General features: G+C 44.5%; 5 protein-coding genes across 5 annotated transcripts in view; 3 read left to right on the forward strand and 2 right to left on the reverse strand.

Moving 5' to 3' along the window:
- Positions 1-3,158, forward strand: part of ulk1a (unc-51 like autophagy activating kinase 1a) — a gene marked incomplete at its 5' end in the record, with an annotated part of 23,080 nt that extends 19,922 nt beyond the window's left edge. Inside the window, 3 exons of the mRNA XM_083644497.1 lie at positions 582-739; positions 1,772-1,907; positions 2,099-3,158. Of these exons, the coding sequence (XP_083500623.1) occupies positions 582-739; positions 1,772-1,907; positions 2,099-2,142 (338 nt within the window). The 3' untranslated portion in view covers positions 2,143-3,158. The remainder of the gene's footprint in view (positions 1-581; positions 740-1,771; positions 1,908-2,098) is intronic.
- Positions 3,159-11,764: 8,606 nt separating this feature from the next.
- On the forward strand, positions 11,765-17,082 carry gtf2h3 (general transcription factor IIH, polypeptide 3). The gene is made up of 13 exons (XM_083644053.1): positions 11,765-12,133; positions 12,237-12,319; positions 12,853-12,959; positions 13,128-13,267; positions 13,554-13,616; positions 13,838-13,867; positions 13,977-14,008; positions 14,101-14,175; positions 14,285-14,338; positions 14,713-14,781; positions 15,827-15,962; positions 16,525-16,561; positions 16,768-17,082. The coding sequence occupies exons 1-13, from the start codon at positions 12,124-12,126 to the stop codon at positions 16,835-16,837; spliced, it is 906 nt and encodes a 301-aa protein (XP_083500179.1). The 5' UTR covers positions 11,765-12,123; the 3' UTR covers positions 16,838-17,082.
- A 1,105-nt stretch (positions 17,083-18,187) lies between these two features.
- psmd9 (proteasome 26S subunit, non-ATPase 9) lies at positions 18,188-20,425 on the reverse strand. Its single transcript, XM_083645140.1, has 6 exons — positions 20,272-20,425; positions 19,994-20,093; positions 19,353-19,546; positions 19,085-19,186; positions 18,892-18,980; positions 18,188-18,320 (listed from the first exon to the last, which is right to left on the reverse strand). Exons 1-6 carry the CDS (start codon positions 20,395-20,397, stop codon positions 18,293-18,295), a joined length of 639 nt encoding a protein of 212 aa, XP_083501266.1. The 5' UTR covers positions 20,398-20,425; the 3' UTR covers positions 18,188-18,292.
- Positions 20,426-21,563: 1,138 nt separating this feature from the next.
- Positions 21,564-32,991, reverse strand: LOC310783237 (rab5 GDP/GTP exchange factor-like). The gene is made up of 9 exons (XM_083644056.1): positions 32,844-32,991; positions 30,023-30,217; positions 28,856-28,983; positions 28,349-28,500; positions 28,155-28,224; positions 27,928-28,063; positions 25,776-25,861; positions 23,167-23,423; positions 21,564-23,051 (listed from the first exon to the last, which is right to left on the reverse strand). The coding sequence occupies exons 2-9, from the start codon at positions 30,178-30,180 to the stop codon at positions 22,623-22,625; spliced, it is 1,416 nt and encodes a 471-aa protein (XP_083500182.1). The 5' UTR covers positions 30,181-30,217; positions 32,844-32,991; the 3' UTR covers positions 21,564-22,622.
- A 16,637-nt stretch (positions 32,992-49,628) lies between these two features.
- rimbp2b (RIMS binding protein 2b) overlaps positions 49,629-71,204 on the forward strand; it is a gene marked incomplete at its 3' end in the record, with an annotated part of 121,882 nt that continues 100,306 nt past the window's right edge. The window contains exon 1 of the mRNA XM_083644012.1: positions 49,629-49,700. The remainder of the gene's footprint in view (positions 49,701-71,204) is intronic.

Genomic DNA, 71,204 nt, shown 5'->3' on the forward strand with positions numbered 1-71,204 from the left:
CCAATTGCGGCCCACAAAGCAACGCTCGGCTTGTCTCTCAAGATATACTGTATGTGGCCCTCCTCCAGACAGTATTGGTTAATCAAGCAAGTTCACCTAACGATAACAGCACTATCATACAGTTTGTAGACAAGCACCAAGTAAGAACTACGCAGGTGGAACTAATGTTTTCAGATGGTAAACAAAATTACAAAAGTACAATTGTATTGTATGTGATTTTTAAAAATAACCAATATGATGCAAGAAGCAGCTGGCCCCCCCCGGTATTTTCACATGATCTAATCTGGCCCCCATTCAAAGTTTGGACACCCCTGTGCATCGGCTCACCTGGCAGCAGACGTACGACGGAGGCTCGGTCCTTCGCACGGCCGACGCGGGTTCGAATCCGACCCCGAGGTCCTTTGCCGCATGTCATCCCCTCTCTCTCCCCACCTTTCCTGAAAACCCCTGCCCTAAATCACAAAGTCAGGCTACAACAGAGAAGGTTATAATGATATTAGCAATAGCATTATTGGAGGGTGTTGACAAGATACATTTAAAAGACAGTGTGTCACTAATGGCTTCATGTATCTCCTGTGCAGTGATCAGGAAGCTGAATGAGCTGTACAAGAGCTGCGTGACGTGCTGTCGCTCCCTCAATGCTCGGCTGCAGGACTTCCTGCTGGACAAACAGAAGCTGATGGACCGCTTCAGTGGCATCGCCGCAGAGAAGCTCATCTATAGCCACACTGTGCACATGGTGAGCTCACACTGACAGTCACTCCACATCCAATCTGACTTTCCACTTGGTTTCTGTCCACACCGTTTACCTCTGTATGTTGTGTCTTTTGTATGAATAATGGCTTAGAGCTGTTAGAGCTGATACAAAGTCTACAGCAGGCGGCAAGGTCAGGAAGTCTACAGCAGGCGGCAAGGTCGGGTTTGGATGGATGAAGCCTATGCGGAAGTGATAAAAGCTGTAGTTCCTCAAATGGGCACTTGAGGCTGGCTCCAACAGGGAGTCGTTTCCCGTTCGCCCGACCCAATGTTAAAAATGCCCGACTTTACAACAGGATTAAACATGTTTACTCACCTGGTTCAAAAAACAATTTTCGTCTATATAGCTCATTTCACCTTCCATGACAACTGTACAGGGCGTTCATTTTTATATAACTCACCCATTTATAGTAAAATAGACGATAGACTGTTTTGGGCGTGATTGACAGGTGACGTGTCCAGTGATCGCTCAGCTTGACGATCACGGACCAATAACAGGCGGAGCTGTGGCTCTGTGGGAAACCCCGGGGGCCAAATGTATAAGCCATGTGTAGTACACACGAAAAGTGTGCTGCACCACTTTCCACACAGGTTTCCCAATTGATCAAAATCCACGGGCCGTGAGAATGTGCATACTGGTACACATCTCTCACACCATGCATACTGCACGCAGTCTTCGGAGTCCGACTAGTGTGATGTGGCAAATAAGGATAATGATAGTGTGAATTTGGGAGACATTTTATTTAGAGCTACACAGATTTCTACACCTACACTGTAAACAGAGTTCTATGCATTTGGCCCCTGGTCTTGCACCGTCTCATGCGAGCTGCATATGAACCCCAAGATGGCGACGACCACACTCCCATAGTCTGGGCTTCAAAACAGGAGTCCAAAAAGCAATGGTTAACGTCATGGTGACCCCGTCCATATTTTGTTTACGGTCTATGGTCTCCAGTCGATGACATCATGTATCCTCACTACTTATCGTGTTTATGTGTGTTTTTGTTGTGTCCAGGTACAGTCTGCAGCTTTGGATGAGATGTTCCACCATGGTACCGCATCAGTCCAGCGCTACAATAAAGCCCTCCTGCTTATGGAGGGTCTGTCCCGTATCATCACAGAGCAAGAGGACATCGACAGCATAAATAAATGTATGTAAACACTATCACACACACAAACAACCAGGCACTTGTTGTTACAGTCACACATGAATGGATATTCTATGGTGTCACTATGATGACTTGCCTTTACTGGATTATTATTATTATTGTGATATTTGATTGGAGGTCTTTAGGTAACTTATGATATTCTGAATTTCTCTCTCCCTCTTTGCTGCTCTCAGGTAAGCAGTGTATTGAGCAACGGCTTTCTGCTCTGCAAACTTAACAGTCCCCGTCTTTACAGCTGTGGCTGCAGCATCAGCACCCTCATGCCTCGTCCATCTCCCGCCTACCGTGTACATAGACCCTCTTAGTCCATCTCCCTACAGTGTACATAGACCCTCTTAGTCCATCTCCCTACAGTGTACATGGACCCTCTTAGTCCATCTCCCTACAGTGTACATGGACCCTCTTAGTCCACCTCCCTACAGTGTACATAGACCCTCTTAGTCCATCTCCCTACAGTGTACATGGACCCTCTTAAAAAAGCACTTTGATCTTCCTTAAGGGAAATGACCACTGGAGTATCAGCTCTCATCCCACCACCCAGCCTGGAATCTCTACATAAAAATGCACGGAAAAGGCAAGAAAGGAGTCCTGTTTTTGAATAGTCTCTGGACACTGATTTTAGCTTTTTAACTGATTTTAAATTGTCTGTTTTACTTGAAACAAAGCTTAGCATTTTCTGTGCGGTGATATGTTATGTGTACTGTATAAGTCTGTGTGAAAACAGGAGTGGGAAGATTGTACAAGTGGATGAGAAGACCAAATATTGCCAATGTGTAGCAAAACTAGTAAAATTGCACCTGCTGTATTTCTGTATTTTTTGAGATGCAGAGTAGTGGACTGCAAGGTAATATGAAAAGAGACACTGTAAGAGTTGTGTGGTTTATCCTTGATGTTATCAACACAATGGCATGCGATTTAATTTTATTTATTTATTTTTGACCTCATACAGGTTAATATATGATACGTCTCTATAATAAGCATCTTTTGAAATGACATTTGAAAGATTGTAGCTTTATAACTGAATCCCATAATGCCTTCCCTTTAGATGGCTATGTATTCGAGCTACTTTCAGTGACATTATTAATTGCATGCCACATTGTGCTTATGTCGCGTGCGTGTGTGTGTGTGTGTGTGTGTGTGTGTGTTTGTGCCTGCATCTTTCAAATTGTATTCATTCATTTTGAATGAAGATGTATGCAGTTTTTGACTATCTTGTCACACCAATCTTTGTACAGTAGCCTATTTGTACAGTCATATTTGTGATGAATGAAATGAGTGTTAAAGCGGTGGTTTGTTGGATTTATCAAATTGCCTTTTATACTTTCATTAAGACTGTCAGTCAAATTTGCCAAAATCAGTTACTTACATTACATACTGTGCAGGGTGATGGGAAATAAACATTATTTATTGTTAACTTGCTGAATTCTGTTCAAGTCCATTTCTGTTTGCTTGGCCACTGAATCTGCCTCAGGGAAATTGCATGTGTCGAATGCGAAAACATGAAATAACAATTTTGACCATTATAATTATTATTTGTAGTATTACCAGCTCAGATGCTCTTCTAACAGCAAGAGAGAGAGTGAGCCCCACACACACACACACACACACACACACACACACACACACACACACACACACACACACACACACACACACACACACACACTCTCTCTCTCTCTCTCTCTCTCTCTCTCTCTCTCTCTCTCTCTCTCTCTCTCTCTCTCTCTCTCTCAGAGATGCTCACAAGTGATTTTTTTGCAAGTCCAAGTCAAGTCTCAAGTCTTTGGTCACAAGTCCAAGTCAAGTCCCTGGATGTCATCCGGTCTGCTATATATGAGGGATCAGCCGAGCATATATATGTAAACACACATGCGTTTTTCCTCATTACCCACAATGAGCGAGCCATAATGGCAATATCTCAGTCAGTTATATCGCCATATATGGCTCGCTCTCTTTTTCAATTACGTGACGTGATTGGCTTGGGAGGCTAGGGGGCGGGGCACTGGCAGGTTTGAACCATTGACTTGAACCTCAGTGCGGGGCAACTACCAGAGAGATACAGACCCTTCTTTAAGACTTCAGAAGATGTCAGCATTTAATCGAGTCAGGTTTGTGTTTAAACAACCACGGACTACGCAGGAGGATACAGCGACAGGTGAGCCGTTTGAAAAATATGTATTGGAACAAAACACTCAAACCATTGTGGACAGCTCACAGCTGAGCTAGTTAGCTAACGAGAGGTAAACCCACTGACGTGAAAATGGCTGCGCTAGCTAGCTGTTCTAGTTAAGTTCAGTTAAGTTGAAGCAGCTAGCTAACTGTGTCCGTTGCATAACTGCTTCAATCAGCACAGCAGGTGTTCTACATCCCCACCGAGAATTGACTGCAGTGAGAATTGCATCCCCATTCCACCATATTTTGGTGCTGTTTTAACTTAAAATGGCATTTCGGTTTGTACTTGCCGAGATTTGCAACCCCCTAGCTGATTGCATTAGCGAACATACAAAGTGAACTGAAGTGAAATTAACAAATGGAGGCAGGGAAGTGCAGTTTTCGATTCAGGTAACGTTAACGTTATTCTGGCAGGGAGCCAGGGACAGTGCCGTGCACCTCCTCCATCACTCTGTGCTGTGCGCTATCTATCGTTGTCACTTGGTCATCTCATTCAAACGATCAATATGTTACATAATCCAGGGGTGTAGTGCAGGGTAAATAAATGCAAGTAAACCCCAGTTTACCCACCTCTATGAAATGAGGCAGAGCTTACTCACCTATTTTCAGATCATCACCTGAATCGAGGGCAAACAGGTGGGTAAACTCACTGCTGATAGTTACTTTATTTACCACTCTCCACCCCTGCTTAACATAATGTAGGCTACTGCATATTGGCATAGCCTGTGCTGGATCAGTAGGCCTAATGATTCGGTTTTGGGGTGTGTGATAACCTGGGTAAACTCAGCCTTCAACGTGACGTCACAGGCTATGCCTGTAGCACATAGAGGTCAAGTGGCGGCTGGGTTTACCCAGGCTACGTGTGTGATGCTGATTTATTAGTGTGTACATTGATTAAGATTGATATGTTTGGGCTTCTCTTGTATCATTCATACCGACATGCATTTTACATTTTTGACAAAGGCAAGTTGATTGACTTTGCAGTGGCCTTGAGTTATATAGAGACAGTCTGTTTGTGTGGCGCACGAGTGGGGTAACCCCCGCCCCCCCCCATATATCTCAAGGGGGTGATTCACCAAAGTTAAGTTGTGGCTCTACACTACAGGATTGGGGATTCAAAAGCAGGTACATAGATGTCTGTTCAGAATCGCGGGGGTTAAATCCCCAATCCTGTCTACCTGGGCTGGGCTAGCAGCTAAATGCTAACTATGCTGAATGGGGAGAACGGGGGATTTACCCCACCCTGACCACGCCCCCAGCCAGCTACACCAGCGTCTATGGAGACACAGATTGTCTCTATAGTCTAACTAACAGGCTATGTTTTTCATATGCATGCACTGTGCAATTTGAGCTCTGGCGTGGCTGTTGCATAAATAGTTAACTACTCATTATTAGTAACTCAGCAACTGTAATTGAGATCATTTTATTTTCATTCAATAAATTTAATCTCCATCTCTAACACACTCTCAGCACCTACAAGCTGGTTGGCAGAAGAAGACGATGAAAAACACACACAAACAGTCCTCTTGTTCACAGTGCGCTTTAGCAACTTTATGCACTAATTACTTTTTTCCTAGTGCCGCCACTCCTCATGCCTAAACCTAACCAATCACTCCTCCCCGTCCCACCAGCCCATCCAATCTAGCAATTAGCGGCTTTTACAGTCAGCTATTGTGTGTACGTGTACGTGTATTGTGCATGTTTGATGTTTCTTTCCATAATGTTGCAGATTCAACCCCGATCCTGCTGATAATTGAAGAACTTATGTAATGCAAGTAACATAGTGTTGGATTTAGTAACTGTAATGTGATTACTGGAATTAGGAACAGTCGAGCTGCAGCCGTGTTCCCTGATTGCTATTTTTGGCGTTCCTGGTATTATTTTAAATTTGCGCACCAAACACCTAGACATAAATGCCTTTTCCTGACTCCTCGCACAAAGGAGAATCTTACTATCTTGGAAATCACCTGGTCCCCCATCAGCAGCTTCATGGTTAGAGGACATGATGAGTTTCCTAAAACTAGAAAAAATGTAGTTCTAAAAGGTGCTGTTGGAAAATGTACTGATAGATGGGACCCCTTTCTTTCATATGTAAATAGTCTTCAGAGGCTTCCAGCCGAGCAGCATGTGTAACTTGCCTTCCTTTTTGGTTATGGTCTGTGTGTGGGGTACCTGGGCAGGGGGATTATAAAGTGCTCCATTCAATGTTAAATGGTTGTTAGATGCCATACAACACATGATTTCAACCTGCTCATAGTGTACCCCTTGCTCTCAAGTGTTGTAAGTGTATATGCGTGTGTATGTATAAAAAAATACGAAAAAAGTAATACCTTACAGTTACACTACTCGTTACAGACAAATGTAATGTGATTACAGTAATGCCTTACTTTGTAATGCGTTACCCCCAACACTGCTAAAATGGCTGGGATCTTCCACTGGAACCATGTCCTCCAGTGAGGATGCAGATGTAAAGGTTGGGGGCGTGGCCTCCTCTGAAACTATTCTATTCTTTAACGATGTCTGGTGGAATTCTTAAAAAAAGAAGAAGACTGCCACTGAATCGTGTATGAATTGCCTGTGTATAATGGGGCTTGTCCTTTCTAGATATCAACGGCATGGAGCCAGACGCTGTGGCTTCCACCGGACCGGTCCGGAACATCGGCCTGTCCAACGCGGTCCAGACCGAGCGGCTGAAGAAGCTACGGACCCCTGCTAAGTGCCGGGAGTGTGACCGGGCCGAGTGTGAGGAGGTGAGCGGGCTTTTCATCATGTCTCGTACCAACAAGCTCTTGGAGAGATGACTGCTCCAAGAGACATGTATTCTTTCATGAAAAGTGGTTTTATCGTGCAGTTCGCATGCGCACTTTCAAAATACTTTCCGGTGATTGCCTAAAAACCTGTCTGCGTCTTCTTCATGTGTTCCCACAGTGTTCTCTGTCATGCCACGCGCGATGCCTGAAGACGCTGGCCCTCCAGTGTGGCCGTAAGAAGCTGCAGGTGAGGGAGCGCTCTCACGCGCACACACACACACACACACACACACACACAGAGGGCCCTATTCTCCCCCTGGCCTTAAATTTGCGTTTATGGCTGGGCGCAGCGCAATTAGTTAACCATTTAACCATGCCTTTTAAGCGTAGAATTATTCACAAGTGTGGCCATTGGTGATCTCCAAAACCTATCACATTCTTCCCTTCCAAGCTCCCGTCCACGGAGCGACTCCAGTCCGGTCAGAAAAGCCCTAAAGCCCCCGCGACCAAAGTGCTCTGAGCTCCCCCCCTCCCTCTCTGACCACTTTCATCCCAGTCTGTCTCGATATGCTCCTCAAACAAATCTAACAGCAGTTTAAATGCAGCAAGCATGTAAATACACTACACTATAGCAAGAACAAAGTGAGAATAATGTTCTAAACGCATCGGCTAGCAAAATATAGCCTATCCCTGGATGTCATGATGAAATTAGATTGGTGAAAGTTTGGACAGAATGATTGCATCATTTTCTCTCGCAGCACTGCCTTTTTTTCTCCCCCTCTGCACGGCAGACAGGTAGGATGATCCAACAGCCTCTGAATGACAGGGGCTCAAAACTACGGTATAACAACTTTTTTTCATCTGTCATTGTGCCTGCCTACATATAAATGAGTGGCCTTTCCCCCAAAATAGTGATGGTTCTGTCATTCTGTGGTGTAGCCTACATTTCAGATCTGATGCTTGCAGTGCGCTACAGGGGCAGAAATTGACGCGCGGGAGAGAGGGAGTGAGAGAGAGAGGGGGGAGAGAGAGTGAGATAGCGGCAGAGAGAGTGATTGAATAACGCCGTGGGTGCATCCCCGGCGCACTGAATAAGGCCTGGTTTTGAAAAGCGTTAACCGCAACATTAACGCCCGTTGGGAAGATCGCTTTAGGCTGGTATTTAAGCCCGAAACGCCTATTCTGGCACTGCGCCACGCCTCTTCAGCGTAAAGCGCATTTCGGGGCGTAAAAACATGACGGTATCTTCCCGAGTCAGCGGTGGGCAGGCGTAAAGCATGTTTCTTTGCGTTTAAGGCCAGTTTAGCGCCTAAGGCCAGGTGGAGAATAGAGCCCACAGTGTCTTAAAAGTGTTATACATTGACATCAACCCCCCTATCTGTTTCCAGGGTATCTACAGGGTGAGTGGAGCGAAGAGTTGCGTGGAGAAGCTGCGTCAGGCCTTTGGGGATGGCAAGGAGCTGGTGGATACGCTGCGCTACCTCAGACGCCACCTCCATAGGTCAGTAGCTATCTGCTTTACAGGCACCGTTTGACAGCCAGTTCTGTTCATACAGCCAGGTAAAAAAAAACAAGAGCAGGCTTTGATGAGTTGATACTTCAACTGAACCGTCAAATTCATCCCCTTCTTCCTGTTTTCTCCCAGGATCGCCGAGCTGAAGCAGGGCAACCAGGGGATTGTGTTTGGGCCGTCACTGATGCGGCCGTGGCCCCAGCAGCATCTTGCAATGACAACAAAAGACATTGAGGGGGATCAGGACGAGGACAGCTCTCTGCCGTGCACGCCGGAGCTGCAGTGGGACAGTGAGCTGGACATGAGCTGCCCAGCGGGGGACGCGGTGCTGGAGAACGACACGAGGCAACTCATCAGCAGCTTCCTCAGAGACTTCACTGGGCTTTCCAAACCGCGCTGGATGGAAGAGAAGGCGCTCACCTCCATGAAAAGAGTCGTGGGGGATCTTCTGGATAAACATAGATACGCATACAACGGTAGGTAACATTAGATTACAGTCTGTGGATTCACACGCCACATATTTAGTTACTACAATAACATAACGTTAGTTACTAAAGTCTTAACACCATATTTGGCTGCAGAATTTTGTAAGTGGGCTGAAAGCTGTTATACAATAAATAGGTTATAGTTGACATTGGAGGCATAACAGGAATACCGGTACTAAGCTTAGCTAAACCCACAAACCAGATTTTTCTGACCCCATGGCGTTCTCTTTCCCCCAGGCATGGTCAACCAGCTCGACCTGGATAAACCAGGAGATGACATGGCCGTGGTCACGTCAGTAGCCACGACTCTGTTCGGGGACGGGACCACCAACTGGGGGCGCATCGCCAGCCTAATGGCCTTCGGGGCGGTGGTGTGTCAGTGCCTGAAGGAGAAGCGCAGGGAGCACTGCGTGGAGCTGGTGGCCCAGGAGATCTCCGCATATCTGCTGACTGAACAGCGGCACTGGCTGGTCGAAAACAATGCCTGGGTGAGTTGACTTGTGACGAATTATTAGATGACAGGATGTCGGCCATTGAAATGTGCCTGTTGCGTAACCAGTCCATTGTGCAACATGTCTGCCCTTGCTATTGTGCGTTACCGCTAAGGCTTTCTTCTAACATTGTTTGTGTCCGTTTGTCTTCTTTTAGGATGGGTTTGTTGAGTTCTTTCGGCGATCCGACCCAGAGTCCGCGGTGAGGACGACGCTCATGAACTTTGCTGTTATCGGGGCAATGCTGGCTCCCCTGTTGTTATCTTGTTGCAAGATATGACACATACAATGATGTATGTGTGCCTTTTCTTTCTTTTCTTTTCATGTGTCCGAGAACTGGCAATAGCTATAGCTAGCAATTTCAGGAATGACTGCTGGAATTTAGCAGGGAAGTTATTAACTAGTTTAGTAGCTAGCTAGGTAGCTAGGACTCAAAGCCATATGCCAAATTCAAATCCTTCTGGATCCATTAATTTCTAACATGTTTTTAAATGTGTGAAATGATCAATAATTTGCATGTTTTGTTTTCTACTGGATTTGTTCCGTTTCTACTGGTTCTGTTTTGTTGAATTGTGCTTTAATTTGTACCAAATCTGTAATTGATAAGAAAAATGAATAAAAAAATAGTTATTGAAAAAAAAGAGGATGACACATTCATGCTGGAGGCAGCCCCCCACTTTGAGTTGCCTTTTCACCAGTTTGTTTCCCAAAGAAGAGTTTAAACAGTACAAGATGGAAACGATGGCATAAATGATCACAAAATCACCTTTTTCACACACAGACAGTTCTACTTAGACCAGTGGTTCTCAAAGTGGAGTCCGGGGACCCCAGAGGTTCCAGGGGGTCCCCAGCAAAAAGGGGAATATTTTATTTTCCACTATAATTCCATCTATAACTAACACAATGACAGAATGTATGATTATTTTGGTCTTGGGTTTCATACACTTTCTGTAATAAAACATCTAAAAGCAAAAATCTTATCAGATAGGGCACCCTGTGACAAAATCTTATCAAATGGGGGTCCCTGTGTCAGTTTAGGGGTCCTTGACTTGAACAAGTTTGAGAACCACTGACTTGGACCAGTTCTTGTTGTTCTTCTGTTCTATTGATGTCCGTGGACATGAGACCCCCCCCACACACACGCACACACACACACACACACACACACACACACACACACACACACACACACACACACACACACACACAGGTTGACAACTGTGATTGGTTTCTGTTGAACTATAATGTTACAGTATGCTTTATTATCTGTATGTTTAAAATTGTATTTTCTCGCTTGTAGTACAGTACTTGTACTATGTGCTTTGGCAACACTGTAAGTCACTATGTTCATGCCAATAACGGCTCATTGAATTGAATTGAGAGGGAGAGATAGCGAGAGAGAAGAAATAGAGAGAGAGAGGAGAAAGAGAGGGAGGTACTGTATGGGAGAAGCCTGCAGGGATCTGCCACATTGAGCCATCTCATTTAGGGCTAAATTAATTGAGCAGCAACGCCATGTGGCGGTAATCAGACACCACAGAAAAGGGTGAGAATGCATAGCATTCACACAACACAATTGTTTTCTTTCTCCTTGAAGTAACTCCTGTATTTACAACACACATTTGGAACAAGTTACTTATTTTTTTGAAAGCAGCTCTGTTATTTAGCAGCTGTTACAACAAGCCACAAGCACAGACAGTTTGTTAATGAAAGTAAAGCATATTTATTAATGGACGCTTTTATTCTAATTGAGGGGTGCTCACCATTTTTTTTAATAGTTTTCTATCACGTAGCATACTGTTAAATACTAGTTCTTTTTCATAATAATACATGGAAAGTACTTTGTAAAGATGTACATTTTAGAAAAGTTACTTTTGTATGCCATAGGTACGTTTTATAATGCTTTAATGTTTAAGTTACTATTTTTAGTTAGTTTAGATTAGTTAGTTTAGTTTAGTTTAGTTTAGTTAGTATTAATCTTTCTGTGTTATTATGATTAGGCTGAGGCTGGCCAGCGAGACTAGGCTATCATTGAATACAAAAAAGTTATTCACAAAATCAACAGCAGAGGGCGACCTTTACACACGAACGAGGGCGGAGAAGGGTGCCATTGTGCCAGGAGATTTTTGGACGTGGTGGATGTAACTAACTGGGAAAGATCTAGACAATATACTGAGGGAAGCATTTGATAAAACCCAGACGAGTGAGTCTGGGTGACAGAAGAATGGACACTATTATGTTTTGGAGTATTTTGGGTGGACGTAGTTTTGTTTTTCACACTGAAGAGAATATTTTTGTAACTGCTAAAATCCAGAAGGTGGCGGTAATGCACAAAAGATGTTTGCCAACCGCCATAAAACATTAGAAGAAGAAGAAGAAGGGTGCCATAATTGTTTACTTCCGCTTTCCAAACCAGAAACAGGCTAAACCTGGCTGGTAGGTCCTTTGATGCTACTGCAAATTAAATCGATTTAACAGAATCTGTCTCAAGTTCTGTGTGTGCATCATGGTTCATTAACGTTAGCATCAGTAACGTTACGTTAGCCAAACTGACACTGTTGGCTCGGTTAGATCTGGTGTCCACGTCCAGGCATAACGTTACATTTCACCGAGCAGTTTTGACGAAGCTAACGTTATGTTCACAGGAGATCCAGACGTTTGAAAAGCAGTCTGGATGTTTTTGTGTAAAGTTTTGAAGCCATTAGTTAGCTGACAGGTAGAAGATCAAGATCCTGGCTAACAACATCACAAGTGATCATTCTTCATATTAAACACTATCCAGTCGTCATGACATCAGGTATGTTATACCGCGGCTAAAGACGAGCGTACTGTAACGTTACATTAAAAGTGATGTTGACAGACTGACGGGGATGAAGTTATGATTTCCACTTTCTCTTCAGAGGATGAATTCAGTCTTCTGGTCATCGTTGTGGACGTGAACCCCATATGGTGGGGCCAGCAAGCTCAACGGGGGGAGCCACAGGTGATAAGCTGCATGTTATTACTCGTGAATCGGCTCCAGACAGGTTTGGTTTGTGATACACAAGCAGAGCTGAGTGAGTATGCGCAACTAGTTGTGCAATGGGCAATAATAACCGACAAATTTGACAGTTGGAGGAGTGAAAATGCATGAAATAACTGCTGCAATCACTGCCATCTTGGCCTCTTCTACTGGAAATGTAATACTTTTACACATTTTTTTTATCAAGATTAGCCACGGGAACTTCATAACGTGTATTAATAGGCTAGAAAAATGTACAAAAAGAATTGTCTGTTATTTCCTAGTTGGCTAGCACTTGGACCATTTCTGAAATATTTTGGGCTGAAGATGTAACCTGACCTCTGGTTAATGTTGAAACCTTGCCAGGAAAGCCTGTTCTCCTGTGTCCTATAAAGCTTGACTAGATTTCAAAGTTATACATTGCTGTCAGTGAGAAATGTTTATTTGCCTTAGAAATATGCCTGGCTATCATCACCTTAAGAGTCTAAACAACACCTGAATCCCTCTTATTCCAGTTCACCCTGTCCAAGTGTCTGGATGCTGTTATGGTGATGGGAAACTCCCATTTGGCCATGACCAGAAGCAACAAACTGGCTATCATTGCTAGCCACTGTCAAGACAGGCAAGTCTTCAGTACAGCCATTTCAGAGGGGACATGATGACCGTCAGTGCTGCATGTGCGTTGCGTTCACATCAATAGGGCTGGGGCACGTGACGTAACAGATGTGACGTAGTTGCCCCAGCTCTATACTTTTTGTGTTTACATCTCTCCCTCTGCTTCTCGTCTCAGTCACTTCCTGTATCCCTGCAAGAAATGGAGAGGCGAGGATGGCCCTGGGGATGACGCTTGCTCCAGCGGGGATGGGAAGTATGAGCTTCTGGCTGTGGCCAATAACTATATTGCTGAAGAGATCAGGAGTGTCATGTCAAGTGAGTTAGTCTTTTGATTTGAATATTACTTGCTTAACATGTTTTTTTTAAGCCTAGTAAGTGATCTATTTTACAAGTGTACTGCTTTTGGGGATGAGGTTTCTCAATATATTATTACAAAAGGTTTTATTTATTTTCAATCTGAAAATGACCCTTCTATTGTCTGTGGGGGGGTTTTATGTCTACGTCTTTTATTGACAATTCCAAATTTGCTTCTGCTTCTCGTCTAGTTAAATGGCTGTTGTGAACCTCCTTTGAATTTCTTTTTGTCTCTAATGTGTTTCAGCTGAAGTGAGGGGACATGCCACAGATACTTTGTTGGCTGGATCCCTTGCCAAAGCTCTCTGCTGTATCCTTTCCAAATGGATAAGGATAGGTTGCACTGTTGGTGACAGTCTGTGGGAGGATGGAAGTTGTATTTTTATACATGTTACTGGACTGGAGGTATTTCCCTTGATTGGATAATAGTTTCCCTCGGCTAAGCCAGATTTAACCGTTGCATCAGGTTGTAATTGTTTTCTTGGCTGAGCAGTGTTTTTCATAAATGTTCCTTGAGCTTTCAGTATTCAGATATTCACAGGGTCACAAAGGAGCTGGAAGGTAAATTGCAAATTCCCATTATTAAGCGTAATTATTTTGTTCATTTGGTCTTTATTCATGTTCAGAAACTCACATGTTTTTCAAATGTATCCTGTTTCTTTTTTCCCAGCTGGACATGATATGAAATCATCAAGAATTTTGGTAAGTCCTCAATGGTCTAATTAGAATATATTTGTCAGCCTTAAATGATCAAATTAAAATAGCCTAATTTCTGTATTGTCTTTACTGGGTAGGTGATAAAAGCAGCAGAGGACTGCACCCTCCAGTACATGAACTTCATGAATGTCATTTTTGCAGCCCAAAAGCAGGTAAAACAGCTCATCGTACTTCTGTTTTACCACTTTGCTCTCAACTGATTGATATATACATTTCATTCACTAAAAGGAGTTTCCACTCTGTTTTTGTATTTTGACGTAGAATATCCTGATAGATGCCTGTGTGCTCGACTCAGACTCAGGTCTCCTTCAGCAGGTACATTTTTATAGCTCTATTAAGACTGTCACCACTACAGTTTTACCCGACAAAATGACACCCAGCAAAGTATACCATCCCAAAGCCGAACATAAGAGTACCAAACTACTTGATTATGAGTATTAAATGGATGAAGCAGTTCCAGGTACCGGTAGTAGAACAAACTTGCAAGCTAACTAGCTCTCCCACCAGTTTGTCTTGTCATTCTTTAAAATGTGGATATGGCAAGGCATCTTTTTCCAATATACTTATATTACCAAGGGTTTGGTGTTGTCATAGTTGTACTGTACTTCCCTAACCTGTATTCAAAGTGAACATCAGTGGTTTTTCTATGTAGAGCCAAGTTTTCCACCTTCACCTGTTCATTTCACTAGGCTTGTGACATAACTGGAGGATTGTACCTGAAGATCCCACAGAAGGTCGCCCTGGCACAATACCTTTTGGTGAGAGCACATGTAGTTTTAACACATTTTGAGAATATGGTTTTCGTTTTGTTTTTTTATGGTTCATTTTTTATTATTTGTCTCTTCTCCATTGTGTTTGTTTCTATGTACCGTAAATTCCGGACTATAAGCCGCACCTTTTTTCCCGTTTTTTGGCCTTTTTTGGCCCCTGCGGCTTATATAACGGTGCGGCTTATCTATGGATTAAAAAAAAAAAAAAAAAAAAAAAAATCTCTCTTTTTTAGCACTCTTTCTAACTATAAATCCACTTCTGTTTTAATTTCCTCTCTTGCCCTCTTTTCACCACACTGTATGACACTGTATGACACTGTATGACACTGTGTGCACTGTAAATAACAACACAGGTGGTGTTGTGTTATGTTGTTTTGTTGAAATGTTAATAAATGGGAGCATTACATATGGTAATTAAACATTAAAACACAAAAAAAAAAAAAACCATTAAAACACCCGCGGCTTATAGTCCGGTGCGGCTTATATAAGAAAAAAATAGTCAACTTTGAAGGTGCGGCTTATACACCGGTGCGCCTTATAGTCCGGAATTTACGGTACTATTGTCAATACAGAGACAATTACCACTGGTGTAACTTAAAATTTCTAGCTGTGATTTATAAAAAAATGTATAGCCTGTATTTTTTCCCCGTATCTTTTCTCGATTCTTGATATTGGATGTAGATTGTACAGTATACATTTATGGATTTTGCTAATAATTTTTTGATTGTTGATTCGATTATTTTTGATGGTCATACCCTGTCACCTGGTTGGACCTTTTATCTCTTCTGTGTTGATTTGTCTCATTATAGAACTCGATTACCTTTGCCCTCTGATTGGACTGTTTTCCTTCCTGTTGACTTATATACAGTATATATAGGCCCCACTGAAGTGTTTATTCAGAGACCTGACCAAAACATTGTCTTGAAGTAAAACTCTTGTAAGTTAGAACCGTGTGAGGGAAATTACAGATTTTGAGAATATGGTTAATCTCATGTTCATGGATGAAACGATTTGATTGGTGTTTTCTCAATAGTGGGTGTTCCTGCCTGATTCTGACCAGCGCTCCCAGCTGCTGCTGCCGCCGCCCGCACATGTCGACTACAGAGCCGCATGCTTCTGCCATCGCAACCTCATCGAAATCGGTTACGTCTGCTCAGTGTGTTTGTCAAGTAAGTGTGATTCCAGCTTCCAAATTAAATTAACCAAAGGAGAAAAAAAAAACATACTGGCAAAATTGAAATTGTTTTGTGATGCACTATTTTTTTTTAAATTTTTTGTATTATTTCCTCCTCCATTGTACTTGGCCAATTTCCCCCTCCTGCCCTGGTCACTGCTCCACCGTCTGCCGATCTGGGGAAAGCTGTAGACTAGCACCATCCGAGACATGCGCAGTTGCCAGCCGCTTCTTTTCACCTGACAGCGGGGAGCTCCACCGGCAAGACGTAGCACGTGGGAGGATCACCATATTCCCATTTCCCACCAGTTCACTTCCGCCCTGAACAGCCGCCCCAACCGACAAGAGGAGGCGCTAGTGCAGCAACCAGGACACATTCCCTCAATCCGGCTTCCCACCTGCAGACACAGCCAATTGTGCCTGTATGGATGCCCGATCAAGCCGGAGGTAACACAGGGGCGCGAACCTGCGACCCTCGTGTTGTTAGGCAGAGAATCTACCGCTACACTACCTGGACGCCCCAAACTAAATCTTTCTCCCTCTCTCCTCTTCTTTAGTATTCTGCAACTTCAGTCCCATCTGTACAACTTGCGAGTGAGTATTATTTTTCTTTTCAGGGGTACACCACACCTTGAAGCATTAACCCTCATACTTTTTCTTTTGTTGTGTCTTTAAACACTAATGGTATACATTTGAAATCATGAAGTGTACTTTAATCTCCCGTTTTAAATTCTAGCTCTGTGTGCATGTCAGGCCTGCTTGTGGTTTATTTTAATCTCGAAATTGTCTTTTGTTTGTAGGACCGCCTTCAAAATCCAATTGCCACAGATGGTGAAGTCAAAAAAGAAGAAACTCAAACCAGCCACATGATTTGAGCTGGATGGTGCATTTCCTATTTTTGATCGTACTAAGTATAACATTTTTGTCTGGTATAGTAAAGTAAGTTCAGTGTTATCCTGAATATGCCTTTCGAGGCAGTAGGGCTAAATGAAAACGCTGGTTTGACTGACCATGACTGCTTGAGTTGTACTGTTTTAGAACAAACGCTGAAACTCTAGGCATTTTTTGTAATGTGAATTTTTATATACCGTAATTAAAATTATTTTCTTGAAATATATATTTTATTGTCGCTAATTTTATGTTTCAAGATACATCTTCTACAGATCTTTTGTTGCTGTTCTTCTGATAGGGAAGGCCTCAGCAATGACATGTAGAGATGTTACTTGTGTTAAGTTTTACACCAGTTGCTTTACTCCTACAAAAAAATGGTTCTCAAAATTGGTGAAACATCAAGGTTATGTTCATGTCCCAAAATCATCTAAGATCCCCCGATTTGGTGTGGCCCTTGCATAAAATTTGATAGGACATTATCTGCCTGATATTTGGTACCTTTTTAATGATGGCAACGAAGCTCCTATCAATACTTAACATCTTTAGTTACTTTAACATGTCATTGAACTCACTAGTAACTAAAGGAGTAACTACTAAAGATAAGTAAATGTACAGGCTAAGTAAAAAAAGCACAAATTCGCAATAGCTGCGACCAGATATGTGATAGTCATTCAGAGTATGATGTCATCCACTCCATTGATTTTGTGGACCAACCAACCGAGTGATTTAGTGCTGGACGATGGCTGGTCACATCTAAAATTATATATATTTATTTGCCTTTATACTCAAAAAACCCATTGAGGATGAATCCTCATTTACAATGGTGCTGAGATATACGTATATACATACACACAGCACAGTACTTCCGAACATACACCAAATGCCACTGTATTAATGGAGTGAAAACAAGCAATTTTGCAGCCAACTGTGAAGTAATTTTTCATTGTAGCCCATTGTCAACATGCAATTTGCCATATTTCTCTTTCCCATCCTGACAGCAACATTGTTTATCACTCCTTCAAGCATCAACCATGTACTTAGTATGCATCAAAGCAAAACATTTACTGAAGCTGTAAAAAAAAAAAACGATCAGAGCCTACTGTACTGTCTCAAGAGTGCTGAACGGGCATGGTGACATAACGTTGCACAATGCCTTCCACTTGGTGTATGTTTATCAACAATGTGTGAATTCAGCATATCTACAGTATAACAGATGTAACTTGTTACTTTATTTTCAGATATGCCTCTGAGGATTACCCATTCATGCAAAAAATATTTCAAATAGTGCTATGGAAAAAGAGTAAGACACCAAAAAAAGGCAGATGGAAATGTATGTACAATTATGTTTATAATCAAATAATTTGTTTGAAACATTTATCCATCCAGAGGAGACAATCAGTGTTCCACAGTTGAATCCTTGTAGTCTCATGATGATCATCTTGGGATGGGCACAATGTTGCATCTGAGAAAGAGGACAAGGATAGGATCGTGACAGGTAAATCAGTTTTCACCAATAGATACAGTAGTAACATATATACTGTTTCAACTCGACAACATAAACATTCTAAATTGCCCCCAGCTTACTTCCTGTGGCAAGACAAGGTTCCAAACTGTTCCCTAGCAACACAATTATGTGAAAACTGAACGTCTATAAACATCTATAAATCACAAATCATGCCCAACAAGTTGGATTGGCATATCATTCTGGAACTACTTTAAAGCCATTTTTTTTAACTACTTTATCAAACATTAATGCAAATGTATGCAGCCAAGCAAAACCATGTTGTATCTACCAAGACATGGTATCATGTCAAAACAGCAAAATTATACACGTCCAACATCTATTGAATGTTTCCTGTAAAAGACATTCTATTCCAGACATAAATTGACTACACATTTAAATAGCTTCAGTACAAATGACTGACTCTGTGCCATGATAATGCCTGGATGTCCTGAAGGCCTTGAAGGGTAAAATAAAAATTGTAATCACTCACAGTTAAAAACCTGTTAGTGGTTGTATCAGTAGCACTCACCCCAGCAGACCCCTTCCTGCCCATCGCTGTGGCGTCAGGCTCATCTGAGCTCGCTGGCTGTTTCGGATCACTGCGACGCGTAATGGTTTCTGTAGAGTAGGAAAACATTATGATGCCGTTTACGCTTGAAAATTATAAATGGTATGATGTTAAAAATGTAACCATGCTGTGGTTCAATCCAATAGCCAATTACCCCTTCACTATGTTGGACCACAGACGCAACATTCTGGAGGCTCTGGAAGTTCCCCGTGTTCACAGTCCCAAACTCGATGATTTCATCACCGACTCGAAGGCCCTGTGGAAAGAAACATCCAAACACTATACGTACAGACTATAGTTACAGGAGCAAAGACAGCTACTTTTTAACTTGATTTCATGGTACGTGAATGTACAAGGAAATCCAATGTTACTTTGTGCATATCTGAAACAAATATCAGATACAAAGGCCATAATTGACTCACAGCTCCACAGGCTGGGGAGCCTTGCGTCACAGCGTCCACTCGTGCAAAGGGAGGAGGCAGAGTGACTTGATGGTCCATGGCCTCTTCTTGGGCTTCTGCATCATCCTGCTCATGCTTGGATTTATCTCGGGCGTGCAGCTTGTGCAAGGCTTCTTCTACCTCCACCATGATGTCCTTGTGATCATTCTGCAGGCCTGATCAAATTAAAGATAATCCAAATACAGTATTAGGTTAAAGAAAATGGTTAATGCTTCCTGTGTATAAAAGATCTAATGTCACACTCAAGTGACCAAACAAGTCACAATGAAGCTAGACAGTTTCCATGCGTATTCTCGTATTCTGATTTAAAATAAAAACGGGCTGAAAATGTTCATCTGTGTAAACTTTAAATGGACAAAGCGGGATTTCACACAACGCAGTGTGGCGCCCCCTTCTAGAAAAATCTATACAACACATAACAATACCTGAATTATCATGGTAGCCTAATTCGCAACCCACATTACACTTTACCGTTATCCGTTAACAGGAAATTTAAAACTTGTACCTGCAATAGGCAGAATAATACAGTAATATAATACCATTTGCGCTCTCCCCCTGCTATACATCACGAAAATACAGGAAATAAACATTACAGTTCGTACAAGAAATGTTGTGCCTTGCTGTTCTGATGTGATATACGTTGACATCGTCTCGTGGATAGCCTTCTGCGTCCACCAAGGGACCTTCAACTCCAACTCCTTGCTGCGAAGAGAGGGACAATTCACGTTTAACGTTACACTCACAATATTACCTAAAACGGGTTATGAATCAACGATAACTTGACATGCTAACCGCGTCAGCTAAGACGGTTTAGCTAGCGTTCGCTTAACGTTTCGCAGCTAGCGTTAGCTAACTATGACCAAGCAGCTCGACAACTTACATCTTCCAAGACGTCGTAATACGCTTTTATCTGCTCTTCAATTTCGTCCTTCTTCTTAATAAGATTTCTAACGTCATCCATTGTTATTTCCGATTTCCCATCACCCTTTCCTTCTGTTAGCTTCATGGCAGCAGCAGCAGCAGTTTTGTGTTTACTAATCTTGTTTCACGTGAGGTGAAACTACGAGGCGTGCAAAGGTTCAAAATACCAGGATGATGTTCAGGGGAGCTCTGGGAAGAAAGCCACACCGGACGAATAATACATTATTTAAACAATTTACTAACTCACTATGTTGGACTTTTACTCACTGTCTGGCTGCATTTACACAAACTACATTACCTGTCCTACTTATAGCCTCTGCAGGGAAGGATTTATGACATCACTAATGATGTCACAATTTCTATGACATGTCACTCGATGATGTCATCAGTAATGTCAGCAGTGAAGATGCCATCAGTTAAAATAAATATCTTCACTGATCTGGGGGAGAAAAAAAAACTATATACAGCCCTGGGTGGTGGCCTGTGTGCACTGTGGTGCGGGGGCCCTTGCCAGTGGTGTATCGGAGGCCGGAACCACTCTTGCAAATTAACAAAATAAAAAATACAATTGTACAAAATTGTATCAACAAATAAAACAATTTGCAGTGGACAGGCTACCTCCCCTGGGTCTGGGGGCTGCTCAATGCTTCACCCATCAACACTGCCTCCACCAACCACAATGAATAGCACCAAAAAGAAAAAACTAATACAAATAAATACTATAAATAGTAATGACAAGAAATAAAGCGTATTAAATAATTGTGGGTTTTGCTCAGCCTCTGTGCCTGCGCCCTCCAGGCTCACCCCGCTGGGGCATCCCTGCATGCAGGGTTATGAGGCGGCCGTGTCACCCAGGGCGACCCTCTCAACCCACCCCCAAACATTACCCTAACCCCCCATTTCCTCACCTCCCATTGACTCCATTACCTCACTCCCTTCCCACTGATACCCTTGCTCGTGACCCTGTTCACACTCAGCAGACCACTCTATTTGCCGCGCCGGCTGCATTGTACTGCAGTACACTGTCGGAAATTACCTCATACAACCCCACATTAAAAAATGCATCATAGAGAAGTGTAGATTATTTCCCTTGATATTGTGGAAAAAGTTAACATACACGACAAAAGCACATACAGTAACAGACTATTGGATTACAACTGTAATACAGCTGTAGACCACAATGAATGACAGATCACAAATGAAAAACACTGGCAGCATTAAATAATATAATTCAGTACTTTTAATATAGGCTAATATATGATACAATCATTGATTGTTACGTAAACTCTTTCATGGTCTTCAGAAACTTCTCAAAAGTTGTAAACAAAACCTCTACAAAACACAATCTTCAAAATATCGTGTTGCTTCTATAGATGATCTGGTTCAATTAGCAGACAGTAGTTAGAATACATTAAGAGTTTTTCTTTCTTGTCACTTCATCTTTGTACAACTACTGAAGGCAGCATGTTATTTACAATTACACCTTTTAAAAACTTGACCAACTTGGCTAGACTAAAAAGACCAACTGACTTGCAGTGGTCCAAGTTGATCAACTGATATATTTTCCTCTAGCATTACATTTCACAGTTCACAGTCTATTTGTAGGCACAATTGTGTAGGCTATTACAAAAAAGTTATAAACCAATAAACTAAAAAATAGTGGGATGATAACCCTGGTAGTAAGTGCTGTCTAACCTGAGTGCTTAAATATTACTTCTGAGCATTGTTTACTTTTTATTCGTAACTTAAACTGGCAGTAAATAACGTATGAAATAACCTCTAAACAAAGAATGTACAAGGAATTGCTTTTTTTCTCAGACAGCATACAAGTGCAAAAACAGCAAATAATGTAGAGTAGACTCAGGTACGTACTGAGTATTTTCAAATAAGTTCAGAGTCAGACCTGGGATTAGTTTAACATTTGTATGGGATGTCTTACATTAGCACTCGTATTCTTCAATGCTTTACACTAATGAACTCTAACAAAGTCAATAAAAAGTATCACACACTGATACACTAAATGTGAAAACTAACTTGCCTTTGCCGATTTTCAACCAGCTTTGTAGTTTGTATCATTACGATGTCGGCAGCACGTGCAAAGGAACCATAAACGTCCCTCCATCTAGCCTGCGGTTGCATTGTAAGTTGTGCAAACTTGACATTGAAAGAGAAAAGTGTGTTTGTTTGACATCTTAATAAATCTGTAGTTCCTCTGAAATACTATCTTTATATCCTACGCAATCTACTTAACTTGCTCTGGATAATTACAAATAAAGATGGCTAAGTACGAGATCAACAATTGTCTTATAGCTAACAGTCCGTGTCTCGTGGACAGTCGACTTGGTCCCGGAGCGCCAGCACCGTCTGCTCTCTGACTTCGTCGCGCTCCTGCAGCGCCGCATCATCAGATGAAGATGAATGACTCTGTGACAGCTCTGTCTGAGCACTCATCTCCTTCTGTACCAGAGCAGACTGGGCTGTTGCCTCGTCCACTTGTGTCTGGACCGCTTCGACCCACTGCTGTAGCTGCACCTTGAGAGTGCCCATCCCTTGGTCCAGCTTTTCCTGTCTTCCTTTGAGCTCTTCTAGCAGGTGCTGTGTGTCGCTGGTAATCTGCTGCCGCTCGTCCCCGCTCGTCGCAGAGGGAGCGCGTCGCCGCAGCATGTAGCCCTCAAAATCTTCCGGACTGAGGTTGAGCGCTGGTCCGTCCAGCTTGTCAATGAAGGCCACGGCACAGGACTACAAAAAGAGAGGGCAAAGACTGAGGGATAAGTAAGAGACAAACCTCTTAACAAGGAATCCACTGGTGTTTGCTGGACAACTACATGTTTCATTATAGATGCAATAAACTCACCAAATTTGTAAAATAGTAGCCGCTCTCTCCTGCCATCAGACTGTGAGGGAGACCAAAGCGAATCACATATTGCATGTTTGAGTGGAGTCGAGGCGGGTTGGCCTTAAGCACCACGTAAATCAGGCCAGACAGGAAGTCGTCTGCATTAGCCGGTTCACTGTTCGAGGAGGAGAGCGCTTCGAAGACGTGCTGGCTGCATTTGGACACACATGCAAGCTTGTCCTGGGGCGCTCGCTTGGCATCCATCTCGATTATGGCTGTTCAAACAAATGGTAGAACAGAGGTGAAACATTTCAGGTCAGCATTAAAGCAGCTACGAGCAACTTTTTCGATTGTTATTAACACATTCACTGCCAACAACGTGTAAACACGTTTTCAGAATCCAGCTGTTGACTGCCAACAACGTGTAAACACGTCCTTGGCATCGATTTTTTTTTTTTGACGGTGGGTTGTGCATCTAACCCTTTTACATATCTTATATAAGTATTGGACGTGTACAACGTGTACAACCCATTCCACCGACCCACTAAGTGGCGACAAGGAAGTAGGAAGGCAAGCAAAAAGCAGTGTGATCCATTTCCATTCTCATGAAAATGGATTGGCGGAGGCGCTTTCGTTTTCGCGTTGATTGCTGGCGGTGCGGGATTGCAAACTTGCATGGTGGATTGCGGATGGAGCACACTTTGAGGCACGCAGCGTAAATATGACCAGAGTCGCAGGGGCTTCATCGGAGCTCTCGGCCAGGGCTCCGGGAGGCGGGCGAGTCCAGCCGGGCTTCCTCGGGGAGCGGCCACGCAGACAGGCACAGCCAGGCACAGCGGCAGCGGGGCAGTGAGGCTGGTGACAAGCAGCAGGCCATTTTGCCTTGCAAAATAGCACCAAATTGGAAACAGCCATAAAAGGCTTTTAGAATGGGATTTTCAACCCATTCTTTTTTGTTTCTTTTTCGCTCTAATTTAGAGTAATTTAATTTCTATTCAGAAATTTATTTGAGAGGTCGAGAGTATGAGAAAGTGAATTTGCACAGGTAGGAAAGTGCTTGTTACACGGCGCTGCAGCCAAGAAGAACGCCCACGGAGGGAGGAGTTGAGCAGAGGGGAGTTTCCTGCTGTTATGGAGGAAATTACTGTTCAAAACTATTGTTTAGGTCTTACTGATGCCAAAAATGAATGGTTAAAGTGACTGTTCTATCGAATTTCACAAAAAGCCGTTTATCTCTGAATATTTTTTCTGACGCTAAAACCATGCTGTATTCAATTGCTAATGCTTACATAACTACTAACTCTACAAACTAACTCTTTTAGACAGAGAAAGTACACATTCTATTAGTACTTTTGAGATATTGTATGTTCACAAACTCCAAGCAGAAAAGAATCCTCGGCTCTTGTAAAATGAGCCAGAATCCTCAAAAAACGGCTTGGCAGAAGCTACCTACAGCAAAAAAAAACGGCTGGCAGTCAATGTGTTAAACAGTATAATTACAATATTGATGCATCACATCTTACCTACTGTATAATAGTAGCTGAGACCAAAGCCGTGTGAATCGGAGATTGCTCCCTTAGGTGATTATTAAGTCTGTGTCTGTCTAAACTCGCGTCAACAGGGGGCTCTCTCTCTCTCTCTCCTTACCGCCGGACCGGCTAAACCCAGAAGTGAAACGCGGAAGTGAAACGCGGAAGTGAACCGCAGCTGCCCGCCTACCCCGTTCGCGCTGCCTAGCAACATAGCATAAACAATGTGAACGCCACGCATACTCTCGGGAACATCTCTCGTTATATTCTAACAGGTTTTTTGGAAGTTATTTTGTGGTTATGGCCGAAGTGGCTGCTGCAAACCGTTTCATTTCACTTCCTGATCTTCCCTGGCCACAGACAGACTACACTGGCCGATTCACTCGGGGTTCAAGCGAGACTACTCTGCGTTGGTCTCGTCGACTATTAGAGGTAAGATGTGATGCATTGATATTAAATTGATACTGTTTAATAACAATCGAAAAAGTTGCTCGTAGCTGCTTTAAGGCCATGGTTGAAGTTGTTTACGACAGGTGTTAAATTCATTACGTTACGAAAAATCAGTCTTGTGTCGGCTTAAGTATTGAATTAGTGCATCGTCTAATACAGGAGTAGATAGATCTGGCAAACAAAATATATTTGATGGGGAAAAAATGACAAAAATATATATATTTCGAAAATAGATTCTGGTCGAAATGGGTGTTATATGTACTATCCTTGCGGCCAGATTTTGTGGAGGTGACTTGAACAATTTGTTTTTGTTTAGTTTTATTAACAAAACCTTTCCTCCCCCCCCCCTTCTCTTGGTCTGCTATCTTCCTTCTTTGGTTCCTCTTATATTTGATTTATTGAAACCTTTCCCAACTCTATGTACTTAGACACATCCACCTTTCTCAGCTTGTACAAAATTCTAGAAGTCTGTGATATAAAAAATAAAAATATAGAAGGATTTGGGGAAAGAAAGAGAAAATTGTCTATGTCTACAGTATAGTGACATAATTCAAATGTGTCAACATTCTATACTGTATCAATGCAAGTCTTTGTAATTCAATTCCTGTTATCCCTAAATAAAGAATACAAAAAAAATTAGTCCATTACCTGTTATTGCAGGCAGAAAGGGGTCACCTGTCTTTTTATCAGGAAAAGGTACACTCAGCATCTGCGGAGTGACCCAGTTTAAGGACCTGCAAAGTTTCATCATTTCATTAGATCAGTCAACAACATACAGGGATTTTGCTTAGAGGTTTACATTAAGAATTTGGTTAAACAAACAGAGAGAAAATCAAATGTATATAAAAGTTAGTGCGGGGGTTTTCAAAGTCTGAGACTGTGGGCCTCCCCCAAGACAAATCCTGGAAAAAGGAGCCTCCCTCGCTCAATTCCTGGTTGCCTATGGGATCATCATGATTGATTATGTTGTTTGATCCCAGATACTCAGCAATTGAGCCAAGATATCCTGATATTGCTGTTTGACATACCGTAAATTCCGGACTATAAGCCGCGGCTTTTTTCCCGTTTTTTGGCCTTTTTTGGCCCCTGCGGCTTATATAACGGTGCGGCTTATCTATGGATTTTTTCAGCAAACGGCCACTCGGGAACCTCCAAAATCTATGGATGTTGGTATGAGGCAGAACGAGAGCAAGACAGACATTACGAGAGCGAGACCCTGATTGGATGATGTTGCAAAAAATGTGCCTCGCGAACTGATTGGAGCACTGTGCCACTACGCTCTCTCAGCCACTACGGTAAAACACCCTCCCTCCTCCCTCGCTCCGGGGGGAAAAAGGCAGCGATTGAGCCTGAAAGACAGTCTGAATGAAATTGAATGTAACATTCCCAATTCTATGTATTACATTCTAAAAAACTAACAGCAACATTTTGGAAGGCTAAGCCACACAACTAGCTCGTTGTAATCTAACATCATGCTTCAAAAGATGGAGAACTGGCTGTGTTACGACGATGGCGGCGAGAAGAAGAAGGAAAGAAGGAAATCGAGCAGCAGCACGTAACCTTGGCATCAGGGTGTTGACACAGAGAGCAGACGGCCGAGGTGCCGTTCAGATCCGACTGAAGGCTCAAGTTTGCCAGTGGATCCTGACAGCGTGGAGGAGTGTCAAAACATCCACGATCACCAACGGGTTCCGAAAGGCTGGACTGCTGCGTGATGAAGAGGAGGACGCCGCCAGCTGAGGGCCTTCAGAGGCTGTTCGATTCCGACAGTGACGAAGAGGAGTTCGTTGGTTTTGAGAGCGACAACGAAGGAGAGAGGAGAGTGGCTGACGAAGCCACCCTGAGCCTGTTCGTTTCCGACACTGAAGATGAGGACTTTGGTGGTTTTAGTACGCAGGAAGAAGACGAAGATGAGGATTAATGACTTGACTTTTCTGGTTACAGCCGTGTACTGCACCTTAGCCTAAAAGATGAAGACGAGGATTAATGACTTTTCTGGTAGGCTGATTACCCTATATTTTAAGCAGCCGTGTTACTGCAACTTTAGGCTTACGCGCTTACTGTCGTGTTACAGGCACTTTATTTTGCACTTTAAAAAAAACACATTTAATTTAGCCATTGATATTGCCTCGTCAAGCGCTGTAAGCTTTGTTTTTTGTTATGGTACTACTGTAGGCTATAATGTAGATCAGTGGTTTTCAACCTTTTTCATGCCAAGGACCCCTAAATTTACACAGCACAGTACATGTTCTGTAGCTACTATTGCACTAAATGGTAACACTTGAATACGTTATGCAAATATGCAACTTGTTTTGTTGAAATGTTAATAAATGGGAGCTTCCCCAAACAGCCATCTCTTTTCCGACAATCCCCTCTGTGCACGAACCCTTACATATGGTAATTAAACATCAAAACACCCGCGGCTTATAGACCGGTGCGGCTTATATATGTAAAAAACAGTCAACTCTGCAGGTGCGGCTTATACACCGGTGCGCCTTATAGTCCGGAATTTACGGTACTTAGTTCAGACTACACCAAATACATAGAAAAGTCTCTTTCTGATGGCACATCTTAGTTTCTGACTCTGGGACGGTGGGAAAAACTGACAAACTCACCCAAGCTACAGTATCTCTGAACTATCTCTTTAACCAAATCACACACATTTAGGCTATTCTATGTGATCTCCTTTTAATAACTAATCGAAACCCCCCCCCCCACTTCCATTCACTGAGCCTCAGCTGAAACTGCTTGGAGCCCCCTTGGGGAGGTCCGCCTCCCACTTTGAAAACCTCTGAGTTACCGTATCCTCCTCTGGAGAGCCAGGTCCTTCTGTTCATCATCACAGCTGTCGTGGCAGAAAACCCATTTGTGCAAACGAGTCATAATTAACTTCTCTATGTGCTCCATTATCTGAGAGACCTGAGCTTCAGGAAGACCTTGAATATGAAAAAAATAATAATTTGATACTTTAATGTTTGCAGAATGAAATGTGACTGCCACAGGAGTGTTAAATTGATCTATACTCACTGTTAAAAAATTCTGTGATATTCTGGTAGAAATCTTGCACAAGATCAGACTGCTTCTCTACTTGTAGATCCTGTAAAATTATGATAATCTACAGTCAGAATGGCTCAAAAATATCAACGAATTTATGAGAATTGTGATGAAGTGGGATTATCATATGATGGTAAAATAATGAAAAATATGAAATAGATAATTACATGGTAAGCCTCCATAGTATTGAGGAAGGCTGTACAACGGGACTGCAAGCGCTGGGAGGAAGGGCTCCGGAGTAGCTTTAGGAAACCAGTGAAGTCCCCAGGCTCCAGGCTCTGGTAGGCTTTTAAGGTATTTGCATGGCTTTCGGAAGGCTCTACAAGGACAACAAATGCAGTGCAATTTAAGACATTTTAAGTCCTACAATTCAGATGATTGGATTTTAGACTTTTTAAGACCCCGCGGAAACCCTGAATTAAGGACCCCCTAACTTTTTAAACAATTGTAAACTCTGCTTTGCCACAGCTGCTGATTGATGAGGGAATTCTGTCGTCAAAACAACAAACTCATTCCAAATGATGATGCAAAACAAGTAGCCAATTCCATTTATCCGCTGCAAGCAACTTGTTGCAAAAATGATTAAATGTGTTCATTAATTAATGTGATTAATGTGTCTGACTTGATGCAGCCGAGGATACAGACTTCCTTAAGTAGAGAGCAGAGCAAACTACCTTGACGTTTTGGAGGCGATGGGCCACCCAAGAAGAGTCTTCTCATTGTGTTAATCCGACGACCCTTCTCTGTATTCTTCTTCTCCTCAAACTTCGAGAAGGTGAGAGGACTTCCATCGTTGCTTGGGCTACATTAGAGAGAAAAACATAAACCCAGTTTTAACAAGAGACACTTGAGCTCCCCAATGTCCCGCCATAATAACCATGATATTAAACATCATGAGTTATGCTTATTAGGCCATTAATTGGGCTATTTATTACATTAATTATTCTATGTCAAGATGACATAACACATAGGTAGTATAATGTGAACCCCTTATCTTAAAATATTAAGTGTTATAGTCATTTTTCCTCCTTAACATGCAAATATATTAAGGTAGTCCAGGATCTAATCAAATCAAATCATCTACTCTATTCACCTTATGTAGCCACGCCCATTTGACCCGGTTCTGTGGCCGTCCTACGACTTCCGGCAAAAAAAATAAGAAAAAAAAATGGCTGGCTGCTCCAATATAATCTAACTCTGAATTAACTAATACTTTAGCCAATTGTATGTAACATACCAAATAAAAGCAAACGGCAATGTCTAAGAATGCAATGCCATGTAACTGGCTCGTTAATTCTCGCATTCCAGGGAATTACGTTAATGTGTGCGGGTCTTATAGACGTAAGTGGCTCGAGCTGCGCTCGGAGGACAGAAAACCTTCTGAAGCTTTCTTTGTTGGAGTCCAGGTATGTTTTACAAGAAAGTGCTCGTCATTGTCGACGATAACGTTATCTGACATGGCTAACAGTGGATACTCCGCTTGCTTGCTGTGTACCGGCTCAAAGTAGTAGGCTACGTTTTTGTTTTACACCCTGCGCTGTCCGCTACAAAAACAACTCTCTTCTTCATGACGTTCTTTCATATTTGGCGCCGTGACCGCCGGAAGTGTTAGATGGACCCGGAAGAATTTGGCCCACTGTAAGGTCTGAACATAAGGTGAATAGGGGAACCTGTGGTGTAAGTGTATGCAGTTTCTATCATATTGTTCTTGAGTTGTTGTGTTTCCAAGAATGTGTTGATCTCCAGACAGACAGACAGACACCACCATGAGATAATGTCCCGTATATCATGTGCCATGGTGGCAGGGTTTGAGTCATGCCTATCATGACCTGGGTCTTTACCTGGCGTCCTGCGTCTGGGCTGCAGCTGCACGGTTCTTCTCTCTCCAGCACTTGGAGCAGAAGCCTTGCCATGCCGGGTTTCCATAATAGCCACAGGCATTCTTACAGAGCAGTTCCTGCTGAGAAACTCGGATCCCTCTTTGCTTGTCTGTCCACATCGTAGAGCTCAGTCTCCGTCTCTCCTATTAATCCCACCTGTTTGGAAACAACACTGTCTCAAATTAGAATAAAAGGAAAGAGGTGTGTAATAATAGCTTTTCAAAACAAAAGTGCATGCCTGTCTCAGATAATCCGCAGATAATAGCTGAAAATGGGGCCACAGGCCCACAACCAGTTTTTCAAGTGTTTTTGACTGCAGGGAACATAGACGAAGGCTTCTCAACCCTGCTACTGTACATAGCCTTCTGTTGTCGCCATGAATGTAAAAAAAAATCTGACTCTGCTGCTCGTATTATGCATATGGTGCTAATGTCTTAACTTGCTCTTTGACTGTACTGATGGTCGACTTGTTGCCTGTAACGTTAAAGTTATGTGACTACTTTGCAGGAGTTTCATCCGACGTCACTACATAGTATTGTAGCGATCCTGGGTCTTGATGTATAAGCGGCACGTTGGTCCTTGGCCAACGGGATTGTCCCTTTGATGGTTAACGTGTTGCGCTTGTAAATGACAGATCCCGGGTTCGATACCAACCTCGCCTGTGCTGTTACATTGGTGTCAGAAGTAAGGGATGTCAGGATGGCCATCGGAGGCCATGTGGTAAAGAGGACTGTAGCAGGGAAGACTGAAGAGGTGGTAAAGTGTCTGCACTGCGAGGGGAGTCATCACATATATAGGATCAGCACTAGGGGTGGGGGAAAAAATCGATACACCACAGTATCGCGATATTTTACCTGACGATATTGTATCGATATTTGGACGCCAAGTATCGATATTGCAAAAAAAAAAAAAAAAAAAAAAAAAAAAAAAAGTTTTTTTTTTTTTTTGCAGGCCATGCCAGGCCACGGGCTACTATAAACTTTAGTTCCAAGGCCAGCAGTAAACAAACGGTAGCATATTTTCATTTTGTTTTAACAGTAACAGTTTTGTCATAACAGTAATTTACAAATTCCCCAGTTACTGAATGGGCTGCACAAGATGTTTTGTGTAAGTGAAGTGAAGTTGCAAAAACTACATAAGTACAGTAGTCCACACACACATCCAGTTAAGGTGGACTCGGACTGTAAGTAGACTGTAACAAACAGTTCAGTTTGTCAGGTGCATGCAACTATGACATGACTTTATGAAAGTTGTTGGTCTGTCTACTTGACAATGTTGCTGCAATAAAATGGTTGAAGTCAGATGTACAGACTGAAAAATTGTTCTTATATAAACCAGATGTTGACAAAGTTTTCCTTTGGGGACATCATTTGCAGTTGAAAAAGTAAGAAATCGCAATATATCGAAATATCACAATATTCAATATATCGCAATATCGATATATCGCAATATCGAAAATATCGCAGTATCGCAATACTATCGTATCGTGACTCAAGTATCGTTTCAGTATCGTATCGTGGCCATCTGGTGATTCCCACCCCTAATCAGCACAGTGTCCTAAAAGGATTAGGGAAGTGAAGGTGATCAAGATAAGAGAAGAGTCGCTGAGTCTGTCTCAAAAGTATGGATAGAAACAGAAAGGTAGAGAGGGAAGTGGAAAGGGAACCAGAGAGGAGTGGAACTGGACAAAACAAATGTCTACAAAAAAAGGCTTTTTGACGTTCATGGCTTTTGGTACGGTGTACCAAAAGGGGTACGGTGGCGCAGTAGGGGTACGGTGGCGCAGTCGGTAGCGCTGTCGCCTCACAGTTAGAAGGTCCTGAGTTCGATTCTCGCCTGGGACACTGAGCGCTGTGGTTGTGTTCCCCCCCCATATCTTCAGTGCCCACTGCCCAGGTGGGGTATCTCGTCGTAAGGGCCTTTCTCTCTGTGTGGAGTTTGCATGTTCTCCCCGTACCCCCCAGGGGGTTCCTCCGTATATAACCCCCCCACTAAAAACATGCAGAAGATCAGATCGTCATCGTCATCCGACCAGTGACGACAACATCCGAAGTTGGTCCCCGGGCGCTGTACGAGAAAGCGACCACTGCTCCTGGCCTGCCCCTCGGAGGAAAGGACATGCCTGGATGGGTTAAATGCAGAGGACACTTTTCACCGGCCACCGTCAGCATGAGTGTGTTGTGGCCGCATGCATGTATTGTGGTGTTCGTGTGACAATAAAAGACGGGCTTGTCCGTTACGAGAGTTTTTTTTGTGCTCTGGAGATGGATGGGAAATCGGAGATGCGGCCAGAAACATGGGGATGTATCAGGACAGGAGTTGAATGATACACTGAAGGAGGCGTGTCAACAGACAGTCAAATGGATTTGGGTCACAGAATGGACTACTGGGTGAATGGGAACAATTTTGGGTGGGAACTAATTAAATCGACTCTGTACTAGCAGTTTAAGTTGTAAAGCTGGTACAATACAGTAGGTGGCAGCAATGCAACAACTAGGGATGTCAACCGCCATAAAATCCAAAAGAAGAAGGAGACTGTCAGCTGAGCAGAGTGATGACGACTCCCAAGAAGCTAACTTGGCTAGTTCGTTAGCAATCTTGACCACTGACTCACTGATCTATACAGTCAATGATCTTGACGTACAGTACATAGGCTATAGCTTGTTTTCTGACGACGGACACTGACATCCGTTTAGTGTTTACCGCACAAACAAATTAATTAGCAGGTTACATGAACACAACTTTGTGAATAGTGTGGCTTATAAGGAATTCAACAACTAACCGGTGAGGAAGTTGGCAGGGTCTGATCTTCATTCAGTACTTCTTTGACCGGCCTCAAAAATCTAACTGTAACATCTAGAACCGAATCCCTTGACACTTCAAAGACTTTGATGTCGCTTTGAGGTAAGTTGACGAAAACGCGGCCATCATCAGCAGATCAGCTGCTTGTTTGACGCAGCCGGTGACACCGGAAACGCTTGCTGGGGTGGGGTGTGTGTGACCAGAGACCTTTAAATAAAATAGAGCTCTAGATAGAGACGCCTCGCTGCTAGTCTCTCAAACCAGACTGTCTCTTCTCTTACATTCTGCGAATGCATACAGGTAGGTAGAAGCATTTGAAAATTGCAGGAGCCATTTTCCCCCCAGGAGCCAACTCGTCTCTTTTAAGTGACAATAGTAGTAAGGAATGGTACTCTTCCGGTCTCATAAATGGGCGTGGTCATCAGCTTGTGATTGGCTGTCTGTCAATGTATGAAACTTCATTGGCTGACCAGTCTCCTGACACAGATACAGGAAGTGAGTGGAAGTTGGGGTGTCTCTGTAATTATATATTGGTCTCTGGCGTGACAACTCAATTTGAGTTTGCTGCATTTTTGTGAACCTCCTTGGGTTTGTCAGGGTACATTTAATGCTTTGCACTTCAACACAACACAGTATATCAATTTTTTAATTGCATCATCCAGCGTCTCTCAACTGCAGACAATCCAAAAGTTTGGATTTGGCTTTTTGAGAAATGTGGCGCAAATCACCTGTAGCTTCAGGACAGGTAGTAGGGCTCCCCCTACTGTTTCCAAAGTTACACACAAACAGGCTGTTCATGCAGAAGTTGGCATAGCATTTGGAATAACGTGCTGCAAGCCTATATGAAGCAATGGTATGCAATCTCATATAGTTTGTTTATATCTATCTATTATCAGCATTGATGCTACAATTAGAAAACCCAAACTATGAAATAGTATAGGCTACTACATTGCGGGAGTGGGGAGGAATCTCGCACTACTACTATGTCCAGCATGATGACTGGTGACTAAAGGGAAACGTGAGTTTGTTTACTCCATCGCATGTAGTTTTGAGTCCTTTCAAGTAGCCTATGCTGTTTTGAGATCAGCCCAAAGTAGGATATAGGGCTGAGAACTGAAGTAAAAACAAGTTTGGTGATTCTATTCAATTCATGCGTTAATATACGGTCGTTTGAGAGTGAAACAGCACTCAGCACTGCACATAATGGCATGTCATTGTGACTAGTATTCATGGTCCATTTCTCACACTGTACAGTGTAACGATAACGATGATCACTTGGCTGCCCCGCTCTGCCTCTAACCATGAAAGCCTTGGTCCCAGCGCGCGCGTGATCTGCGGAGGTCTGCCTCGCGCCGCGGTGTGTCTCGCTCTGTATTCATGCTCTGGATGTTGCCCCTCGCGGCACTTGGTGGCCCCCTGGCCCCTGATGAATATGATATTTGAGAGAACCCATTGAGAATGCTAGAAAATGCATGAATTGTCATCTTTTTCGGTCGTAGGGCAAAACTTTGTTGAAGCGGTGTAATGCAGGCGAGTGCTGCAGGGGCCTACAACAACCACCATCTTGTGAAAAATAGTCAAAATAGTCGTTTTTTCGAGTTTCCTAGCCACAAGAAGGAGCCCGAGAGGAGAACACGCTAAAAATGCCGGACAGCCGCATTTGCGCAAACGACGTTAGCTCAAGACTGTTTACAGGTGAGCAGCAGCCATTAAGTTTGGATTCCATCAATTTTCATAGTTCACGAGTTTTATAAAGACAGCCGAATTAATAGTCTGGGCTTCCTTCTCTCCAAAACAGTGGCTCTCGATAATTAGAACAGGTAAAAACACTAAGTATAGTTTTGGAGCTCAGCGGAAACAAGCTATACCAAATGTAACTACGTTGTGGTGATATTCTCACACTTTGGGACACTTCTTGTCTTCAGTTAAGTAGCCTAGTATTTGCATGTTTGTAATGGCAAAGTTAGCGCAAAAAAAAACATTAAATTTGTTAGTGGTTTAATTTTATTATATTATTACCCTTTTTAGTTCCCTAATGGCAAGAGTGTGTTGGCGGTGGGCCTAGTCTGGGCACCTTTCACCCCGCTTTTTGTCATGGGGGCGTAAACCACGGAACCAGAATGAACACCGGAAGTCTCTTTCCTCGATTAATTATCTGATGCAAAGCTTCTGTATTGGCTTAAAAGATGTGAGATTGTGAATCCGCAATGTTTCTACAAGAACTTCTTCAAAAACTTCGTTCGGTACGTCCATCTTTTGTTTTGTTGTTTGCCGTTCTGATACGTTGTGTCTAATTGTCAAGTTAAGTAAAAGTTGACGAGCTATATCCGCTGTTACTTCCTGTCTAGGGCGGGCTCTAGGCCGGAAACAGGCAGGGTGACAAAATCAATTGTGAACGGAGGCCAGGCTCTTTCTCGCCGAGAAGAGCCTGGTGACGCGAGGCAAGTACATTGCACCTTCCTAGCCGCTGCACTAGCGCTTCCTCTGGTCGGCCGCGGTACGTCCTGCTGCCGGTCAAGCTCCCCGCTGTCAGGTGAAAATAAGTGACTGGCAACTGGCAAAAATGCACTGCATGCAACCTTTCCCTTCTTAAATAACCTGATATAATTTTAGTATTTCATGTATTTCATGTCGCAGCTGTGTCACATTGTCTCTTGTGCACTGACGATAATCCAACATCCATTATTATGTACAGTAGTCAGTAGGCTAACTCTGCTGAAGACTGATTAATAATCTCAACATGCTGGAGTTATGACATACGTTGCTGCTGACCGAAGCAGGCAAACCATACTGTCATTACATAGGTTCAACTTCTTATGCAGAACAAACTGAATAATTGTATCATTGCGGTTTAATGCTACCTATGCACGGCTTGATTTGATCTGTGTGTTTTTTTTATGTCAGGGGACAATGGGTGGAGTCAAAGACAAAGGTTAACCATAGCTGAGAAGAACAGCCGCATAAGAGATGGAGATAAGGTGAGCAAGGTCTCTGTTTGCCTGCGTGTCGGTTTAGAGCTTTCGATGAACAAGCTTGGATTCATGTCTGGACACCGGCAGCCATAATGTGGTCTCACCCTGACCCTGCACCCCTCGGCCAAAGCTCTTTACAGTCGTCAAGGCTCAATACTAATGTGATGTGGTTCTCTCTGGGATCATTTGGATTCCTTATACAGTTGATGGTTGATTAATCAAACAAGATAGTGTAGTACTAGTGCTTTTGTTGCAGTATTATGTCTATTAGTCTGCAAAGGATTTGCCTAACATTACATTACATGTTATTATGTAACATGTAGCCTACTACATACATGTGCACTACTGCATGAGCACGACGTGTCAGTAGTATGTTTTGTATTACGGTATGTTTGGGGGGGAAATGCATATAGAGATGGGGCGAAAACACGAAAATAGTATGCAAGCCATATGATTCTCGTTGCTAGATTCCAATACAAACAATCTGTTTTTAGATTTTGGTTAAGACAAATCTACTGACTTATTTTGTATTTTTTGTAGCCTGCTGCAGTCACAATCAGAGCTGGCAAAGTCTAACGTTAGGAATTTGACCGGGTTAATCGATGGAGATGCATTACATGACAGTAACACAATACAAGGTCAAAGGTTACATGACCTAATAAACAGTGCAGACAAGACATACTATTACAGAGTAGACTCAACATAAACACATCAGAGAGATGCATTCAAAGCTGAAGATTTGTTTCAGTGTAACAGCATTGACACTGTGTTGGTGACAGTAATGATCTTGAATGACTGGTAGTGCTGTTAGTCCTGTGCACCATGAACTCTCAATCAAAGTCACTTGAACAGACTATAGTTGGGTTTCCACTTTCCATCCAAAGGTATCGCAAGTTGTAATTGAATTTTCAGAAAGTCGGCAAAAGAAAATGACAAATAATGCGCATTGCCATCCGAATATGGAGCTGTCAATCACCTTGTGTTTGAGGCTGTCTGCCTCTGCTGATCTGCTGCTAGACCCGATACATGTGTCGTCTTGCAGGCAGGCAGTGACCAAGCTCGATTAAACACATCTAACATTATTCCTTTAAAGTTTCTTGACAAAGGTACAATAAAATGCCATTTCTGGATTAGGGCTACCAGGTGCCACTGTTCAACTCGGCAAGCATGTTACATATAATCCACAAAGCAGTTATTAAGTGATTGTGAATACAATTTCATTCAATTCTAGAAGTGAGTCACCTTATTAATATCCCAGTCTTCTTCTCATGTTGCAGTGAGTCATGAGTGAGTCATGTTGCACTGATCAAGGCAACGTGAAACTGCATCGTTTTTGAATGGAGAGACAATGGAATATTTGCTTAATCTGTTTCCACTGCACTTATCGCATTGTCCTTTCATCGATACACCCGACTTTTCCACATTTATGCGCAAGCCGCAAATTGAAATTTCGCATAAAAACAGGTGCATGGAAACCCAATTTATGACTGACTGGAGATTATGCCATGAAGCATCGTGTCATTTTGCAGAAACAAAATGACATGCAGAGACACAAAATGGCACGGATGTGCCAGTGAAGTAAGTCCACAGATTTGCATAAAGCTGCAGCTGGGTTGAGATAGATAGCCAGAGTAGTTTATATCAGTGTCCATATGCAGATTAGCAGGCTTCAGTCAATCTGTTGGTCCAGCATTGTGTGTGTGTGTGTGTGTGTGTGTGTGTGTGTGTGTGTGTGTGTGTGTGTGTGTGTGTGTGTGTGTGTGTGTGTGTGTGTGTGTGTGTGTGTGTGTGTGTGTGTGTGTGTGTGTGTGTGTGTGTGTGAGAGAGAACATGCTTGGTAGCCTAGGTAAAGCCAGCCCCCACGTGACCTGCTCTCAGTTCCCAGTCACTAACTACCTTGTGACTGTAAGCAGGGTGAGCCTGAGAGCAGGTCACTGGGGGCTGGGTTTACCCAGGCTACATGCTTGGGGATGTGGGATTGGTTGAGGAATTTTAGGAGGTCAGATATAAGGAGAGTGATTGCTGTGGGAAAGTAACTCCAGGGGGTTGCATACCAACCAGGCAGGGTCAAGCAGCAATTGTTTTTGTCTTTGTCCTTAGTTACTATGTTGTTGCACATGTATTTGAGATATGTTTTTAGGGATGTGTCTGTAGATTTGGACAGGGACATGGTGTGATTTAGCTGCCGAAGCGGACACAGGGAGAACATTTGAGATGTTCTCTTCTCATCCCATCTGAATGTGTTGCAGATGGTGGTGGTCCATTCCATTGTGTTCACAGTAGCACAACGAATCATTGCAGAAGTCAATCCTCATCTTCGCGGTCTTGAAAGTGTTATGCTTATAGTTGTTATTTTGGCACACCAAGACGCCAGCCTGCCCACCTCTGAATCGTCGATGGCCTCATCGTTGTGGGCCCACTAAGGTGGTTCTGTCCCCAAACCTGAGGGTCACTGGTGATGCAGTCATTGATCAGAAGAAGGTGAAGCAAGGAGAGCATGCAGACCTGTGAGGCACCTGTGGTCACCAAGAGAGTAAATAGCATGGTGTCCATCCTCACATTCGGTCTTCTGCCTGCCAGAAAAACCATGATCCATTGACAAATGGCAGGAAGTGGGTTTAAGCGAGCAATAACTCAGGAATGATTGTTTTAAAATGCTGAGCCCACAAACAGAAGCCAGCAGTGCCCATGTGTCCCAGGACATAGTGGAGGCCCGTGTTTCACCCTGTAGGCAAACTGCAGCAGGCACAAGCAGTGAGTCAGTGAGACAGATTTAAGGCAGGACAAGACCAGAGCTGAAGCATTTTCATTTCATTATCATTATCATTGAAATCAGTGCCACCGGTCTGTAGTCATTGAGGCAGGTATACTTGCTAGATACAGTAGACACCTTGAGGACAGGTGGGAATGTTGCGTGTGGACAGGAAGTGGTAAAAAGAAAAAGCCTAGCTGGTAGCAGCATCATCTGGCCTTGCTGCTTTCCCCATGTTGTGCCTCTTGAACAGTAACGATGTCAGGGTCCTGCTGTCCCAGTCGTTGCTCCTCCCCCTCTGCCGATCTTGGGAGAGCCGCAGTCGATTCATTTTCTGACAATCGACTAATCCATGAATGGACTAATCATTGCAGCTGAAGTTTGAGTGAATTGACCCCTTGGCTCTCTGCCCATAGTAGCCCATAGTAGTTGATGTTATAGTGAACACATCAGGTGTGCTGCTGCTGCTGCTGCTGGCTCATTGTCAGAGCTCCGCTCCTCCTTTCATCATGTTCACAGTCCAGAGTAGACTAGAGGACATGGGCGGGAGCATTTGACATCAATCGTGTGTGATGTCGCAGTGCCTTGAGTGTTAAATAGCCGCTGTGCAATATAAGCTCTCAATTGGGATTGCAGGGTGGGTCCCGCTGGAGGGGGAGGGAGGGACGGCTCGAAACAGAGGAAAGGAGCCGCTGCGGTTGCTAGGCAGCCACGCTGAGGAAAGCATATCTGTTTTGGGCCCTGTTCCTCCTCTCTTCCCCCCCCCCACCCCCCCACTACAGAGTGCAGCACCACTGACGACCAGAGAGGGCAGCCATACTGCATGCTCTGTGCCCCTCTCTCCTCCATAGCTCCCTACAGAGGGAAAAACCAGGATGGCCCAAATAATCCCCCTTAATACCCTTCTGCGCTTGGTTTCCTGATCTGTGATTGGATGGTAATGCTGTTGCTGCTGTTTGTGATAGCTGATTGGTCTAGGCACGGCGTGCGCTGAGCGAGGGTTTGTCAAGCTGAGCCTCAGGGGAGCCTCTTTAGCTATAATATAACCCACGAGGAGGTGAGGCAGAGTCCCAGTATCAGGTTGCAAAACAGCTGAGAAGCACTGCAACAGAACGGGTAGGAAGGAAGGGGCAAGGGGGACGCCACAGGCCAACAGAACCTCATATGACCTTGCCAGCTTCAATCATGGCTGCTCATCAGTGGCGGCAAGGTGGTCTGGCGGCACGGGGGGAACACACGGTGGTGCTAGGAGGGACTGACAGGATTCCTTGTGACTGCTGAGAATAAGATAGAGTGACCAATTCTGATTGAGGAAGACGTCCTGGAGACGGAGAGAGAGAACGCTGCTCAGTGCTGCTGCGCACTGCACTGCCTCTGCACCCCAGCGTGCCTGTGTCTGTCTGTGTGAGTAAGCGTGCCTGTGTGTGTGTGTGTGTGTGAGAGAGAGAGAAAGTGAGAGAGAGAGAGCGAGAAAGAGAGGGGGCGTGTAGATGTGTGTGCTCTGCTGCACAGCCACGGTAGTGTGAGCTGAATGATGCTCGTTGGCTCTCCCTCCCTCTCTCTCTCCCTCTCTCTCTCTCTCTCTCTCTCTCTCTCTGTCCCCCCCCCCCTCTCTCTCTCTCTCTCCCTGCGCTGCCTGGCTGCGCCTCTCTCTGCCGAGCGCTGACAAGCCATTTTTATGCTACGGAGCTGCCTGCCATAGTCATCATCATCCTGGTCCCAGCGCTGGCTACTCTGTCCATCTGACCCAGGAGGAAAGGGCTGCCTCCGAGCACTGCTCCTCTAGTCGCTGCTGAGGTGCTGCTGTCTGCTGAGGTACTGCTGTTCTGCTGCTGCCGTGTGTTTTTCTACAGCTTCTGCTGCAGCATCTCTGTGCTGCTGCTGCTGGGGGGAATACGGATGCTCAGAACCTGCCTCGGTGTCTCAGGCTCTTTGCGGCGCCCCGGAAGATAGAAGGTAGAAGATGGTTACGTTAGCAACACAAGACAGTTGATATTTGTCTTTCTGCTTATGCTTCCTAGATACACACACGTAACCCCCCTAATACCCTGACGCATTTCTTCATCAGAGACCCGTGGATCTGCCTGTTTAGAGTGTTTGACAGCACTCTCTGGCCAGAGGACATTGCACATCATTTGCATGTAATACAGATTCACTGGCATATTTCTGTTAGATTCTATGACTCTTTCGTGTCCTAATTGAGGACATGCTGCGGTTTGTTTTGAAAAGAATACGTACCTCAGTTGGTTTGTTTTGAAAAGAATACGTACCTCAGTTGGTTGGCATAGCAAGAGCAGTGTGTGTTTATTGTCTCTGCCTGGGTGATGTGACATGGTTTGACACTGTTAGCTCTGGCTATCACTACCGTGTCTGTGAAAAGGCTGTCTATGTCGAGGCTACAGGCACAAGCAGGCACAAGGGAAGTTAATGGGTGTGTGTGTTAGACAAATCATCAGAGACAATCAGGTTGTCTTAATGAGTGGGAGGTGTGAGACAGTGGGTGTCTGATATTGATTCATTTGCCATTTTGTCAAAGATATGTGCAGATTATCCATCAGTGTTGGGCTACTAGGATACCAGTAGCCTGTTACCTAGGAGGATGATATGAGTATGTTATTCCGAGTATCAAAACTGTGTGTGTGTGTGTGTGTGTGTGTGTGTGTGTGTGTGTGTGTGTGTGTGTGTGTGTGTGTGTGTGTGTGTGTGTGTGTGTGCGCGCGCGCGTGCGCGTAGGGACATTAATGGATAAGGAAATGAGATAACTGTGTATTTTCTGTGTTTGCAGTTTGCAGTGAGACAAGATCCTATAGATGGCAGTCATGAGAGAAAAGGGTGATAGTGGGAACACAGTGAAGGTTACTCTGATCCGTAGTTTTCACTCATGTGGTCTGTGTGTATTTGTGTGTGCGCGTGTGTGCGTGTGCGTGTGTGTATGTGTGCTTGTGTGTCTGTGTCTGCAGGTATGTGTATGTTTCTGCTGTCTCCCAAGGTCACTCATTTGAAGAGCTTCCATAATTAGCTGTGACCAACACCTATAGGATGTGAGAGAGTACTCCAACCCCAGGCTCCCATTCATACTCTCGCTCCACCTGCCCACCTTGACAGGGAGGCACGGCCATTCATCATTCTACTGCATATCCCTGAGCTGCCAGCAGGGGGCGTTTATCTTCACTATGCACAGTGCACGGGTATCCATATTTTCCACTTAAAATTGTTTGCTCTGCAAAGGATAGCAAGAGAGAGAAAGGGACAGGCAGACAGACATACAGGAGAGTATTTGATTTTTGTCCACTGGGGGCACCAAATGGGTGGGACAATTCAGACATTTTCAGCTTTTCAAAAGTAAATACTGTTAGCCTCATAGCCTGACATCGCCACACCATTTCGCAAATGCGAATGAGTCTGGAAACTATCGGTTACATTTTGATTTCCAGGGGGGGGTGACCAATGGGCGCAGACCAAAATGCCAGTCTGGACGCAAGTGGATAAACCTACAACCAATCAGAGCAACGAAACGTGTGACGTAGCTCACGTTTGAACGGCGCTCCGAGCCGTCGCTGGCGCTCCTCTGTTAGTCATCGTGTCAATCCCGCCCCATATTAGATAAACAGCTGTGATTGGCCTGAACGTTTTCAGGTCGGGTGGAAATTTGTCTGAACGGGAGGGGGCCCAGCGCAAATACAACATGAGCTGGCAGATTCGTCAGGTTCCCAGGCTAAAATACCGTCTCACTGGTTTTATGCATTATGGGATCCATTCAGTGATTTTGCCCATCTGGTATTTGAAGCACGTTCAAACAAATGTCACAAATTATTTGCAAATGCCCTTTGAACCTGGTCTGTTAGCTCTATATGAATGGGCTGTATCCTCCAACATGATGTTGTCGGGGAAACCAGCAGCAGTTTGGATGGTGATACAATAAGCACATTTTTGGCTGATATAGATGGTCACCACAGCCAGCAATAGAGCAATGGAATTAGGCACAAAAATCGGTTGAAATGTTTCCTGACAACAAGTTGCTCCTACGTGACTAAGGGTGCTTTCTCACTGGCGCCCCGGTACCGTTCCCGAGCACACTTGTCCCCAAATTGACCCCAGTTTCGGAATGTTTGATGAGTGTGAACGTTGTGTTCCGTCCCGTTGTGCAACCCGGGCGCAGGATCCACTTGAAAAGCTGGTCTGGAGAGCGCTTTGGCATGCCCGGGAACGGAACACTTGCGAATGTGAACGCCAACCGTTCCGAACCACATAGACAACACACGGGCGAGGATACACTCCAGGCGTAGTTGATGATGCAAGTGCAGTCGGTTCCGTTCCCGAGCACGGAAGAAATGTTGTAATGTGAAAGCTGACCAGCGGGGGGAGAGGGGAGGGGGGCCAATCGTGGAATGGAATGGAACGCGACAGATGAGCTGGGTAGTAAGAGACGAGTAGTGTCTGTGAAGCCGTATCCCCTGAGTGAGTTCTCAGTGGTGGAGGAGGCTGAGGTGCTGGTCGGGGGCTGCTCAGTGGAGGACGGGGGTTGTGTGAGAGGCCCAGCATGGTGCCCAGTGACTGAAGCTAGGCCGTAGTAACAGCTGGATCACTGCTGGCGCCTGGCTGTGGCCTGGATAAGGCACGTGACCGCCTCGCCACGGTGCAAGGCATTAGTGATATGAACAGCAGGGTGTTACATAACACCATCTTCTCTGGGAAATCTCCATAAAGATGAATCTGGGAGACTCGGGGAAAGTGCATAATCATCGTCAGGCAGTCACGCCACTGTCATTGTTGGTTTGATATTGGACTGTCCTGTGCAGAACAAAGCTCTCTCGCTCTCTCTCTCTCGCTCTCTCTCTCTCTCTCCCTCTCTCTCTCTCTCTCTCCCTCTCTCTCTCTCTCTCTCTCTCTCTCTCTCTCTCTCTCTCTCTCTCGTCCTAAGGGTATTTTCATGTGTAGGCTGATTTGTGTAGATGTGCTGCACTGTAAATCTATAGTTTGTAATGCCTCCCCACACTAGATCCTCTCTACACACAGAGTGTGTTTGTGTGTGTGCGTGCTTGTCCATAATGTGTGCATCTGGTTTTATAACTAGGCCTGTTTGTATCTATACATATGCATGCGTGTGTGTGTGCGTGTGTGTGTGTGTGTGCGTGCGTGTGTGCGTGCGTGCGTGCGTATATTTACATACAGCACGCCATGTTTGTGTTACGTCGCAGCTGCCTGAGCACAAATGTATTGTAAGTAGATATGTTGTGCCAGCTGTCGTCATGTCGGCAGTTTGACTGCTGACTGCTGTAGTGGGGCTCAGACGTCGGGGAGGGGCTGGCTGCTGACTGGGCTGGAGGTCAGAGACTCAGGAGAGTAGCCAGTAATCACCTCAGGGATCTGACTGCATTCATAATTGATTGTTCCTGGAGTTGATCAGGGCTGTCCACTCAGTCCGATGGACCACACTGATCTGGCTTAAAGAGCACCAGATTAGATGAGCCCCAAAAGTTTGGTTCAGGACATTAAATGGGGGGCTTAATTCTGTTGTGTTTGATGAAGTGGGGTTGTACTCAGTACTAGCTGGTGACGCTAATACTGTATGTCACCCCTGTTTACTGAATGGTGTGCAGGGAAACTTGAATTGCTTTGCCGTTTTCACAGCAGGAAGATGTTTGCTTGGTTTCATAGTTTCAGGCTCATAGAGATACAACCTGAGAGATACGCAGTATTTCAAAACCATGACCACAATGCTTGACTTCTATATCTTTTTATTCCTCCTATATAGCTTGGTACTGCACACTGAATTTCATTGTACAAGTTACAATGACAATAAAGGTATTCTATTCTATTCTATTCTATTCTATTCTATTCTATTCCATTCTATTCTATTCTATTCCATTCTATTCTGGGTGATTTTTTAAAGCTCTTCCGTGCTTAGCCGTTATATATGGTTACATGTGACCTATGCTAATGCTTTAGCTTTGTCAGTGTTTCTGTATAACGCCCTTGATTGTCTTAATGAGGATACAGCACAGGGGAGGAGGTAGAACTCCAAGGCAAAGCGCCATTCTTAATGGGGACTAACATGGTTTTAGACAGCATGTGGTGCGAATATCAGGAGCCGGACTTGTTCTTGCACTTATCAAACATATACTCTATTTCCTATAAAAATACAATTTATTAAATTCAGGGGAAAATGGAGGCGGAGCAATTAAGGCACAAGTCTTTCAGCATTGCTCACACAGGCGAGCAGAATTTAGTAGTGAGGCATGACACACAGACGCTCCTCCGCTGTCCAAGGTGCTGAAACCTTGACCAGAGTTAAACGGCAACACAGCATTAGCCAGTCTCTCATTCACACAACTTATAGTGCCAACACATGCCTTTTGAATATGAGTATTATGGAGTGAGAGCATTCAGATGAGACATTCTGTTCCCCTCTAGCTATCAGTCAGCTCAGAGAGGTGGATGGCTGTTTGGATCTGTCCTGAAAGATGGCACATCACGGCCTTAGGGGGGGTTGGGGGGGTGATTATGTTGGCCGTGCCAAAATCCAGAGGCAGTGGCGATTATTTAGCAGGATTTGCTTTGTAATAAAAAAAAAAAGCTTACAGTATTTCACCAGGGTCAATCTCTGCTTCTATCTCTGTCTCTGTTTTTCCCTCCTCAGGTTTTGCTTCCTGCTTCCACTCTGCTTTAGCATGTTCATTTTAAAGGAAAACTATGCACAGCCAGCCACCCCATCTTGCAAGTATATGATGTCGGACGGTCTTCCTTTTAGCAACGTTACTTTGTAGGTTTGTTAATTGTTGTTAATACAACTCAAATGCTCAAAATGTTTGCATCCAAAATAAGGGGATAAAAAAAAACTGATGAGACAGATATTGTATCAATGTGACCCCTGGTCTGTGGTGCATTTGATATACCGGTATTTAGCTATTGTAGGCAACAAGAACATGATACTTTGATGCATGAGGTGTCTGGTGAACAGCATATCTGTTCAGAGACATTGAGTACAGACGACATATGATGGCTAGGCTTTCTCTGTGTATTTTGTGCACCATGTCGGAGGTTAATTGAACAGGCTTGTCTTTAATTGACAGCATGTTATTATTGGCAGGTAATGTTACAGACACACTCTGCCAGTCAGTTCAAGGCACACACACACACACACACACACACACACACACACACACACACACACACACACACACACACACACGCGCGCGCGCGCTGTTTCCACGCCACTTTTAACGCTGAGGACGATGAATGGAATGCTAATGTGCACGGGTGTGAATGCTTTTGGTTTGTGTGCGGGGTGTGTAATTGATTGTAATGTCCTCCTGATCAAGTGGAATTTCACAGCAGATTACTACAGCAGAAAAGGCTTTGCCAAAGCAGTGGGTGCTGCAGCACAGTGCTTCCTGTTGTGCAGTGATTCATCTTTGTTAAGCGTAGGGGCTACACTCTAATATGTTATAGGTCTCTGTGGAGTTGCTGCTGTAAAGCCTCAACCTCCAGTCTCCATGCAGGCCCATCAATGAACAGGGGCACAGGGTAATTGCATGAAGAAGCTGTAATAAGATGGATTGAATTAGCCTTTTGCCTGACTCAAGTGAATTAAACGGACAGCCGTGACATGCAGACTCCTAAAACTGACTCATTACACCTGCTCAGCCAAATATACCATCATATATTATCTTCTAAAAATGTTGACAAACTAGGATTACAACCCCAGCATGATTTTTGTACAAAGGACTGTATACTGGAAAATCACAAAGAGTGTTTGATCCAGCCTTAATTAGACGTGCCTGTATGAATGAGCATCCTACTGTATATGGATGACAACAGAAAGCAGCCCCTCGGTCCTGGCAGTTAGGATCGCTGAATAGTGCACTCCTCTCTCATTCACTCTCTGATCCAATGCCTTGCTTGGATCACACCCATCAGTATGTTCGAACTCGACTACACACCTGTCAGCTTTTTTGACTGCATCTTGCACCGTCTTGACGCTATCGTGCTGACAAAAAGATCTGTCCACAGACAGACAGACATAAACACACACACAGACGAAAACAGTAACAATACCAGGCAGCCGCGACATCGTCGGCTCGTATCGTTAACCGTTTTCGTATAATAAGCAATATGGATAACATTGACTAAATGTGAAATATCAATATTTAATGAGCTCTGTTTATTTAATCGTTCTGGGTACCTGGTGCTTTACACATGATCTCTCATTGAAATACATTAGCACAATATTGGTGCAATTCATCTTTCAGTTTATATACAGACAGAATATCTCACATTTCGTGTCCAGGAGATCTGTCTCATCACACTGTTGTTCTAAAAGGCATGCAATCAAAATGTGTACAATTACTTTACATGGAATTTGGATTGCACTGAGTTGGTCAGTGGAAGAAAGGAGGAGAGAGGGAGAGACCTCACATCTGTCTCCCAATGCCCTGTAGTGTGTGTGTGTGTGTGTGTGTGTGTGTGTGTGTGTGTGTGTGTGTGTGGGTGTGTGTGTGTGTGTGTGTGTGTGTGTGTGTGTGTGTGTGTGTGTGTGTGTGTGTGTGTGTGTGTGTGTGTGTGTGTGTGGGGTGGGGGGGGCTTTGGCACACAGCCAGATGAGCACAAGTACATTATTTAAACAACGTGGGCGCTGGCCGTGAAAATCACAACTGCCTCGGTTGGAAACTAGCAATGACACTTGTGCTCCTTGTGCCGCTTTGCGCCAGGTGTAACATAGGGCCCATAGTGAATAAATGTTTGTAAATGTTACCTACCTCTCAACAAAAATGTCAGTTATAAATAATTCATGAGCATACAGTATAGTGTTCTAAACCATGAGTACATGATTACCATGAACGGGCCCCTTTGACAAACAAGTTAGGTCCTTGCCGATTGTGAAAATCAAACCTAGACCTCACCAAGGAGTCACTGTCGCTCCGATTTAAACATGGCTGCAGGAAGATTTTGTTTTCACGAGTCACCTAGTTCACTTCCCAGATGAAAGATGAGAAGATGTTAGCGAGACATGGCGGTAGGGGGCACGGGGGGGGCGGGACAAAGACAGCCTGCGTCCAGATGTCCGTTTGCGCTCGGGAGGTTACGGCGCTGCCTCCTGCCAAGAGAAACAAACACTAATTGCCCATTGGCCTCGGGTTGGAGATGTGCAGCTGGGGACAAGCGGCTATAAATAGCACTGCCTGTTCCCATGAGTGGCGGGCACACAGCACCATCGCATTAGTATTCATCACTAGGGCATGGCACGGACGGAAAAAAGGTCATTTTCCGGCCACGGCCACAAATGTCAGGGCGGGCTAGAGAGCCACACCAACATGGGGGGGGGGGGGGGGGGTGCTGAACTGCAAGCAGCATCTTCGCCCCATATGGACCTACCTATTGAACCATTCATCGTCCTCTGAGCACTGGCAGTCACATGGAAACAGCCAAGGTAGTGTCATCATTCATCACGTGCAAGGTTTTTGTTTCCTGCCCGGCGACATCCAGGGTCATTCCTATCAAGTCCAGCACTTCCATGCAGAGATGGCACTATACCGCAGCCATACCCATCCTGTGGGCCCGGGGCCCATTAGTGAGCCGCGAAGGCATTGCAAGTGGGCCGCCAAATAATTTGCAAAACATTACGATTTTTGTGTGTGTGTGTGTGTGGGGGGGGGGGGGGGGGGGGTAAAATAAATAATTCGTATTACCGTATGTATGAGAATGCATTTCTCCATTGTTGAATGATACCGGTATTTAATGTGTAATCAATTCTTTGTTAATTACCCTATTACAGACAGCCCCTCACTTTTAGTTTCTGATTCCTATGTGGTGCTGATGGACAGCTCCTTTTATCGTTAAAATAAGAAGTGCTCTGAGAAGGCATTATTTGGCCTCCGTACTGTTTTACGGTCGGATGTGGGCCGCAAACATTTTTTGAGATTTTCATGGGCCGTGAGTGGGAAAAGGTCGGGAACCGCTGGCCTGCTGTGCCTGAGTCGAGTTACAGCTCTTCCTCTATGACACAAAAGCAGCAGCTGGTTCCACCTGACTGCAGCCATGAATAATTGAAAAGGGGCATTATTATTTCCAGCTACTGTAGCTCCACTGGCTTGGTAATAACAAGCAGTTTAGGCAGTGCTATCAGCATTGCCTGCTAAGTGGTTGAACATGGAGAGAGGATGTTATTTTACCACCTTGGCATCTTATACTTGTGTGGGTTTGTAAGTATTTGGTTGAGTGCATACTGAAGTGTTACTTTTCTCTGAGATTGTCAACTTGTTCATTGCTTCTTTACAGAATTAGGCATGTGTGTGTAAACAGAGCTAGGCGAAGCGTACCCATTGAGTTGACTCGCATAATACAATGTGGATTTCTGGTTTGGAATATTTTGACCCTTAGACTGATCGTAATCTGTTTTTCACACTTGATGCATTGTGACCATTTTGTGGCATAGTCTTACAAGCACACTGTTCTCTTTCAACTCCATTTTTTTTGTTATGCATGATTGTTTTGAGTGAATTGCATTCATAGTGGTGCATTTCAATGCGTGTTTATTTTCCATGTAGTCAAAGCTCTTTGGGACACTGTTTACTCAATGCAGCAGGTGGTCTGGTTAGTATAGCTACTTAGCCCTTTGTATTGTCAAAGCTAACCTACAGTATGAGGACCAATGGAGGGGGGCAAACACTCACTCTGCACGACATGAGCATAGCAGTTTTTCCACTCTGGCGGGCCACCTGCTGGCACTAGGCTACCACTCACTCACCTACACTACATTAGGATACTAGGATATCCAGATTTATTACCAGCTAAATGTAGCAGCTCATTTGGAATAGCTTAAGCCAACTAGTGAACTATGAACTACAGTACCGCTACAGATCACTAGCCATTGAGGAAAGGTGTCCTGAAAGCTTGGTACAGCGCTGCGTTCATCTGGCTGGAAGGATTCAAAAGCCTGTCACTGCAGCTTTCGTTTTCCGTGTTCCCCCCACAGCTGAGCAATGAAGTTGTGCCCCTCCAGTTCCCAAGCGTCCAGCGTTTGGACAGCTTCCGTCTTCTAGAGGACAACAACAGAGCTCTGAGACTCAAGCCAGGGACCCTCAGCCACCAAAGCCTACAACAGAAGTTACCGGTGAGTTTTCTGTGTGAATGGGAGATAAAGGCTTGTTGATGCCATGACAGAGCAGCTGAAGACTGCTGTGGAGGCATTTTGCTTTCAGCGGTTGTCTGGCTTTCATGTCGTTTTCCCCCTGCTTTGGATTGTGAACTTGTGGTACCATGAATTACTTTTCCTCCAGTTGTTGGTTTAATTTTGAAATGAGTTGAACTGGCCTCTCCTCTGTTCATTTTGGAATTGCCTGGGGGATTAATTGGGGTCAGAGTTGCAGTTTTCTCAGTAGGCCTATTTATTATTAATGATGACTGGTCATGTCCGGAAAAAGTCAGGAGACAGGATGTTTCTCAGCTAGCTCATGCCAGTGCATTCCCTCATCCCTGTCTGTGAGAAGGTCAAGCTTAAACAAGCTGGGAGATTGGCCTGTTGGTCAACTTCCCCTTTAAGCTATGTGATGAGAACATAGACACCAAAATCATCTGTGTCCCTGGTAGATCATTCGCTCTAGTGCCCCATGCTAACACCTTAGCATAATGCTATCGCTGTGTTGTTGAGCGTTACCGTTCGATCGAGAACCATTCAGTGTCAGATTTGATGCCATTATGGAAATGCAACTCGTACAATATCAATACACTTTGACTAAACAAGCGAACAGCGAGTCTGAGTGTAGCCAGCGGGGCTGTTTGCTACAAACACCATCACACATCCCAGCGAGGCGGGGCTTCAGGGCTTTGACTGGCTGAGCGGTACAAAGGCAGGCGCCCCGCTCAGTTAAACTGCCCGAGAGAGAATAATGAGTACACATACAGCAGAAAAACAACAGAGGCAGAGGCAGTAAAACTGGCCAATAGGAGCGTAGACACGTTTGATTAGCAGCAGAATCAACCAATGGCCGTAAACTGCTTCTACGGGGGCTGCAGACAAATGCCATCTTGCTTTAGCCTTTTCACCCTTTCTCTAACTGTTGGTATTGGCAGTGCAATTTGGACATGTTCAATATTAATAATCTTTGAATAAACAAGCGAACAGTGCTGCAAGGACTCTGTCTGTCTGAACGCCTGTCTGTCTGAATGCCTGTCTGAATTCCTGTCTGTCTGTCTGTCTGAATGCCTGTCTGTATATATGTCTGTCTGTCTGTCTGTCTGTCTGTCTGTCTTTCTGTATGTCTGTCTGTCTGTATGTCTGTCTGTCTGAATGCCTGTCTGTCTGTCTGTATACAGTATCTGTCTGTCTGTATATCTGTCTGTCTGTCTGTCTGTCTGTATATCTGTCTCTCTGTCTGTCTGTATATCTGTCTGTATGTCTATTAGGGCTGTGAATCTTCACTGGCCTCACGATTTGATTCGATTACGATTCAGAGGGCTGCGATTCGATTATGATTATCGATGCATCTTGATGCATCTTAAATCGATGCATCACTTTTTTCCGCAATACATGATTTATTTTTTCTCACTGTGTGGCTACTTTTAAAATAAAAGTGCATTTGGAATTGCATTGTATTATGATCCATAATTAAAATAAACAACTGCATGTACTTCCATTATAATTATTTGATTTGATTATCATTTTCTTTTTTTTAAATAATCGATTTTTGACATTTGTGAATTGATGCAGAATCGTGCACGTCCAACGGCGCTGGAAGCACGGTGCAGTGGGCGCTGCAGCACCCCCTGGTGGCAAGAGATGTAAAAAAAAAAAAAAAAGGTTTTATTTTTACAGTGCACCTGAACGCAACATGCAAAATACCCGCTGAATAAGTGTCCAAATGTTCATGTAATTCTGGCCAATACTCCACTTCTGTTATAACATTTCAGTCTGGAAGATATAATCTTTATGACTAAAAGGCTAAATGAATAGCTTAGAAAATGAATAGCCCCGGGGGCACATGGTACTATTAATCCGGCCCTGGATATATGGGAGGAGTCTAATCTTAATGTTAATATTCCTCTAATCTGGCGACAAAGTGGCCAAAAAAAAATTGGCGGCATTTTCCGGTGCCCTGTGGGCACCGGCAGCCGTCCCCTCCAATGTTGAATCAGTGGCTACGGCCTTGCAGCACCCTCTACCTAAAAGTACTTCCAGCGCCACTGTGCACGTCCGCATCGCGATGCATCTTATAATCGATTATTTTTGACACCCCTAATGTCTATATGTATGTATGTCTGCCTGTCTGTCTGTATGTCCTTCGCATATCTCGAGGACCATTCATCCGATCTCCTTCACACTTGTCGGGTGTATTGCTCAGGATCCAAGGACACGCAGACTGTCATTGTTGGATGAGTGTTTCTCAAGAAAGCTAAGCAGCAATAACGGAGGCCAAGCAATCGGCCCATTCTGAACAGGCATGTTTTGGGAACGGGCACTGCACTAGTTTTTTAAAATCATCATCCATGTAATAAAATAACACTGACAAATTTAAATACTAAGTCAGTCTTCTTACTTTGGACAATGCTAGTTGGCCACCATGAATTATCTACAGTGGGTGCATGGATCATCTTGGTGACGTGTATGTTCTCATCTCTTAAAAAACTTGGCGTATTGTCTTCATGATCTGGTTTAGTGGTGGTCTTGCACTTGTTTAGCAAAGGGTGGCATTTCCTGTGGTGTGAGGAGACACAGGAGCCATGTTGTCATGGACAGGAAACAGCATGTTTGGAGAAGCAAGCTGGCTTCCTGCTCCCCAGGCTTTACTCCAGGCTGCCACTTCACAGCAGAGGCTGCTTGTAATTCCCCCGGCTTCCCCTGAGTGTCTGTGCTTCAATATGAATGAGCTGCATCGATTAGCCCTCAGTGTGCTGCTTGTGGGAAGGGGATGTGTCGTGTGTGTGTGTGTGTGTGTGTGTGTGTGTGTGTGTGTGTGTGTGTGTGTGTGTGTGTGTGTGTGTGTAGGTGTGTGTGTGTGTGTGTGTGTGTGTGTGTGTGTGTGTGTGTGTGTGTGTGTTGAGGGGGGCTCCTCTTGCCCTGTCTGTTGTCTTTCTCTCCTCTGTCTCCTTAGTGCTTAGCAAACTGTTGTTTTCACAGGAGGAGCACACGATGATGGATACTCTTGTCCTTATCGATATATCGTTACAATTCATATTCATATCAAAAGTTTGTGATTATCGTGATAATGGCAATTGGCAAATGAATGGAGTTAATTCCAAAAAGGGGAGTGACTTCAGTAGTGTGGAAGTAAGTGGTTTGGTTACAAAAGAGCATGTATAACAAACCATAGTCATATTTGAAGGCATATTTGAGAGCAAAATGTTACGTTTATGCTTACATAATACATATACGGTACACTCATTTTGTTGCAATTACAGATTATTGAAATTAATAATAAAATATCTTTCATTATTTTGTCATATCATCAAGAATATGGTTATCGCAGAAATACCCTGAAATATCGTGATATTATTTTAGGGCCATATTGCCCAGTGCCCACCCATAATGGAGACATTTTGGCTAAACCATACTGTAAATTGAAGCAAGGGGCTGCTTCCTAGTTGTTAATGCATGGTTGACATTAATACTGGTAACTGATGTTTTCTTGTAATGTTGGAACTCTAATTGTGTGACTTTAATGCAATAGCTGTTTAGTTTATTTCATATCTTGTTTACCTTCAGCTCAGCACCGGCCCTCTGTGTTTTGGATGTGTGCGCAGCACTCAGCCATTCTCAATACCCTTCTCACAACCCTTAAATGTCTCACACACTGACAGTGTCACCTTCGTGTCGACGTCCTTCAGCTGTAGTCTTCAAGGGTGCGAGGTTACAGTAGCACCACTGAATGTGATTGTAGCATAATCAGGGCAGTGTGAATGTTATTTTTTACCCTCAGCTGACTTGTGATGTCACAGGATTACAGTACTTGATAATTATTACAAGCGGCAACCTCAGGCTTAGACAGAGGAAGCCAATGTGGAAGTGGCAAAAACTGCAGTTCCTCGATGGCCACTTGAGGCTGACCCCAAAAGGGAGTCAACTCCCATTCACCCCTATGTTAAAATGCCCGACTTCAGAACATAAATACATGTTTATAGCCCGGTTAAAAAAAAACGCTTTTGGTCTCTATAGCTAATTTCACCTTTCATGACAACGTATGTGAATTTTTTATATAAGCATTTAAAATAGATGATAAAAAGACTGTTTTGGGTGTGATTGACAGGTCGCCTGTCCAGTCATCAAGCAGTTCCCCAATCACGGACCAATAGCAGGCGGGCTGCGGCTCCGTGGGAAAACCCTCGTCTCGCGCGAGCTGCATGAGAACCAAGATGGCAGCGGCCAACATGTCAAACTGGAGGCTTTAAAACAGTCCACAAAAGTCCACAAACCAATAGGTGAGGGCACGGTAGCTACATCCATAGTTTTAAACAGTCTATGGAGAATTAGCTTGTCAACATTTCTCGTGTGCCTTTCCCGTCTTAAAACCCTGCATCAGGTCAGTGCGGAAGCATTTTCAAAGCCAATAACTCCATAACGAGTCTCGGTTGATAAAGACGGAGTTTGCGGTATTAGTTGGCAAGTCTTGCCTTCATCCAGTCTTAATGCAGTGTATCTCCTGATAATTGTAGCATCCTTGAACGAGGTCTGGTCACACAAAAGCCCTTGTACCTGTGGCGGTTGCCGGGAGACGAGCACTTGCGTGCTCAGCGTACATCCTATCGTGTCATTAAGCCTGTGTTTTGCATCGCTCAGTCAACAGAGAAATGGGCTGGGAGGAACAGAGAGAGAGGGCTGGGTGGGGGGAGAGTTGGGAGGGCGGTGTTGTTAGTCCCCTGGGGCCGGTTGCACCAACTGGTCTTACGACTGGTCTTAAGCTAAGTCGGTCGTAACTTTACGACCTAACAGCTACGCCGGTTGCACCAACAGGGCGTAAGCCTTTTTCTCACTAAGACCGGTCGTAAATATTACGCCTACATGTAGTCCAGAGCAGGCGTAAGGTGCAGTATAGACGGTTTTCACCTGTGTGTTGCGCAATAGTCACAACCCCTCAGCACGGCTGTATTCAGCCCTCAATTATAAACCGCAAACCGGAGTACGTTATAACGTTATAAATATAAATATATATATATAAATATAGTCACGACGTTAACAACTAACCAATGCTGGGGGTCCGTATGGAAAGTGGAAATCGAAATAGTTAAAAGTTAAATTAATTTGGTCATTCAGTGGCCTTTTACTGCCATGTAAAGTAACGACAAGTAACAGTTAGCCGCTAACATTAGCCACACTATTACAGCCGATTACCCATCAGCGGAGCGTCATTTGACGTCAGCACACTCTTCTAAACAGGTCGCGTGCCGCATTCCAGTGGGCATTCCCATGCTTTCACATGGACGCGCATCGCTACGACCGGCGTAGTTAAGACCAGACGTAAGCCCTGTTGGTGCAACAGGCGTAAGTCCACTCTAAAGACTGGTCTTAACTAAGACCGACGTAGGAGTTACGACCAGGCATAGTTAAGACCAGTTGGTGCAACCGGCCCCTGAAGTGGAAAAACAGACGATTATGGATTCTGAAAGATTGGCGTGGCATCAGTAATTAACGATACTGCATGCTCCCACGTCAGACTGAGTGATACTGCATGCTCCCACGTAAGACTGAGTGATACAGCATGCTCCCACGTCAGACTGAGTGATACTGCATGCTCCCACGTAAGACTGAGTGATACTGCATGCTCCCACGTAAGACTGAGTGATACTGCATGCTCCCACGTAAGACTGAGTGATACTGCATGCTCCCACGTCAGACTGAGTGATACAGCATGCTCCCACGTCAGACTGAGTGATACTGCATGCTCCCACGTCAGACTGAGTGATACTGCATGCTCCCACGTCAGACAGTGATACTGCATGCTCCCACGTAAGACTGAGTGATACTGCATGCTCCCATGTAAGACTGAGTGATACTGCGTGCTCCCACGTCAGACTGAGAGATACTGCATGCTCCCACGTCAGACTGAGTGAAGTGCTCATGAAAAACTGACAGAGCATGAGGCACCTCTCTGCAGCAAGCTCCATTAGCCTCTAGCTCTGTTATCTTCTAATCAATCAACAAACCGCTCCGCGCTCTGGAAGAGGTATCATCTTCATGTACAGTACATGGCCTCCTCATGGCCATTACATCTGTTCATGCTATGCAGCATTTCTATGTATTTCTATGAGGAATCTTGATAAGGGTGTTGCTTTTTTTGTCTTGGCCATTGAGATTTTGTACCTTTTTTAGGCATTTAGGCATGCACAGTTGAGGGGATTTCACAAATATTGACTTCTAGGATGTTATTCTGCAAAAGCCTCCATCTTGCCTAAATTTAGCACGATTCTGCTCTGTTGTTAGATGAAGTTTGAGTATAGGTTTAGTTTGGTTTATGGTATGACGTTCTCAACATCAAGGAAATGCATTCCTATGATGCAATTGAATTGTGTATCTTGAGATGGTTTCAAGAAAATGGTCGTGTGTAATTTATGCATCTACATTTCTACATTTTTGTTGCATGCCATGCTGAATGTATCTTTCAATCATCTCACACAGTGCATTTCATTATTGTAATGGGGGTTTCCTTTATCTTGAGAACTCACAACTCATAACTCCTTATGTATGTATGTATGTATGTATGTATGTATGTATGTATGTATGTATGTATGTATTTATGTATTTATTTATTTTTTAATTTATTTATAGGACATTTTGGGAAAATGCCATAAAAATCAATAATGCTACGGACCTCAAAGTTGATTTTGGTAGAGGTGGTTTTGTGTGTGAACGAGACTACATCTCTGCTGTTACCTTGATCTGCTGTGCTACAGACACTATTCCTGTCTCCATGTCCCTTGGTTTCCTTCCTGTGCTCTGATTGGCCCTGTATTCACCCGCATATTGCGCAGGTGAGGATATGACCCATTACCCATCTGTCTCTGGGAGCGTCTCTAGCAGCCGAGACGGTGAGGGGAAAGACTTGAGGACACTAGTTGGGTCTGCAAGGTCTGCAAGGTCTGCGCGATAGTATAATGAGTCTCCTTGGTGTACTGCTGTTCTCATAACTATTCATGACTGGGAGCAGGCCTACAGGTTAATTTGGGCTGTATTCTGATTGATGGTCAAGTGACTCATCAGATCAACAAGGCATGCTGATCATAAATATGCATCAAGCAGATTGGGAAAATCACAAACAATAATCACAGAGGACACTATTTCATTGTGTGTGGCAATGTAGTATTTTCTGGGAGGTGGTTAAAAAGGCAATGGCAAATATTATTTTAAAATATATTCCAATGTACCCCGGGTTTTTGTGTTAGGGCTATACCAAGAAGGCCACAAGTATGCCAAAAGTGAACAAACAATGATAGATATGTGTCTCTTTCACGCCAAAAGATCGATCGCAATGTATTGGAAAAAGACTAACGCACCAAGGGCTGTATCTTCGTAAAAGCGGTAATTTAGCGGTAACGCCCGGTGCAGCGCAAATTTAAGGCGTGCCCATGCGCTTTGTTATTTTCCCTGCGGCGCTAAATGCCTGTGCGCTCGGCGCACACTGGGTGCAAAGCTTCAAACAGGCGTGTTTAAGTCAATAATTATTCACAGGTGTGGCCATGCGCCGGCTGGGCGTTATATCAATCAAACATCAGATTCCCGTCTCGCATTCCCTTTGCTTGTGCGATGCATACTGTAATTCTCACAACAACCATTGCATCATATACAGTACCTGTGAAAAACATCTGTGATTTGCAGGTTTTAATTGATGCAATTTGTGTTCTTTGGTTGACTGGAAAATAGAAACGTGTGGTGTTTGCAACGGGGAAACAGGGACATTTTATTGATAATAATATTGCAAATAGGCTACAATGTCCATGTTTTCTCAATTGATTTCCCATTAGTCCCTCTTTGTAGCCTATTTGCTCCTGTTTATTTTTCCACATAAAACCCGACAGGTCTAGTTGGATAATTCGTTTCAGTAGAATTTATTTACATTATTTTCTTTATCACTGAGAGTGAGGGCGAGTGAGTGACATAGCCGAGAGAGGGGGTTGGAGAGAGAGGGAGATGACAGCTGACAGAGAGCTGACAGATGAATGTAGGCTACTCAAAGGGGAAAATAATTGTAGACTATTATAGTAGGCTATTAATTATAGCATTGTGATTAATTAATCTGGGCGATGTAGTATGGTGTGTGTGCGCGCGTGTGCATGAGGTTTTGGAGAGAGATAGGGAGAGAGAGGGGTAGAGAAACAATAGCATTTTTGTGGCTCTTCCAAAGAAACACAATTAAGACATTCATGGCCGCGTGTCCACAGAGAAAGTTTTCTTCAGGTCAGAATGCTTTGGAAATCATGTCCAGAGCGCTTCCAAAACCAGCACAGATACTGTCGAAAAATGTATTGATGAGCAGCGCGCCTCTCCAAAAGTTGAACTTTTCTCTGCTTGAGGCAGCCAGAGCGCTCCGCCCAAGAACACTAGATGTCAAGTGCGCTTAAACGCCAGGGGCTCTATCTTCCCAAAAGCGCTAATTTAGCGTTTGCGCTCGTTTAACGCCGTGCGCAATGCAAATTGGGGGCGGACACAAGCGCATGCCTGTGATAATTGTACTGGGCATTGGCTGCCCCATGCCAAAGCAGGCGTTTCAGCGCTAAAATGTGGGATTGATGGCATTACCCTATCGTCAGCAGCGCGCAATTACTTTGCGCTAAGAGCTTTGAAAATGACCTCGCAAATACCTCTCTGTGCTGGGTGCCCTGCACGGAGATTACGGCTGCGCTCCCAAGGCAGAGAGGTATTTGCGCAGTGGAAATTGGAATTCCTTTTGGATATGTCATTACGCACAGCCTTGCCACGCCAAGAAAGACATCAAATTATGCTGCTAAAATTGGGTATTAGCAGATAATTCAGTGAGGCAATCAACTATAACTCACTGAGAAACTTTTATCACATCGCAAAGAGGGAAATTAATTGAGAAAACTTGTTGGACAATGGACCTAGGCTATTTACCTTCATAACCCAAAGGGTCGTTGGCACCACAGACGATCTGTCAATAAGCTCCCTCTGTCCTCGCACGAATGAGTACACTCTATTACGCATGGAGAGAATTACAGCATATTGCATGCCTCGCACAAACAGCCATTGCAAGACGGGAATCTGATTGGGTTTGATTGACGTAATGCCCAGCCTTGCCTGGCCACGCCTGTGAATAATTCTGGTAGTTAAGACCGCCCAAATCCCGTTTACGCAGGCATTTTGGGGCGCAGATGATTTTGGCACGGCTCTAATTTGCGCTTGCGACACGTGCCATGAACCTTTCCGTATCCCGGCCGAGAATTGCATCCCCAACATATTTCGGGGCTGTTTTAACTTAGAAATCAGGGAGGTCACGTCTACCAGACAATTATATCACTTTTAAACAGTTACATTTCTGTATAAATCATTACAAGTATGCTCCAGTGAGGTGGGGATGCTTTTTTGTTTTGCTGCTCGGCGGGGGAGCAAAACTCGGCAGAACACCTGGCGGACGGCGCAAGGCGGAATGCTATCTTCCGTGCGCAAGCGCTATTAGGGGATAGCGCCTGTCGGAAGATAGAGCCCCAGGTGTGGTGCTGGCAAGAGGAGTGCTGCTAGAGCATCCTTACCATAGAGAATGAATTGCAGAAAGGCGCTAGCAACTCAAATAGACGTTCCCTGTGGACATGGCAGTTAAGGCATATGATTCTCTGTTCTAGCAGTTATAGCGGCACCACTGCCCAGATTATTTCATGACTCTTTCAATCCTTCCCCATAACACGTTGTGGAGTAGATGGTGAAATAGCTGACGCTGCCCTGATGCTGTGCGACAGCGCTACATTCCCCCTTCCCCCTGTGATCTGTCATTATTTCTGCATTAGTGCAAACTCAGAATTCTCACAAACACAGCCCGGGCAGAAGCCTTTATTATGACGAACAGGATGTTTCTATACAAAGACAAAACTCTGTGGATGTAGGTTTCTGGTTTGAAAATGTGCGTGAGCGTCGGTGTGTCTATGTTTGTGCATGTATTGATGTGGGAGGCTACTTACTGCGCTGGGGGCCAGCCTCAAAATGGCCCATGTTTACATTACTTGTAATGAAATTAGCCCCGCGTGGCGCCCACACTACAGGCCTCCACTGATCCTCTCATTCAATTACCCCTCTTATTAATGCTGGGATGCTGCTGGCTGACCCAGGACCACCAGGAGCGCACACACCATTCACTCCACAGCCCTCTCTACTCTGCCCAGGAGCGCACACACCATTCACTCCACGGCCCTCTCTACTCTGCCCAGGAGCACACACACCATTCACTCCACAGCCCTCTCTACTCTGCCCAGGAGCGCACACACCATTCACTCAACAGCCCTCTCTACTCTGCCCAGGAGCGCACACACCATTCACTCCACAGCCCTCTCTACTCTGCCCAGGAGCGCACACACCATTCACTCCACAGCCCTCTCTACTCTGCCCAGGAGCGCACACAGCATTCACTCAACAGCCCTCTCTACTCTGCCCAGGAGCGCACACACCATTCACTCCACAGCCCTCTCTACTCTGCCCAGGAGCACACGCACCATTCACTCCACAGCCCTCTCTACTCTGCCCAGGAGCACACGCACCATTCACTCCACAGCCCTCTCTACTCTGCCCAGGAGCGCACACAGCATTCACTCCACAGCCCTCTCTACTCTGCCCAGGAGCGCACACAGCATTCACTCAACAGCCCTCTCTACTCTGCCCAGGAGCACACATACCATTCACTCAACAGCTTTCTTTACTCTCATGCGTCCTGGTGGCTCACCTGGTAGCATGCATACAATGGAGGCTCGGTCCTTCGCATGGCCGACGCGGGTTCGAATCCGACCCGAGGTCGGTCCTTTGCCATCCTATGTCATCCCCTCTCTCTCTCCCCACCTTTCCTGTCTGCCTAACTGTCCTATCTAAATAAAGGCAAAAATGCCTGAAAAAATTATCTAAAAAAACCAAACAGCCCTCTCTACTCTGCCCAGGACCGCACACACCATTCACTCAACAGCCCTCTCTACTCCGCCTCCCCAATGGACTGACTAGTATAACTCCATTGTCTAATAGATGCACAGGCAGAGGCATCCAGGTTTCTGCTTGCTACCAATCTCTCCCCATGCCTATTGGCATTACCAGCTTTCCAGTCCCTTGACGGCAGAGACCTGCCTAACATCATGACAGACATATCCATGTTTTTGCTTCACTGGCAATCTAAAAACATGTCGTTTGGGTGGGAGTCTAAGAGCATGGGATGTTTTCTGTGTTTTTCTCCCACTTTGCCTCGCCTCTCTCTTTACTTTGTCTATCTCTGCGCAGAGCAAAATCCATCAATATTCATATGGACATGGTTCTGAATCCTGTGTTATTTCCTGTTGAGAATTGTCCACATTGTTACTATGGCTGCAACAAGGCCCATTCCTTATTTGCTCTAGCAGGCCTGCAAGGAGCAGGTGGGAGGTGTAGCCTAGCATAAAGCGCAGGGTGATATGGGGAGGTTGGCGCGGCTGGTGTCATGCCAGCATGCACGCAGACAAGGACACACACGCACAAACATACACACACGCGCACTGCACACACACACAAACCCACACCCAGCACTGTGTATAGCTGGTGGGGGAGCCTTTATCAGATTACAGTACACTTATGATCCTGAGATAACATTTATCACAGCCTTATCAGAGATAGCAGAGAGAGAGAGAGAGAGAGAGAGAGAGAGATAACTGAGAGTCCTTCCAAGTCTCCTCCAGGGTCGGGTATTTCCAGGCCTGCTGACACCAGCGCACTTCATCTACAGTCTGACCTGTCATGAGATGGCCACAACATCACAGTGCTTCTTCTGCATTCAGTCAGCACAGCAGTGTGGTGTGGTTACCACAGCACAAACAACTAAAGATCACCTCTGCTAGACAGCAGAGGAAGCCGCAGAAGTGATACTGAAAGCTGTAGTTCCTCCAATGGCCACTTGAGGCTGGCTCCAAAAGGTAGTCGTTCGTTCACCCCCATGTTAAAATGACAGGTTTTACAACAGGATTAAACATGTTCACAGCCTCGTTCAAAACACGGTTTGGGTCTATATATATAGTTAATTTCACCTTTCATAACAACTGTGCCGGGGGTGAATTTTTATATAACTCAGCTGTTTACAGTAAAGTAGACGATAGAACAGACTATGTTTTGGGCGTGATTGACAGATCGCCTGTCCAGTGATTGCGCAGCTTGCCGATCACAGACCAATAGCAGGTGGAGCTGCGGCTCTGGGGAACCCCTGGTCTTGTGCCGTCTCGTGCGAGCTGCAGAAGAACCCCAAGATGGTGGCGGTCCAAAAAACAATGGGTGACCTCACGCTGTCTCACCTCACGGTCTATGCTAGAGACTTAAAGCAGCTACGAGCAACTTTTTCGATTGTTATTAAACAGTATAATGCATCAAATCTTACCTCTAATAGTCGACGAGACCAACGCAGAGTAGTCTCACTTGAACCCCGAGTGAATCGGCCAGTGTTAGTCTCTCTGTGGCCAGGGAAGATCAGGAAGTGAAATGAAACGGTTTGCAGCAGCCACTTCGGCCATAACCACAAAATAACTTCCAAAAAACCTGTTAGAATATAACGAGAGATGTTCGCGAGAGTATGCGTGGCGTTCAAATTGTTTATGCTATGTTGCTAGGCAGCGCAAACGGGGTAGGCAGGCAGATGCGTTTCACTTCCGGGTTTCACTTCCGGGTAGCCGGTCCGGCGGTATGAGAGAGAGAGAGAGAGCCCCCTGTTGACGCGAGTTTAGACAGACACAGACTTAATAATCATCCAAGGGAGCAATCTCCAATTCACACGGCTTTGGTCTCAGCTACTATTATAGGTAAGATGTGATGCATCAATATTGTAATTATACTGTTTAATAACAATCGAAAAAGTTGCTCGTAGCTGCTTTAAAACAACAGCATAATGTATTGTAATGTACAGTAATAAACCTCCAAAAATAGAAATAAATGTAGTACTATTAACACCACTGCTGCATGAAATAGTAGAAGAAACATTGCTTTATATCACAGTCACAGATGAAATGTCTTAAGATAAGCTGGTTATAATGGGTTTATGACAGGTTCATAGAATCCCCTGTCTTTTGACCCACTGGAGTGTATGCGTGAAGATACCAATGGGGTTAAGTCATCTCGGTGGCCCACATTCAGGATTGCAAAGCTAAATCTCTGCCAAGTTTCTCAATCTCCAACCGCTGCTTTGAGCTTATTAACATTTCAATCTGCTGCAGGCTCTCTTTCTCGCCTCGCACGATGAATGTGCCCTTTTAATAATGTAACTGGTTTTAACAAGATCGTAAAATGTTCATCTAACTTTCATAAGCCCTGTTAGCCAAGTGACTCATTCATGCAATGGCAGGAATCACTTTGGCAGTCCCTCACTTTTGGAGATGAGAGCACAGCTTTCTGTGTGTGTGTGTGTCTGTGTGTGTGTGTGTGTGTGTGTGTGTGTGTGTGTGTGTGTGTGTGTGTGTGTGTGTGTGTGTGCGTGTGTGTGTGTGTGTGTGTGTGTGTGTGTGTGTGTGTGTGGAGCTACACAGAGGCTACAGAGTTGTCCCTTAAAGTTGAGCCTGCAGCAGGGAAGGCTGCTGTGTGGCTCTCAAATAGAGGTTAGTCGCCATGGGCGAGATTTCAGTTGTATTACGAGTAGGGATGAAACGATAACCACTTTGAATGATAACCGGGATAAAAATTCCGTACGCTTTGAAAAACATGGTAAATACTGTCCATCATCAACCAGAGTTGGCAACTGGCTCCGAGATGCAGACGCGCAGCCTTGGAGAAAATGATTTCAGTGAGTTTTCAATATAAAACTTGGTGAAATGATTTCCGTGAGCGTATTAGTACTTTTTGAAAATTTTCAGCACATTTGAACAATACCGTGATAATACCGTGATAATTTAATAACCGTGATAATTTTGGTCACTATAATCGTGATATGAAATGTTCATACGGTTTCATCTCTACTTACTAGTAACTGATAGATTTCGGTTGGCTTACTAGTAACTGATAGCGCTCCACTGGACACTCCCCTTCTCCTGTGCTTCATCCATAATGTACATAATGTGTTACACACTGGGCTAAAGTGAAAAGTCAGCCTTTTCAGGCAGAGAGTGCCATGTGATGGCTTTCATAATCCATTCATGGCTGCTGAGCTGTGTTTTTTACTCTCTTTATACAGTACAATACGTGGTGCTGTAACATTAGCTGAACTAGGACAGGGTCAGGGGGGTGGTGTGAATGCAAAAGCTGCCGAGTGTGTGTGTGCCTCACCCTCTCAGGCACTGCTGGAGTAATGTGACCTTCATAGGGAGATTAAAATATGTAGCAGGCGTGCATTGATTTTCGGACCGGCCACTGAGATTTATGGACTCAGCCAGTGCATAAATATTGATACTTGCTATCCTAAAGAGAGATCTGTGTGTGTGTGTGTGTGTGTGCCTGTGTGTGTGTGTGTGTGTGTGTGTGCGCGCGTGCGTGCGTGCGTGCCTGCGTGTGTGTGTGTGTGTGCGTGCCCGCGCGCACAAGCACTTGAGATCTGAGAACTTGAGATCAAGAAAAAAAATAGGATGATATGATGATGACATCTGATTAAAAAGAATCATTGGTGGTAGCTAGCACATACATGTAGGTTTTTCCTAACCTGAATCTGCTTCTGACCCAGCAGCAGCTTAATAAGGTCATTCCCAGGCTAATTACAATCTACTAGAAAAAGTGCAGTTTAAGATGAGAGTAAATTTAATATATAGAGATATATATCTTCTGTTTCAAATAGCTTTTTTTTAGTTTTTTTGTGTGTGCCAGAGATAGTCGTGTCTCCTTGTAATCTTTTTCCCTCCCAATGTTCCCACTGTATAAATACAACTTTAAATAAAAGTCTCCTAATAGTGGGTTTTACTATGGAGCACGTTCTTGTTCAATAGAATACACAATGGGAAATCATGTCAGTATGCTTTCTTGGTCGTTTAATAATGCACACCATTTAAGGCAGTACACGGTTGTATTGTATTTACATGCACTGTGACAAAAAAGATCTAACGCCAACTAGTGCCATAATCTTCATTCATTTTTATTTTTATAATAACCACTTATGTGCCTGTTTTGTATTTTATTTTCACTTTAAGACATTTTGCCTTTGTTGTGCTGTCAGTGATTTGTAACATTTATTTACAAAAATACAAATACCAATTAAATCTATTATTATTATTATTATTATTATTATTATTACTATTATTATTATTGTTTAGATATTTTTTGATATTTAGATGTTATAATAATATATCCATCATTCATACACAAGTGCTCAGTAAAAACAAGCTGCAGGCCACTATTTCTTTTATTAGGCTCTGCTATTTTATGCATGTTTGTATTCATCTAACTTAGCCTATTCTGTTATCATCATCATCATCATCATCATCATCATCATCATCCTCTTTCTCTCTGATCTGTCAAACATGCACACTGCTTTGCATACACACTTAGAATACAAAAACGTTATTAGATTGCGTTTCCAGCTCTTTTAATATCTAATTGTACACCATCAGAAGGTGGGATCTGCTCAATCTAGTGCTCCTTAATTAGATTGGTTCCTGGGTGGAGGGAAAGGGCAACGATGGCTGCCAGCATTCCTCAGATACATAGAGGAGCTGACTGTTCATCTGGCCAGCAGGGTGTATTGTCATTGTGCGCTGCCTCTGACTGCCACTCTCTTGCCTCCTCAAAGTGTTCCTCGGTTTTTATTGAGGAACGCTTGTTCATCAGAGCGTTGGTGGTGGTTAGGCGGCTTTCTCGGAGCTTGTTGACTTTTAAGTGCACATTCTTCTTGGTACTTATAGAGTTTGAGATGTTTTGTTATCCGACGTTTTGGTCTTAAGAGGTCGTTTAGGATGACTATGAGGAGTAAAGTGGTCCTGACAGGCAGACCCGGGGCCACTGCTGACGTGACTTTTTGTCCAAGGAATTCGCCAGCAAAGGGATGTTTTCTGCGTGATTTGCTTAGATTATGTCTCTCTCTCTCTCTCTCTCTCTCTCTCTCTCTCTCTCTCTCTCTCTCTCTCTCTCTCTCTCTCCCCCCCTCTCTTTCTCTCTGTTTTTCTGCTGCCACCCCCCATTCCCTCTTTCTTGCTGTATCTGTCCCTGTCCTGGCATCTTGCTATGTCTGTCCCTGTCCTGGCGTCTTGCTGTGTCTGTCCCTGTCCTGGTGTCTTGCTGTATCTGTCCCTGTCCTGGCATCTTGCTGTGTCTGTCCCTGTCCTGGTGTCTTGCTGTATCTGTCCCTGTCCTGGCATCTTGCTGTGTCTGTCCCTGTCCTAGGCGTCTTGCTGTGTCTGTCCCTGTCCTGCCATCTTGCTGTGTCTGTCCCTGTCCTAGGCATCTTGCTGTGTCTGTCCCTGTCCTGGTGTCTTGCTGTATCTGTCCCTGTCCTGGCGTCTTGCTGTGTCTGTCCCTGTCCTAGGCGTCTTGCTGTGTCTGTCCCTGTCCTGGCATCTTGCTGTGTCTGTCCCTGTCTTGGCGTCTTGCTGTGTCTGTCCCTGTCCTAGGCGTCTTGCTGTATCTGTCCCTGTCCTGGCGTCTTGCTGTATCTGTCCCTGTCCTGGCATTGGTGCTCAGTTGATGTCTTAGGTGTCACAGGGCTTTCCAGTGAAATGGAAGCCACTTCAGGATGCCCTGCCTCAGTATGAAAAGGAGAGTCCTGGGAATATGTTGATTAGGGAGAAGAAAATACAAAGAGAATAACTGTGCTCCATGTTTTGTATATTTTGTCAACATCCAAACAAAGATAGCAAGGGACTAATGTCCCACTCTCAGAGCTACATCTTCAGCAATCTGGGAACCCAGAGTCTATTTTTATTTAAAAAATAGACTCTGGGACAGCCCTAGCTTTTTTTCCAGGGTCCTGTACAGAGCGCCTCTCCTGCCACCGTCACTTCCTTTTCCGCGTCCGTCTCTAATAACGTTAACGCAAAAACACTCTGCATAGAAGACGTCAACTCGTCTCACAACAACAGTGGAAAATTACTGGAGGTGTAGTTGTTGTGACTAGTAGTATCGCCAAAGTCGCGGCGCAAATTACTATTCAGACTGTAAACAGTGGCGCACGGACATGGAAAAGGAAGTGACGGTGGCAGGAGAGGCGCTCTGTACAGGAAGCTGGGAAAAAAGGTAGGACTGTCCCAGAGTCTATTTTTCAAATAAAAATAGACTCTTCCCAGATTGCATCTACAGTTACATGTACATCTACATTTACTCAAAACTCAAAGCTGAATCTACAGTAACATTACAGAGCAAAATATAGGACTGAGCCACTTACAGAGGACTGCATTTTTTCACTTGCATCATCATCTTAGGGTGCTTTCTCACTGGGAACATTTGCTTTTGTTCAGTTCGGTTCAGTTCGGTCCCGCACCCGAGTACGATTGCCCCTCCCCTCTCCCCCGCTGGTCAGCTTTCACATTACAAAATGTATTCCGCGCTTGGGAACGGAACGGAACACCTTAGTTACTATGGACAGTAGCAGAGAGCAGAGCAAAAAATACCTTTCTTACATTAACCAATCACACACTTTACTGCACACATTTGTTACATCAGTGGCCATCGGTGGCTGCAGGTACAGGATTTTTTTTTTAATGTTTTTTACTGTATGTCCTCCCCTTAATATCTCCCTCACAGTCATCCAGCTGAATAAAAGAATATCCTTCGCCACTTGGACTCGTTATGCTGGCGGAGTGTCCATATTCATTTACTGTGTCAAACATGCTGCTTATCAGTTAGTGTACTGATGGTGTATTATTGGGCGGCTGGAGAGTTGGCAGCGTGCAGTAATTGAATCAGCGGGCTTGGATAGCACCACGGACTATAGCTGAACCCCAGGATCAGGTTGCAGACTTCTGTGGTGGTTTCAGGCTTCGGTGAAGAGAAGTCTGTGTATCTCTCCATCAGTGCTCTGGTCCGGACAGTCGTGCGGAGACCGAATCCCGCTGCTAGCTACCTGCTGCTGCTGCTGCTGCTGATCTGGATATGAGGGAACTAGTCTTTCAGTCTTGCACTGTCTGTGTTTGGGAGAAGGTAAGGCCAGTGAGAGTGCTTGGAGAAAGTAGCTTGTGTACAGTGTTGCTGAGAAAGTCCAGGGTTCAGCTTCAACAAGAGTGTGAAATGTAACTGAATTGAATTGTGAATTGATATTCTTGCGCTGCTAAGAGAGGCCAGCTTATTTCAGTGCCAGACATGGCTCCATCATTGTCCTTGAGTCACAACAAAAGGGACTGCTGGCAGTGTAGTGCTGGTTCGTTGAAAAGATACCCTTTTGTGCTAAATCATTCTTGTAGAATTTCTTAAGCATGGGAAATTACGTGATAGTAAGTATTTGTTTATCACAAATTTTCTATTTTAAATGCTGTTTGGGTAATAAAGTCACTCTATATTGTCACTGCAAAAATGTATTTATGAAAATATCTTTTAGGCTCATGTGCAGTATTAAAATCTATTCTTTCTTAAAAGAAAAAAGAAAAACAAAGAAAGATTCTGCCAGTGGCGTGGGATGAGATCATTCCATTTGTTTCTATGCAGTTACACTTACACTGAGGAATTTTCTAGAAGCAACCGTCAGTATCGTATAACAAGGCGCACAGAGGCAGATCACTCCACTACGTATCAGAGAAAAGGACACTTGATTCAAGTAAAAAAACAAACATATTTTTTTATTTACCTGTGTTTTTGCCATAGGCCCTATACCATTTCATAGCATGTGAATTTGCCGTGTGCAGGCAGGGCTGTCTTCATTACAGTAACATGACCACGGGCGTCAATGGAAAGTCACACCTCTCATTATTCAAACAAGCCAAAGCCCAGTGTCCACCAGTACATTACAAAGTCTGTACCCGACAGCCGTACGGAGCCGTACAGAACGGTACCACATCTGCTGGACATCGGGCTTAAGCCTTGGCCCAACCCAGCAGAGTCTGATGCCCTGATCAGCCCAGGAGGCTGCACGGAGCTGCTGTGCTGAGCTTGCATGGTAGCAGGTAATGGACTGCCCAGGCCATTACCTGCCATTGTTTGATGTTTGTGCCTTGGATTTTACCGTTCTGAATGGGTTTAAGTCGGGCTTACGGTGTCTCCTTGCTGCATTGCTGCCGTAAGCGCTGTCTTCGACTTAAAGAATGCCTCTCTCTCTCCCTCTCTCCCTCTATCTCTCTCTCCCTCCCTCTCTGTACGGAGGATGACTCACACTCCAACACACCCCTGCAGAAATATATTCTCCAGCACCAACGAGAGAGCGCGAGAGAGAGAGAGAGAGAGAGAGAGAGAGAGGGGGGAAAAAAGATGTGTTCTTTGATGTGGCTTTAACACACACAATATCCGTTCATGCATCCTGCTCTGTGTCTGTGCCTGTCTATCTGTATACCTGCACTCATCAGTATTCGCTATGGTTCCCTACTGGGTGGGAATGCAGATGGTGTTTTGGTAATGTTAAGCCCCTGAGTATATTGTACGCTTATTCGGACAACAGATTCTCTTATCTGCAACGGAGGGACTTCAGGAGTGCATTTGCATCAGATACTCCTCAAAAAGGAGGAGGGAAAGTCAAACCTTGAATTACTTTTGGCACATTTACGCACAAATTTAGGCCTTTATTTCAGCCGAGGGAGTGGAGTGTCAGCTCCGAGATGTATCAGACACTTCCCGCTTAAGGAGTAGGGTGCAAAGGGGCCTTTCATAGGTTGTCCTCATGATCCCGCACACCAGCGTAGGCTGCCCTCCAGTGAGCGAGCTAACACCGTGTGACATTTGCAGGGATGCTGAAGTCCAGTCTGCACGTGCTGCAGTGCTGTAGGTCCGCTTCCCCCCAGGCTTCTGCTTCTCTGGGACTACAGTAGGTCCACTGTCCCCAGGCTTCTGCTTCTCTGGGACGACAGTAGGTCCACTGTCCCCAGGCTTCTGCCCCAGGCTTCTGCTTCTCTGGGACTACAGTAGGTCCACTGTCCCCAGGCTTCTGCTTCTCTGGGACTACAGTAGGTCCACTGTCCCCAGGCTTCTGCCCCAGGCTTCTGCTTCTCTGGGACTACAGTAGGTCCACTGTCCCCAGGCTTCTGCTTCTCTGGGACTACAGTAGGTCCACTGTCCCCAGGCTTCTGCCCCAGGCTTCTGCTTCTCTGGGACTACAGTAGGTCCGCTTCCCCCCAGGCTTCTGCTTCTCTGCGACTACAGTAGGGCCACTGTCCCCAGACTTCTGCTTCTCTGGGACTACAGTAGGTCCGCTTCCCCCCAGGCTTCTGCTTCTCTGGGACTACAGTAGGTCCACTGTCCCCAGACTTCTGCTTCTCTGGGACTACAGTAGGTCCACTGTCCCCAGGCTTCTGCCCCAGGCTTCTGCTTCTCTGGGACTACAGTAGGAAAAGAGCAAAGAGACCGGGCGTGATTAATGGCCATGTATGTGCGGCAGAAAGCACAACAGGCCCGCCTGACGCCATTTCCTAACACAGACCCACAGGGCGAGAATTACATAAGAGATCTGCAAAGTTACTCATGCTGACTCTTAATTGCTGCAGTTGGTTTATTTTCCATGATTGTGGCTGCGCACCGCGGCCTCGTACGAAGCAGTGGAGTGCACAGACATTTTGGGGGGCAGGTGCTGAAGTGAAAAAAAACCTCTCATAATTATTTATATAAAGAAAATACAGTGTGGTGTCCCTGGGTGGCCACACTTAAAGTGCCCACCTCCTTCCAATTTACATGTAAAAAAAAATCTAAATAAAATGACTATAGCAATAAAGACCATTGCAAGACCTTTTGCATGAACGTATTACTTAAGTAGGTACAGGCTCAACACACACTACAGAAACATGTAAGACACAATGTAGTAACAAGACATGAATACAATTGGGCTCATTGAATCCACAAGAGTATCAGCTTTCCAATCATACCCAAATTATGTAATCCCAAGACTTGTTAGGGACCCCATATGCAGAAATATTTAAATAAAAGGTGAAAATAGTGTTATTAACCCCCTTCCTGACAACCTAGCATGACATGGCTGATCCCAATGGATGCATTAAGCATTCTAGTTTCGGAGGATATCGGTACCTCCGCTCTAGCGTTCAAAAATGGCTCCGCTAGAGCCTCTGAAATGCAGCAATGTTGGCCGCGGATGTGTCTTGCAGAAAGGGCACTTATCCTTCAGAGGGCAAAAGGGCAGCACCTGGGGTCTATCTGTGCACATCCCTGGTACCAAGCACGGGTGTCAGGCCAGATCACAGTCACACACACACATGTGAGTGGTTTCTGCCCTGCCCGGGTCGCTGTCCTCTTATTTTACCATGCCCCCCAGTTCGCCTCTCAGCACTGTCTTTGGAAGCAATGTTTTATCTGTCTCCCTCGTGCTCGTCTGCATCTGACTGGCACGCTCTGCTATTTTTAGCACATTGTGTCAAAACAAGGCTGTCTCACCCTGTGTATGCATCATGTGCTAACTGAAATAACTTCCCTTCC

Source organism: Poromitra crassiceps, assembly GCF_964638095.1.
Source record: "Poromitra crassiceps genome assembly, chromosome: 10".
Classification (NCBI taxonomy): domain Eukaryota; kingdom Metazoa; phylum Chordata; class Actinopteri; order Beryciformes; family Melamphaidae; genus Poromitra; species Poromitra crassiceps.

Excerpts from the sequence above, each read along its gene's own strand:
- gtf2h3 (XM_083644053.1), top strand. Across the intron at positions 13,268-13,553 it reads GATCAGGAGTGTCATGTCAA|CTGAAGTGAGGGGACATGCC; the intron begins GTGAGTTAGTCT and ends AATGTGTTTCAG. Across the intron at positions 16,562-16,767 it reads CCCATCTGTACAACTTGCGA|GACCGCCTTCAAAATCCAAT; the intron begins GTGAGTATTATT and ends TTTTGTTTGTAG.
- psmd9 (XM_083645140.1), bottom strand. The coding sequence starts at position 20,397 with ATGAAGCTAACAGAAGGAAAGGGTGATGGGAAATCGGAAATAACAATG. Across the intron at positions 20,094-20,271 it reads ATTACGACGTCTTGGAAGAT|CAAGGAGTTGGAGTTGAAGG; the intron begins GTAAGTTGTCGA and ends CTCTCTTCGCAG. Across the intron at positions 19,187-19,352 it reads GCTCCCCAGCCTGTGGAGCT|GGCCTTCGAGTCGGTGATGA; the intron begins GTGAGTCAATTA and ends TTCTTTCCACAG.
- LOC310783237 (XM_083644056.1), bottom strand. The coding sequence starts at position 30,180 with ATGTGGACAGACAAGCAAAGAGGGATCCGAGTTTCTCAGCAGGAACTG. Across the intron at positions 28,225-28,348 it reads ATACTATGGAGGCTTACCAT|GATCTACAAGTAGAGAAGCA; the intron begins GTAATTATCTAT and ends ATAATTTTACAG. Across the intron at positions 25,862-27,927 it reads GCTCTCCAGAGGAGGATACG|GTCCTTAAACTGGGTCACTC; the intron begins GTAACTCAGAGG and ends GAAACTTTGCAG.